This window comes from Pimephales promelas, chromosome 5, assembly GCF_988280905.1.
Source record: "Pimephales promelas chromosome 5, fPimPro1.hap1.1, whole genome shotgun sequence".
In the NCBI taxonomy this organism is placed as follows: Eukaryota; Metazoa; Chordata; class Actinopteri; order Cypriniformes; family Leuciscidae; genus Pimephales; species Pimephales promelas.
The window spans coordinates 7,596,443-7,657,773 of NC_142773.1; the positions used below are offsets into that span (position 1 = coordinate 7,596,443).

The window sequence follows — 61,331 nt, forward strand, 5'->3', positions numbered from 1 at the left end:
AGTTAACAATTCACAACGTCTGACTCAAAATGAGCTGAGAATGGGAGATCATTGGAGCTTGAGTGTGCGAACCGGACGGCACAAAAACAAAGTTACTAATTCTTACTTTTAGGCCTGATTATTGTAAATAAAAATTAAGTCACGTCACTCAGTTGTTCGTGAACTAAATCTGCTGTAAATAGGCGAGCTGTAATTGGCGTATCATAAATTTTGCACAGTTATTTACGGGTTAATGCAAGGCTCATATTCGCCTTGAAAAATACTAATCATTAACATAAACATATTAATAATAATATCATAAAATAATATTTATTTCTATAACGTTGTTATTTTTCCGATATCTTTTGAGTTTAATAGGAATTATGGAACAGTTGTCATCGTTTGTAACCCATTTTTTTATACAATAAATTATGAAAAGTTTCAACAAGTTGCATTTGGACGGGTGCATTTATAATCTCCACGGACTGTTATCCGAAAAACAATGTCTAAAGAAGTAGGAATGAAAGTTTAGCTCAACTCACCAGAACTAAGCAATGTTGGGGCCTGTTGAGATGGGCTTGTTTTCTCTTTGGTTTTCTCTTCTTTTGTCAGCTCTGTGAGAAGTCACCAATTGTCACCATTGTCACCAATGTTCTGCACACACCCATGGCTTGGGCAGTGCAGTCCTTTTCTGTCTTCATTGCTTTTGGTGACTGTGAAATGCAGATTAAGGCCAAAGCAATTTAGCCATGTCCAGCCAAGTTTTCGCACCACAATATTTGCCCCATTGTCTGTGGTAATACAGACCAGTTTTCTTACTCTTCCAAGTACTCTTGAAAGGAGGACCTGAGGGCTTCTGCCAGGTTGTCTGTCGTGTGGCTTTCTGGCATGAACAAGGTCTCCATATCGATTTTAGTTCCCAGTTTGCACTGAGATCGTGTATGGTCAGGCTCATGTATGGCATCATGTTTATGCTTGACCACATATCACAAGTCCCATATTATGCCATCCTTCACTGACAGATACTTTTCAGGGATCGCTGTTTGAGAAAAGTACTTTCAGTTTGTGAAGTATGTATTGTTTATCAAAAACCAGTAGCATGGCTTTGAACGGTGGCTTCTCAATGGTATGGAATGGCACCGTTTCTTCAACCAAAAAGCTCGCCACGGATTGCTGTCACTTTGGTACTTCGCTCCTCTCACAAAGGCCTCAGAAAATTCCAATTGTTGCTGCTGGCCTGAGGTCGTAGGCTTAATGTTACCTAAGGTAGGTGTGCTGCTCCCAAGTCCGGCAAACGCCACAGGATGGTTGATTCTCAGATGTGATCTTAAATTAGTGGTATTTCCTCGCGAGACTAATACTTTTCTGCTACAAATACGGCATATCGCCCAAATTCATCGGCTGCCCCTTGCTTTCTGTCTCAAAGCCAAATGTGCCCAAATAGGTGACATAATATTTGGCTTGGGGTCTAGATTTGTGGCCATTTTTTTAATAATGTCATCCAGCTAGCGCTGTCAACTTATAGCCTAGCTATACCACATAAGAGAAGCATTGTCATAAGCACTTGCAATTCAAATCTGACTCCAACCATTATGCTTTTGTCTTTTATGCTGTTACATAGCAGCAAAGGAGGAGGAGGCAGGATCCAAAAGCAAGCATAATTAAATAAACAAACAGGTTATCCACAGAAACTCAGGACAGGAACACAGAGACAGCTACAGGCAACATAACAACAACACGAACTCACCCCAACTGGACTAAAACACAGGGCTTAAATACAAATGTACAGATAAGTGAAATAAGACAACAGCTGGGGCAACTCCAAAACAGGTGGAATAGACGCTTTCATCAGACGCGTTGCCATGGTGATGAGCTGGCCCAAAGTTAACTTCCGTTCTGTTCGTTTATTAGTGTTTACTAGATAATATGGCATTCACTACAAATGCAGTGAAAGTTGAGCATGAGCAGGTTGTTGAGCTGTGGGGTGCAACCTGACCTAGTAGGGAGCAAACGCAATTTTTAAAAAACAAAAATGTCAAGGTTTCCTATGAGGGAGACGGTGGTATTAAAATAGCCTATGTTTATCTGAGTGATAACCGGTACAGTGTTTCCCATACATTTATTAGTGGCAGCCCACCACATTATCAGCGCTGACCGCCACATATTGATTTCCGTGTTTTTAACAATTTAAGATGGGAAAAGTTGTAATTGACTGCAGTAGCGTGCAGCGCATATTCGCACGCTCTCTCTCTCTCTCTCTCTCGCAAACACATTGACAGCGGACCAGTCTGTGTATTGAATGGTTAGTATCGTAAACAGCGCTGCACAGATCCATCCAACATGTGGTCAATGTGGAGACCCACCTTAAAAAAGGTTAGCAAGCATGTAAGAAGCATAGCTCTATGTTATTATCCTTATCAAACCCCGCCGTCGCGCTCGCCAGTTTTTTTAACACTGCGGTAAATCAGACACGTCGGTAGAAAAACATCTTGTCTCCAATTTTTGTTCAACGGGTCTGGTAGTGTCACATTTCAGTTTGGCCAGGTAACATTTATTTTCTTTGACTGGCAAGAAATACCAGTTACTAGGTTATTTACTTGTTATGGATTGTCTCCGCAAGTCTGCCGGAAGTTAAGTTTGGGCCAGATTAATGCACATGCGCAGTACCGTTTGTTTATGTTGTCACTGCTGAAAGCGTCTATAGACCATTTCACAAGATGTAAACAACACTGGTCCAGAAGCACTTCCTGTTTCAGTTTTTTAACACTACATAAAAGCTGGGATAAGATACAACCAACAGAACATTTAAAACTGAATCAAAAAGTTAAACAAACATCTTTAAGATGTTTTCTTTACATGTGAAATAAAGAAAACAGTTACAAACTGAAACAGGAAGTGTTTCTGGACCAGTGTTGTTTACAGCTTGTGAAATGGTCTATACATGAACACAAACGAGGAGTGGGAAAACTGGGAACAGCACTGAACCAAATACCCAATAACGGAGGAACACACAACAGACCAGAACAAGACACAAACCCCACACCCATTACCGCTTCCGGCACTCCCCGTTGGCCCATTTTGAACAAAGTATTCCTTGTAACGTTTACAAGGGAATACAAAGATGGCGGGAATTGCAATCCCAGGTGCTTGCACGGTGCATGCTACTGACACGAGCACACCTCTCTCACCCGATGTCATCACACCCACTTGCTTGACTCTGCGACGTGCAACAACACAGTCTGGTGACTGGACTGTTGTTACACCAGTTTTGTCTACCCTCCAATATGTCACTCCCATCAAAGTTGTATCTCTTATAGCTCGTTTCCACTGAGCTGTACGGTACGGTACAGTTCGGTTTCCACTGTCAAAAGTTGTGAATGGTACAAAAAAGCTGAACCGTACCGAACCAGTTTTTGGGTACCCTTTCGTTGGGGTACCTAGCTCAGTGGTACGGTACTAAAAGGTGGAGCTAGACTCACTGCAGAACGGTGATTGTTTATAAGAGAATCGTCACTTGCACGTGCTACAAGGGGAATGTCGAACGCAAGAAGTGCCATTTTTAAAACACTGTTGCAAAGTAATGTTGCCGCACAACTTAACATTACCGTGGTCAACCCAGGAGGTGCAGACCTTCTTGGGTATCATCGGTGAAGAAAGGGTGCAAAGCAGGCCCGGATTACCCAATGGGCATTATGGGCACAGGGCCAGGGGCCCATGCACACTTGGGGCCCAAGCGAGGGGAAGAGTTTTTTTTTTTTTTACATTTTCGATAACTGAGCGTGTATTTGCACTACGTGCATGTCTTTTGAGAAAAAAGACACTCCCCATTAAATAGCTTCTGTGGCGTACGATGTTAGATGTAAGGTTCATGAATTTAGCTTTTGACGCGTGCAACCCGAGTTTGAATCCACCCTTTGCCGAACTCGCTCTTCTTTTCCCAACACATGCAGGCACTGGTAACGTAAAAGCGTGCTTTTGAGCAACAATGGCAACAAAACTAGCACAATAGTAGAATATTCAATGTTATGAAAACAGTAGGTCAAAATACTCTAATGCATTCTATAATTTCCTGTCTTATTCTGCCTACTGGCATATCAAAATTAATACAAACCTTAACATAAAGAGACGGACAGTGTTAATAACAGACAGTAAAAATCATACTAATAATACTATGTACAAAAAAATCTGATGAGCCCAGAGTAACACGTAAAGCATTGCTGAATACACTCAAATGAGATCAGAAAAAACATCAATAAATGCCTCTTTGTTGGATGTGCAAATTATGATCACTAATACAAAGTAAACCATTTTATTCACAAAAATGTCTCTATTTGTACAAATTCCTGCACATTCGTTGAATTCTGAATTTCTCGCACACATACGTTGAAAGCAATTTGTTTGTGGATTGTATCCTAGAAGAAGAACATCTGCAACACTTATCAAGTTAATGGTTAATTGTGCGTTCATCTATTAATCATTATGATACTAAAATCATAATAAAGTACACTACAAAAAATCATGTCCATCGAGTCCAGAAAATCATGAACGTAACGCATTTAATTTCACGTTAAGTATTTTCCTCTCTTATAAAAAATATAAGAACTCTAAATGTGTCTTTATGCATATAACTAGAATGTCACCTTATGTTGAAATAACGAGATATAATGTCGAAATAACGTCGAAATAACGACTTATTATTATATTGAAATAGCGTAATATTATTTTGAAAACATGAGTATATTTTATTTCTATTTTTTTCACCTGGAACAACCCACGGCCCGCCCCTGCGCAGTCTTCAAATAATCCCACGCTTAATCGAGCAGACTGATTCAGAGGAAAAATGAGTAAGAAAAGCGGTTGTACTAAACGCAAACGAAAAAGAAAAAAAGAGGAAAGGGAGGCGTCTTTATTAAGACAGGTTCCATCCATCAAAACTTTCTTTAAAAGTAGCCAGGACCAGGAGGAAAATCAGGGTGAAGAATGTGTGGTAGATGAGCAAGCTAACCAGGTACCCGAGGATGCCAGTGTTGGCAGCGCAGCACAATCTGCTAGCTGTACCGGTAGTGGCAGCAGAGAGCAGTGGTTTAATCAGGTGTCTGATCTGGCGTTGTAGGGGGCAATTGACGAGGATGCTCATACTGTTCTTATCGATCGTGGACCTGCTGCCTTTCATAATAGTTGCCTTTTTTCTACCAAGAAAAATCAATTTGTTAGTGTTTTTTCTGACTGTAAACACCCCGAACGTGTGCGTGACCATGAGAAAAGCACAGAGCATTGTAATTGCATGTTAGCATTGCTTCGGCGCTCATCTGTCACTGGGAGCGGGACTGTGAACGCTAAACTAGTGCAGCAGCTAGAAGAAGCGGTATTGGCGGGAGGTGCTAAAGCGGGTTGTGGCTGTCATAAAGTTTTTAAGTGAAAGAGGACTGCCTTTCCGTGGTGATGATGAAATACTTGGCTTACCACATAATGGCAACTATCCTGGCATTCTGGAAGTCATCTATCAGTTTGATCCTTTCCTCGCTGAGCACATTGATAAGTATGGACAGAGGGGTAGGGGCAGCATATCCTTTCTTTCACCCACTATAGGCCTATGTGAGGACTTGATTCAGCAAATGGGCGACAAAGTAAAAGCTATCATAGCTGCAGAGATACAGCAGGCAAACTATTTTTCTATAATAGCGGACTCTACTCCTGACCTGTCACATACCGACCAGCTGACATTCATTTTTAGATTTGTGAGTAAAGAGGGGAAAATAATTGAACGATTTGTTGGCTTTGTACCAATTGAGAGTCACACAGGGGAGAATCTGGCTGACACTGTAATGGCTGTGCTTGAAAATTTAAGCTTAGAAATTGCAAACTGCAGAGGCCAGGTGTATGACAATGCAAGCAATATGTCAGGGCGTTATAACGGGCTGCAGGCTCACTTGAAGAAAATAAATCCATTAATCCATTACATACCCTGCGTAGCACATTCTCTCAATTTGGTGGGTGTCAATAGTATTGAAGGCAGCTATCGAGATGCAAGTTAGTTCTTCAGCCTCATGCAGTCCCTATATGCATTTTGTGCGGGTTCCACTCGTAGATGGAACAGATTCTTCAATAATGCAGACATCAAGGTAGATACGACGTTGAAATCGCTGTCATCAACATATTGGAGTTGCCGTGCAGATGCATCTAAAGCCCTTTGTGGGAATTATGCACAAATCAGGGGCTCGTTCTTCATACGTCGCTAACTCGCTTAGCTGGATTTGATTGTTGGCGATTTGGCATGATCTTGGATCGTTTGGTTCTTCGAAGCTCATCCTGGACTTGCAGTCATAGCAACAGGTGCGCTAGCTTGAGCATGCTCACGAGCAGGCTTATTTCATGTAAACAGGATTGGATTGCGGCTTTATAAGCGGAGGTGATATGGGAAGTCTGACGTAGCCATGTCTTGACCATTTTTACGACAGCAACCTGTTGCGGAAGGTGCGAGGATAATTCGCAGAGCTTTTCGAATTAATCGCGTATTGCAGGATAGATAGGATCCTTTAGCGCAGCGCGACAGTGTAATTTTTGAGAGATATCGTGAGGGTGTTATTTACATCATTAATTTTCTGGAACCACACATTAAATGTTTAACACGGAGGAGTCGGGCTTTGACAACTGCACACAGACTGTGTGCATTGCCCTGAGATTCTTTGCGAGTGGCACGTTCCTTTAGACTATTGGAGATGTGGAGAACTTAGTGAAAAGTCCTGTCTGTCGTGCCATTCGCAAAGTTTACTTGGCACTCAAGCAGTTTTTAGGAGTTTTTGTGGTATTTCCAAGCCACTTAGTTGTAAAGCAGAATTTTATTTGCTATTGAAGGTATTTATAATTGTTAATGACATGCAATCATGACCATGCCAAAAAGTTTGACTAATAGTATGTGTCCTTCAGGCTTCCCTAACGTGATTGGTGCCATAGACTGCACACATGTCCCCATCAAGGCCCCACCATGGCCCAATGAAGGGGATTTTGTGAACCGAAAGGGGGTTCACAGTGTAAATGTGCAGGTAAGTAACAATTGCAATTTATAATATTCCAGATTAGTAATATTTTACTTAAAAAAAGGAATGTAATCAAAAAGTATGCAGTTGACTGACTAAAATCTCTTAGATGGTGTGTGACGCTATGGTCCATATAACAAATGTGGAAGTAAAATGGCCAGGATCAGTGCATGACTCAAGAATTTTCAGAGAGTCACATTTATACACATTATTTGAACGTGGTAAGGGAACTTATAAATGTCAAGCTCACAGTATTACACACACTTATGCTGGGCCTAACAAAACTGTATTTTTCCATTATACAGGGGATTTTGACGGGATCCTGCTTGGTGACCGGGGCTATGCCTGCAGGCAATACTTCATGACGCCATTCCCTGACCCAAACCCAAGACCCACAAACCCGTTACAATGCAGCTCTAGCCGGGACAATGGCACGCATTCAAATGACCTTTGGGCAACTAAAGGAAAGATTTCAGTGTCTGAAGGGTCTGAGGGTTGCACCTGGCCTGCTGTGACATAATTGTTGCATGTGCCATATTGCATAACATTGCCACTATCAGAAAGGAGAGGACCCCTGTGGTGGAGGTGCAGCCTGATGATGAACTCCAGCCAGTGCACTTGGACCAACCTAGTGGCAGAGCTGCACGGGACAGAATTGTGGAACACCACTTTTGAATGTGTAATAAAAGACAAGACAAAAATGTTTAGTTCCTGGAGTTTTATTTAAACAATTCTTTATAAAGAAAAGCCAGCAAGTCATCTTGCCTGCAATAAGAGATAGTTATGTAAAGTCAGCAATATTACTATGCGTCAAATGGTGTATTAGCACTTACTCTGAAGGTCCAACGCATTCTCATCCTTTAACGTCATATAGAGCGCTATATGACAAAACGGCGCTATACTACGCTAAAGGCACCCGTTATCGTTAATATAACACGTGCTGTGAGGGCTAAGTTTAGGTGTGGGGTAGGGTGTACGTGTCATATTCACGCTAAAGGATTTATAACGTCTTGGGTTCGCGTGTTATATTAACAATAACGGGTGCCATGTGCGTAGTATAGCGCCGTTTTGTCATATAGCGCTCTATATGACGTTAAAGGATGAGAACGGGCTGGAAGGTCCTTTTGAAGCAACTCTATCTCTAGTGCAATTTTTCTCTTTTTCAAGTTGTCAAGTTCAAATTCTCCTCTTACTTTGTTTTTTCAGGTCAAAATACTCAATTTTTTGTTGAAGATGCCATTTATATAGGGAACGGATGTCACCCTGTGTCATTTTGTGAAAGAAAAAGGGTCAAAACATGCCTCATGCAACAAAAGTAAAAGTACAACACTGTCCACCTCTGTATCAGTTCTTTGTGCAGACTCTTCTGTAGGCCTTTCTCTAGGTGTGGACTCCTGCAACTCATATTGCACACAAAAAGAATAGGTACACAAGTATATACAAATTAGTGTAAAGTTATTTATGCACTTACAGGTTCTTCCTCCAAAGGACAGTCATCTGAGAGGGTTTCTTCACTGTCCTGTGCAATGGAAATAAATGGGTATTACAAAGTGTTGCACTTTCTTCCCTTAATGCAAGTTAGAAAAAGTACACAACTTACTGCATGCTTCAGCCACCACTTGCTTGGGAACAGATAAAAGTGTTGGTGTAAAATGTAAAACTGCACAAAAGAGGGGAACAAAAAAAAAAGTCATTACAATTAACTACGCTGTAAAAAATATAATGTGATCAATAACTCATGGCAATATATTTTATATTAACTAAAAGTTTAGAAGTTTTCACTTTCACAAACGGTTGAAATAACTGTACAAGCCATTTGGATTATACTTTATTTAATGCAGCAACATATAATTTTACAGTGTACTGTTACGAACCCCGCTTTTAAAGTGCTCGTTAGGAGAGGGTGTCAGTAACATAAAGACAAGGAATGCAAAATGTATCAGTTTAACAATTTATTAGTAGCAGTGTCAGACGGCAACAAATAGTGATTGACAGATATTAACAACCATAGACCCACAAAACATTCAGACAAACGGGATTAAAGCAGTTTAGCAGCAGCAGGTGGAAACATCATGACGCGCATAGGGCTCTCTCACTCGTCCACTCCTGCCCTTCTACTGCAGTGCACGCCAAACTCTTGACAGAGCTGAAACAGTGATCATTACGATCGCGCCGCTATAGGAACGGGACACCAGTGATCAGCCTTCGCTCCCTCCTAACTGTGACCTCCTGTTACTGGTGCGTGACACACGTGTGACTCTCGTGCGTGCTTCCCGTGCGTCCGCTCTCTCATTATATCCCCAGCCCAGAATATCACTAACAGGCTGCAGGTGTGCAGAGCAGAGGCGAAGCCTAATCAAAGAGAAGAGAATCAAATCAGCCATAGCAGAATATATACATTAACAAAAGGCTCAGGCCGTAACAGTACTAAGAGAATTGAAAGCTCATTTAGCCTACCAGTAATAAAGGTGTAGCTACTACTGGTCCCTGGTCTGAGGAAGAGCTGCCGCCAGGGATGCCCTCCACAATGGGTCGGTTTTCATTTAACCCAAAGGCCAGCTCCTCTGCTGGGGTATATTGTGGTGGTGCAGGACCACCACCTGGTTTTTTTTTTCCAGCCTTTTTCTTGATGGCTGTTATAAACAGACAAACACATTATTTAACAGTGGCTTTTAAAGAGAGGGAAAAAAGTGGCTTTTTAAAATAAAGACAGTATAAGAATTAAAGGCTACCATTTTGTAGAATATTCTTGTACTTCACTTTTACTTGTCCCCATGTCCTAGTGGGTTCCGCGGAGGCTCTGATATAAAAGAACAAAGTAAATATGAAATTATTAAAATGCAAAAATACATACTGTAGAAAGTGATAGAAACATCTACCATGGACAGCACTTACGCATTTATTTGTTTGCTACTTTTTGCCAGCTCTCTCTCCTGGCTTTTGCAGACTTCGAGGTGTTCCCTGTCGTTTTAATTAAAGATTCAAATTCGGCATAACCTTCCATTAAAAGCTCTTGTTCTCCTTGAGAGAAAAACTGGGCGCGTTCTTTGGCCAAGCTGAACAGCCAATAGCAGCGTTGCTGATCACTGTTTCTACTATCAATACATGTCCCCTTTTAAACCAACGCGAGAACGCGCAATTATCTCAGATAACTCAATCCAGCGATACTAATCATAAAAAACAGGTGTGTTCGAAGAACCCAATTAGCCGTATCATGATTGGCATGATGATATCATCTTAGATGTCTCATTTGATCGCGGATGTTTTAAGCAACGTACGAAGAACGAGCCCAAGGTCTATACTTCAGAGCATATCTTCAGATACGGGAGAAAACCATGACACACACAATGAGGCAGCAGCACTGGGCTCAAAATTGGGCACTCTTGAAATGTCATTTATGGCACAGTTTTGGCACAGTGTTATTAAGCAGATTCAAAGTGACAAGTGAGGCATTACAAAAGACCGACATGGATCTGATGACTGTAATTCATCTGTTCAAGTCTTTGAGATCTTGGGTTGAATCACTACAAGACCAATTTGACCATTTTGAGAGATCTGCGAAGAACGTTCCCAGTGTGTGCCAGTCATATAAAGATGAACTGCAGAGGGTCAAAAAGCAGAAAGCGTTTTCAAATGAATGAACAGAGCATCAAGTAACTCTGAAAGGCCGGGAGCGATACCAGGTAGAAACATTCAATGCCACTATTGACAAGCTTTGTCAGCTGTTTAGACCATAGAGTGGATGCATCCTGGTACATTTATGACATCTTTGGGATTCTACTGAACGTGGAATCAGAGGATTTTCCCACTGTTCGTAAACGGGCGGATGCATTATCCGCTTCATATCCTTCTGATTTAGATCAGAACCTTGCAGATGAAATTATCCAGTTCAGATACTTTATTGAGAGTGAGCAGGATAAGTCTCCTCAAAAGCTGTTGCAGTTGCTCTGGAAACATGGTCTGCAATCAACTTTCCCCAACGTGTTTGTAGCCCTACATATTTTTTTGACACTGCCGGTTACAAATTCTGAAGGAGAAATCTCTTTTTCAAAAATGGCAAGAATAAAAAATGAACTTAGAACAACACAAAAACACAAAAGCACCTCAGTGCACTGTCACTGATGGCCATTGAATCTCAGCTGGTCATGGACTTGGATTTTGATGACATTGCAACTGAGTTTGCTAACAGGTAAGCCAGGAAGAAGTATTTTTAAGGGAAGCCTTAAAGCCTTTTTAAGGAGAGGAGGAAAGGATGAGGCAGACAAAGAGCCCTCAGGAGGAGAAAGACAGACAGACAGAATCTGAGGAGAGGAGGAGGTGTGTGTGTGTGTGTGTGTGTGTGTGGTAATGTGAGTATATTTGTGAGAGAGAACAAGTTAAATGAAATATAGTATAATAAAAAAAAAAAAAAATCCAAGCTGCTTTATTTTACATTTAGGGCATTTGGCAGATGCCTTTATTCAAAGTGACTTACATGCAGTACATTTGTCAATATTTGGACAGGTCATACATCAGCAATTGTAATTTTTAAGCAACCAATATTTTACCAGAACACTTATAGCATCTTGTAATGTGTCTACTTTCATTTCACTATCATTCAGTCATCAAACAAAGTGCCATTAGGGGCCATGAATAATAAAGTGCTAAATACATAAGTGCAGAATTTTTTAGTATAAAGAAGAGCGAGTATAAACAAGAGTAAAAAAGTTAAGATGACCTATACTGTTTGCATCCTTTTCATTTCAAGAAGAGGAGATTGGGAGAGAGACAAAGAGTGGCTGCCCCTGGAGAGCTGAAGAGTATAGAGGACAGAAGAGGAAGAGAGAGAGACAGACAGACAGTAAGGACACATTAATGGGTGTGTGTACATGTTTTTTGTGTTAATTATGGAAGAATTCGATTCATATAACTGGATTGGCAAAGGTGAGACACCATGTACTTGAAAATGCCAGTCACTCGCTAGAGGTGTTACTAAAAATAGTATCTAAAAATTCAAAAGCTTGATTGTGCAGGGCCCTACAAGACACATCAGAGCAGTGCTGAATTAAAAGCAAGAAACTGCGGAGTGACTACCGTAAGGTGAAAGACCACAACAGCCGGAGTGGTGTTAACAGAAAAATTAGAAGTGGTTAGATATGATGGACGCAATCTACAGACACAGACCGGCGAGTTTGGGAGCGGCCAACGCGTTGCTGGAGTCGATGATGGAGCCTGCCGGTAAGGTTCTTCTTGTGAAAAAGTACACAACGATAGTGGGAAAGCTAACCTGCAATGCACAACTTTTGAGCAAACTTGTTTGTTTGTCAGTCAGCCAGTGTGGTATCAACAAATAATTTGCAAGCTAGCAAAACGCTAGTTTATTAGCCAGTGGTGAACTGAGTAACTCACATACGTGTCCAGAAAACGTTTATTTGCACAGATACCCTAATCATATATAACTATTTAACCACTATTTACTATTGTACTAAAGATATTCAACTAAATAGTCAAGTCACCTTTATTTATATAGCGCTTTTTACAGTACAGATTGTATCAAAGCAGCTTCACAGTGATAACATGAAAATAATACAACACAGATCAATTATATAGATAAAATAGATATCAAAGATAGATGGGTCTAATGATAGAGCTTAGGTAAGAAAACTATGAAATATCAGAGTGAGATGTGAAAAAATGCCCACATTCAATGGGCTTAAAGTTTAAAATTATCATACTTTTTACCCTGCAACATTGCTGTACTTTTTAAGCCTTAAACAGTACAGCAATGTCCTGGGGTAAAAAGTACAATGGAATGTAGTGCTGTGAAAGTTACTCTGATAAAATTATAGATACTTGAAAAACTACTTATGTACATTGACGAAGTAAAAATGCTTTGTTACTGTCTACTGCTGTAAATTGACTTCCCACTCAGTCCTACTACATTGTATGTTCTGTGTTTATCTCAAACCGTATTGTTGCAGTTTGTGTAATTAGCGTGACTTGTGTAACTTTTCAGTAAAGGATCCTAGCTGTCAGGAGGAAATAGAGGGACTTGACTAGATGTCCACTCTTAAAAGCTCAAGTTCGCCTGCCAGGACATCAACACCGACACCACCACCACCACCACCAGAATCTGCTTCATGAACTTCGAGTGAACCTCGGCATATAACCATCGGTAAGACATGAACACCAAAGTGAAAACCAGTATTATACAGATCATATACAGTATAATCTGGACATTGTATTGTAGTATTGTTGATGTGATATTGGTTGGCTCAATTTACAAGGATAAAAATGCCTCGCTAAAGAACCAACATTCCTGTCTTTTTTGGGTTCCAGGCAAGAGGAAAAGGGGGCAACAGGATGTTGTTGCGACCCTGGTTGAGATGCAAGCAGCTGATGAGACAGCAGGAGTGGCTGGAGAGGATGGAGGACCGTCGTGACTGGTGCTTTGAAATGATGCTGGAGGACGCCCGCGAGGCAAGGCGGCTTGAGGCTGAAATAACTCGGCAACACATGGAGCAGTCAGCAAGCTTCCATCAGGCCTTCCTCGGCACACTCAGTCAGCTGGTGCAGGCGTTGAGTAGTCGCCGCGACCCTGTGCCATGATCCAGCCACTAGTGCTTTTCACACAGCACTACACTCGTTTACTTTTTTACTTTTTTGCTATTTAACTTCTATTATTGATGCACAGTACATTGTACTGAAGCATTTGTTTGATTTTTCAAATTAAAGTACTTTTTGTTTTGGGGGTCTTTCAGGAGCAGGGTTGAGAAAACACTGCTATAAATTGATTTAATTTTATAGCCTGGGAAAACCCAGACAACTTCCGGCAAATTTAGATTTGCACTGAAAGTTGGTCTGGCTAAGAGCTCATTCAAGGCCATTTCCAATCCACCGAAATCGCGGCACCAATCAGAAACGTTGGGGCGGGCTTAGGTTTTGTTTACTGTGTGTGATAATGGGAGTCACATAGTTGTCTTGCTGTTAATTTTAAATAAACGTAGAGCAAGTAGCTAAAGATTGTCTGCTCGTTTATTCAAACAGACGAACGTCGCTCTGCATACCCCAGATAGCAAACTGACATTGAATCAACGTGGAAATATGACATCGAAACAACGTTGATCTGACATTGTTTTGCTCATCGAATTAACGTTGAACCAACGTCAGATGCGTCATTCTTTCAAAACTAACGGAAAATCAACTTGAAATCAACGCGTTGTTTCAACGTTATGAAAGCAAACCAATTTTCGATTTCATTTAGCTTTGAAGAATGCCGCGTCTGACGTTGGTTCAACGTTAATTCGATGAGCAAATCAACGTTGTTTCAATGTCACGAGAGACGTCGTTTCCACGTTGATTCAATGTCAGTTTGCTGTCTGGGACGTCATCTCATTCAGCACTCTGATTGGTTTTAGGTCTATCCAATTGCGCCTTTGAGGCATTTGAGCTACGTCCGTTGGTGACGCCCCTCTGGAAATGATTTGTCTATAAAGCTTTGCCAGACCATAACTCAGTTACAAACTGAGATGGTCTGGTTTTAACCAGGCTAGTAATTTTATTAATGTTCCTGTAATCTGGTGTCACTGTCAACGAGACCTTTTGTTAATGATAATGGTGAAGTGGAAGATTATGCTTGCCTTAAATACAAAATAGCTGGTAATGAGTTACTTTAAAATAGCTAATCTTCAATTATTTCACTCTGTACTCGTATGATTTTAAAATTAACCTATACATACAAAATATGAATTAATTCTTCTACATGGGTATTGCAGAGTAATAATTCCTCTCTTTTACAAAATATGAAGAGGCAGGGTAAATGTAAAATCGATTTATTTGTATCTATAAAATCAATCAAAACATGTAAACAAAACAACCTAGACAACATGACATCATGACTTTTGTGTAAACATACACGCCACTCTCAAGTCAAGTGGCGTGTTATCTACAGTATACGCATTATTAGCTATCTGCGTGCATGCATGAATGTCTACGCCGTTAATTGTCCGAGTGATTCTGCGTGTATGTACACGCCGTTAAATGTCCAAGCGAAACGAAGCAAAATGTAGATCTAGATCTGCGGAGGGATATTTTTTTTTCTTAGGATGGTAGGGGAAGACTCATAAATGGAATTAACCCCAGTGACGGGTAGGTTTAGGGACGGGGTTGGGGTAGGTCATATATTTATATATACAGTAGGGGTTGAACCCACTAGTCGATTAGTCGACCTTAATGCAATGCTTTACGCTTGACGTCGACTAGTCGCGATCAATCAATCGATCAAACCACTTCATGAGGAGGTTTGGGCCGCTTTACAGACAAAACTGGACACGTGTAAATGCATCTGGTTGTTGAAACCGCATTTGTAAATTGGATTTCTCCCAAAAATGCTGAAAAAACATGTGAGAGTGTGTTAGCCTATGACAAAGCTATAACACGCACCGCAGCTTTTATAGTCTATTCATAAAGCCAACGTGCAAACTATCGTAAATCAAAGTAAATGTAAGTCACAGACGCTTAACACACAATCATCTTCGTTAAAAATAAAGAAACAAAATGATCTTACCAGTGCTGTCTCTCTTATTGCTGTCTTTGATTTTGAAATTAGCTGATGATTAATAAAATGCAGCTCATTACTGTTGCTTTCGGTGATGTGAACTCTGTTAAATCTGCATATAGCGCGTTGTTTGAAGATCGGATTTATATCCGTTGTGTGGAAACATATTTATGTGACCAGGTGCAAATGGAATCTTTTGATAAATCAGATCAGTAAAAACGCATGAAGTCTCCAGGTGTAAACAGTCCCATTATGAGCTGTCAGCATCTGTATAATTTTCTGTTAATTAATTGCAAATTGTGGCATGTTGAAAATCAGTCGCATCTCTTGTGTTTTTATGAATGACGTGAGTGACTAGTTGACGTCGACTTGACTTTGATGTCATAACAGTCGACTTCAAAAAATCTGATGTCGTTCAACCCCTAATATACAGTAATAATGTAAAGTCAATGGCGTTCATAAACACGGTCAAAAGCGATTATGCGTGTTGCAACATGACATCATGACTTTTGCGTAAACATACATGCCACTTTCGAGTCAAGAGGCGTGTTATCTCTACACATTTTGTGCTATCCGCGTGTATCCGCGTGTATGCGTGTATGTCTACGCCATTAACGTTCGCGTCATTCCGCGTGTCTGTACACGCCGTCAAATGTCCAGTCATAAATGCCATTAACCCCAGTGATGGTTACGTTTAGGGATGGGGTTGAGGTAAGTCATATCTTTTTTTTCCTAGGATGGTAAGGGAACAGTCATAAATGCCATTAACCCCAGTGACGGTTAGGTTTAGGGACGGGGTTGAGGTAAGTCATATATTTATATAACATTAAAGGTGCAATGTGTAAAAAAGATGAGTATCTATTAACAGAAATGCAATATGACATCCATAACTATGTTTTCAGTGGTGTATAAAGAACTTACTTAATTAACCGTAATGTTTTTATTACCTTAGAATGAGACATTAATAGCTCCATAACCGAGGGAATCCCCTTCTATGAAGGTCGCCATGTTGTGACGTCATATTCCTACCGTAGCCGAACGCGAACAAACAGCGCATCAGAACGCGTTTCATCACAACCTTGAAAGAGAAGCAGCAGAAAGCTGGAAGCTAGCCTAACACTCCGTGAGTAGTGACTTTTCCCTTGTGAGTGGTGTAAAATATGTAGTTGGGATTGTTTCATGTAACTTAGTTCTCCCTCGCTGTGTTATGGGTTTGTTATGTTGGGGATAGATGTGCTGTTACGTTCGTGAGACAGCTGATGATTAGTATTTATGTCATTGACCGTAAAACAGTACGTTACAGGAATCACTAAGCCGTCGATAGAGACTTTTAGATCACTAAAGTCGATCACGAAGAGTTTTAAAAATCAGAGAAAAAAGCCTATTGTGTGTAGTAAATAGTATCTATGGGATGCGGAGATGACATGATTGTAACAGCGCGCGCACTTCCGACCTTTGGACTCATGCGATGCGGACGCGTCCCAGCTCAGCCACAGTAACAGCTCATATTAGCCAGCTAAACTATTACTACCCTGTTAGAAAAAATATATAGCTGCTCCCTCGCTGTATTATGGGTTTGCTACAGTATGTGTGGAGAAATGTGCTGCTGGTTACGTTTGTGAGACAATCAGCTGATTACTATTATTATATTAAATTATATATTAAAACCCTTGATCCTCACCTGACTATGGCTTTGTAAACAGTATTCATGATGTGGTTTATAATGGACTGTGGTACAGAAACAGTGACAATGTTACACACTCTTGGCTTACTCTGGCTATTCTCTGCTGTCTCAGCCGACGAGATGTTTGTCCCGTTTTAGCAACCGTAGCTTCTTCGAAAGGGAGGGGTGAGCAGTGGGCTCAGCCCTTAGTGCAAACCTGGTGCAAACTCTCAACCGAACCACTAGATGTCGCTAAAAATCACACATTGCTCCTTTAAGTCAACGGCATTCATAAACACACTGAAAAGCGATTATGCGTCTTGATAGCATGCCAAAAATGGAAATACGAATTGCCGTGTCATACACACGCGACTTCATGAGATCAGTCTGCGTGTTGATAGCACGCCAAAATACGAATTGGTGCGTCATACACACACCATTTCATGAGATCAGTCTGACCTAGCATTTACACAGGTGCACCTTTGATAACTGTACAACAGATTTAACTGTTCAAAAACCAATTCAGACCCTCACATATATCCCTGCCCTCCTTCTCTACACCCTGTGCCAGTGGCACCACAGGCTCTGCAGCAATAGCTGTATCCCATTCGAGCTGGTAATCCTCTCCATATCTTTCACAAAGATTTTGCAGAGCACAAGTCAACACCACGGATTTTACCAGTTCAATGTCGCTGTCATTCTTTAGCACCGCCACCTCCCTTTAAATCTCCCAAAAGCATTTTCTACCACCACCCGAGCCCTGCACACTGTCTTGTTGTAGGTCAGTTGTTCTGCTGTCAGCCGGCTATTGTCAGGGAATGGTTTTAAGAGCCAATTCTGCAAAGGATAGGTAGAGTCTCCTAGCACATAATAGTCAGAATTCACCCCACTGATGTTCCTGGTGCAAGCTGGGTAAAGGCTTCCACGTACTCCCACAATGTGGACGGTCTCAGAACCCGAGCATCATACAAACTTCCAGCCATTCCTGCATAAACATTCCAAAATAGTCATTTTCCGTCAACTACTGGAATGATGGAATGCCAGCCTTTTCTGTTGAAGTAATCACAGTGGTAGTCCTTTGGGGCTATTATGGCTATGTGTGACCCATCAATGGCACCCACACACGGCGGAAGCCCAAATCGGTTCTCAAAGTAGGCTGCCATCTCTTTAGGCTTCTGCCGGTCAGGAAAACAAATCTGTTCTGGAACTAACAATGTGCAAGTGGCCATGCAGAACTCCTGGACGCACCAACACACTGTTGTTTTGCTGACTCCAAAAAGATGGTGAATACTTCTGTAGTCGCTGTTGGTTGCCAGCTTTCACAGTGCCAGCTACTCTTTTCTTAAGGGGAACACACTCTGAAGTTCGTGTCCTGCTTATCCATAGCTGGATACACCATGGCACAAAGGGACAGAAATGTTTCTTCAGACATCCTGAAGTTGTGCACCCACTCTGTGTGTGTGAATCCTGGAACGATCACATCCCACCAGTCATTTGAGCGGCTGAAAGTCCAAATGGTTGGTCTGCAGCGCCGATTTTGCACCAATTTTGATTATCTAGAAAAACACAAAGCAAATACAATGTAGCAGTGAGGGTGGATGTGTTCAGGTTAAGAGGTTAATTATTAGTGCAACTATCATAGGGCAGATGAAACAATACATAAAGTACTTGCATTTATTTGCATAAAGTAAAATGCATTTATTTAGGGGTTGAGCAGAACGGCTGCACAGTTTGACAAGTTTTTGCCCAGCACTTTCGAATGCGTCTCCGTCCCCAGCACATTTCAAACCAAACTGACGCCCGTGGGAGTTTAAACGAGTTTCCAGCATGTTGAGTGATGCTTTTTCCAGTGAGCTGAAAGTCTCAGTCTGGTCGTGTACCATGAGTGCTCGCTTTGTTGGAGCACGCGCAAGAGCACAAGCCCTCTTGTAACAATTGACCCTTCGCTAAGCCCCGCCCTCCCTAGTTACTGTTGCTACGCCTGTCAAGCTTTCGCGGCTGGCCCATCTATTATAGTGTGGATGCACCCGGTATCAGACATTTCAATGAGATAATTAGTAATTTTCGGCGAATAAGTGAAATATCTGAGAGAGCAAGACAAAAGGGACTACAGTATGCATTCGAGGGATATATTCACGACATATGCAACCGATTAGAGAATAATTTCTTAAAAATTGAAGTTAAAGCCTAACGTTATAGTCCCAGCGCAAGCAGCAGCGCCTCATACGCTGACCGTTCAAATGGGAAACACAAATTGAGGAACAGCTATGTTCATACACTGCAGGGTATGTGAAAATAATCTTAATAATTATAAATCAAACAGCTTATCAATAAATCTTGTGGAATAACACTAATACCGGGAGAGCCGCGATCGGATTGGGTTAAGTTACTTAGTAAGGGGTAACGTTAGTAGGACGTCGATTAACAAAATGCTGAAATATATTTTAAAGTATGTCAGTGAGCCTTTGTCTTGTCTCTTTAATCGTCTTATTTTACGTTATCATTATGACCAAAGAACCGTCGATATTTCCAAGCAATAGGTGTTTTTGTTAAGCATGTCGACATTTTTAGTTGTGAATGGGTCTTGCACATAGATGCTAGATCACGCCAATCATTTCTCCCCTTGGCTTTTAGATTTTCTGGAAGGAAAACAATTCATCTCCCCCGTCCAAACTTTTAGTATACCGGTATCAGATTTGCGCAATCCATACGCACAATGCTTCAGCATGTTTCCCTCGTTCGAAAGCTTGCCAGACCCCCCGCGCATAGTTACGGTTGCTAAGACATGATTGGCCAGTGGCGGTTTTCGGGCGTGGCTTAGCGAAGGGTCAATTGGTTACAATCTGAAACATCACCAATAGAACCCGCTAATACATACAGCATCTTTAATTTGAAACCTTTTTGCTCTATTTTCAAATTCCGTGTTTAAATTTGTCTTTGTGTCAATGTGAAAGGATGTGATGTTTTCTTGTACCAATAGTACGGTAACGATATCATCATTGTCTCATAATTATTCATGAGACTGCACGTCCTTATCCTATGAGAAGACGCCTTGCTTAATTATTCATGACAGCACACGTTGATTTCCTTTGAGCTTCAACAGTGAGATGATGGCATACAGTAAGTGAGAGATGCATTAATGGAACAAAAACTAGTGTGTTTTTTTTATATATGGACCAAAAAAAAAAAAAAACACTGACACAACACATCCTTTTATTTTCAAGTGCACAAGCATCACATTTCTTGCTACAGCATATCAGGTGGTGGGGTGTGGTCCACTCGTTCTGACAGCATACGCAGCAGGAGATACTGACATTTAACTATCAAAACTACTGTGAATACATTGGCATGCCCTTACGTTTAATTAAGATTAGCTCTGATAGTCTCCAGGGAGCCTGGGAAAAATGTCAACACCCAATTGCCTCTGGAGGGGGTCTCAGCAGCTGGCAGAAGGCCTACAATTATGAAGTTATTTTTGGTGCAAATCAACTGAACGCCTGTGAAACTGAAGTTTGTAGATGTAGAGAATAGCCATACATGTGTATCAGTAAATTTGAAGTCACTAGGGGTGTCACGATTCTCCAAATCCTTGATTCGATTACATTTTTGATTCTAAGGTCACGGTTTGATTCGATTCCCGATTGTTATCAATCGGCCAATCAGGATGCTCTCTGTCTTACATGCGCTTCATGAGGCACACACGCAAGGTCTGTCGCTCTCTCTCTCTCTCTGCCGTGCGCGCAGTACGGTTTGGACCACAGTTTTTTCTGCACGGCATGTACACTCGCTCTTGCTCGCTCACTCTAGATTTGCTAATTTGCGTGCATCAGGGTATTGGATCAAAATCCCGCCAAATGTATTGCGGCCATGGATCAAAAAATAATAAATCAAATAAGCGTGATTCAAAAATGTAAAAAAAATTGCACAAACTGAAGAAAATAATGCAAAATTATCAGAAAAGCAAAGAACGTGGTCACGGATCAAAATATAATAAGCGTGTATCAAAAAATAACAAGCATGAATAAAAGCTTTAAACACATTAAATAATATTTTGCATGAAACTTAAATTTATGTTCATGTTTTCGCTCTTCTTTCCGTGTTCTGTGCTTGCTCTTCCAAATGTTGCAAGTTCGAGTTTCATGTAAATTAGGACGCCTGAAGCGTCACCATTGGTCCACTAGCTCCTCCTTTAGCCAATTAATCGAACAGGGGAGTTGACCTCACTCCAATGCGACTCACGCTAAAGAAAGTGGAAAGCGCCACTGACTTTAGACTAGTTTTTTAGGCGTTATATGGCATGTTGGCCTTTGTTTGTTGTTGCTAGTATACGTTGCAAATAGAGGGAGGCAAAATTGTTTTTCGCCTACAGCGGCAGAAGTGCATGCGCCGGTCCTAGCTGTAAACACTTGATGATGCAAGTGAAATACCGGAGTGAACATGGCTGTAAATGACTTTTCCTTCAGGTTGAAAAACCCCGGAATGTTCTCCATAACAGAGCGAATTGCATCCCGTGTCTTGTTTCCCATTTCTGCGGTCGTTTCGGTTTTCGATTTCTCTAACCTTCAATGTAAAACTTGGCGCTTAGCGCCTATGTCATGGCTCTCAGCCCGCCCTCTGTTCGTTGATTGGCCGGCTGTTTTCAGACCGGTGGAAAACTGAAAGATAGGCTGCTATCTCAGACGGACTACAGGAGCGAAAATAAATTAGAGGAAGTAGGAAGTCTGAAGTAGTCAGGCTATTGCATCTCAGGCTTAGCTCAACAAGTTGCAGAACAAACTCAAACATGTCCTGTGACATTCGAAAGTGCTGCCATCACTGATCTTCGTTAAAGTTTTCAAGGACATTAGACCAAAAGACAGCTCCTTGAGGTCTTTGTACCATCCACAATCTTTACTTTCTTTATTATTATTTAGGATAGCCCCTTGAGATGTACCAACTCATTTTCAAAGGATTAATAAAGTATTTCTTATCTTATCTCCTAAATTTCCTGGAAGTCTTTAGTCAAGGATTTATGGCTTTTACACAAAACTCTGACCCACAATCAGAATGTAACTAGAGAAATCGAGAGTCATCAGACAAGGCAATATTTGGCCAATCTTTTATTGACCAATTTTGCTGAGCCTATGCAAATTTTAACCTCTGTGTCCTTTTTTAAGCTTGCAGGAGTGACATCTAGTACGATCTACTTGAAGTGGCCGATCTTCTTCAATGTAGATGTGTTGCCTGACGAAAATGTATTTATTCAACGTTGTCTACATTATTGCATCTGCAGCATTATGAACTTTTGTAAAGATATGTTAGCATTTAACCTTTAAATGCATCATTACATTCAAATTGCAAACACATTGCCGCATGAAAGACCCACGACTGGCAGGTGAACGTGCAACAACATTTCTCTCTGAAACGGTAGGGAATTAAATTATATTGAATGGAGGATTTTAACTGTGATGAGATGATTGACAGGGCAGTTTACTGTGATAGGACGCACGTGACAGGGCTGTCCGTTAAAGATGACGTGATAGTATGTCCCAAAGCTTGCCTACTCTTTTACTACACACTCAAAAGTATGTACGTTTTCTTCACAAAAAGAGTACCTACTTTTAGGGCGTAGCATATAGGCGAATTGGGACGCAGCTTATGTTTTTGATGTCATTAGACACGCACCTGTTGCCATTTTCTGGTGTGTTTTCAATTTCTGAGTTTTCATAGCAGTACTGTAAAGTCTATTATATAACATCCAGAAACACTCCACCTAACCTAAGAGAAAAAAAACCTTTCTTTCTTTCTTTCTTTCTTTCACCACATTTACAAACACATTGTATTATTGTAATATGGTTTATAACAGACTACCATATATTCAAGATATAAACACTGTTCAACAACCAGAGATAAGACACCCATCTAAAGACACCCAGTAATTATGCCTGTAGTATTATGTAGGAAAAATAAACCCACCTCTGGAGGTTTGTCTCCTCTTCTTAACCATGATTTTTAATTGCTGGATCTGCAAGAAAATGACAGTGGGATTGGATGAGACCAATAGGACGGAATGCACTATTCTACCTACTGTTTACTTGTTTGATAATACTTAAAAAATGTTGTGGCAGAAGAATTGGACCAACATCCAGTATTGTTGGTTGGCTCCAGGAAAAGGCACAGTAATTGATGTCTGCTCAAAACAACAATTCGTACCACTGGACATGAGGACTCCTCTCCTCTGTCAAACACATCAGCCTCTCCAGTTTTTTGGGTGGCTTTGAACAGTTTTTTAATTGCTGGATCTATGAGTAAGCATGACAATATGATATTTAGACATGCACCAATTACTCAACTTTTGACTGAATCAGTCATTTTTTCATGTGATTTGCATTGACCAATTGTGTTTGCTGTAAAGTAGTTCAAAACAATGACAATTGGCCACATTTGGTATAGGCAGGTCAAACTCTGGGATTGATCAATCCCAGGAGGGAAATTAAATGCAGGTGTGACTGTCTATGTGTCTGGCACTGGCAACTTGAGCTAACTGGATTTTAAATTTCTGCGACACAAGGAAAATGGGTTTATAGTGTAAGGGGTATGCAGTCAAAGACCCAGAACCAGATATGAAGAATGAAGACCTTGAGTCAGAAGTATAATATATTAAAAAAAAGTTTTACTGAAGATAGTTTGCAGTTTCATCAGCAGAAGTCATCTTCAAGACAGGAGTTCGTAGGCCGCCCCGCTTACAGCTACAAAGATCACAGCAGTTACACCATTTCCACATTGGGACACCATTTTTGTCTTTTTGTTGTTTTTCCAGACTGCGGCATACATCCCTATGCCGATGCTTTCGAGGCGTGGAAATTGGGACAATCAAAACAAAAAAAGGTGTGTATGAAAGAAAGGTTGCAAGACTTCTTTGCCTGGCCTCACGTTAATGTAACTTCATTTAACTTACCCCTGACATTTAAATGTTATTATAATCCATATAGGGAGTGGATTACGTCTATGTTTTTTGGAAGTCCTGTGAGGGATGGTGAGTCTATTCAACACAGTCTCATGAAGGTGCGTATCTATACCACGAGTGTCATTTCTCGTGGCATTTATACGCCAAAAGTGTTTTTTTCGTGTATATGGTACGCACTAAAAAACCCTGGGTTAGGTTTAGGGGGAGGGGGGGTGGGGAGTTCGTGTGTATTATACGCAAAAAAGTGCGTATCATATGTACGCGAAAATCGCGTAAACTGTTTTTGGCGTATAAATGCCACGAGAAATGACATTCGTGCCATAGACACGAACTTTCATGAGATCGGGCACGTCTATTTATTCCAGTGTAGTTTACAGTTTAGTTGTGAGTCCAGTTCAATAGCCTGTTTTAGTCAAACTATTGTTAAAAGTGTAATTGCTTATTTGTGTCAGATTCATAAGATTAAGCAATGTAATTGTATTTTTTCTTCTTCCAGTGGAGAGACCTGGAGGCCCTCCTGGGAGCCTACTAAAAACATAGAATATTGCACTTAGTTCAACGCACACACGAACACATGCACACTGTTAAAGTTTTCTATAAAAGTTGTGATAGTTTTCTAAAAAGTTCTGTTAAAGTTTTTTTTTATTAAAGTTCTGTAGTTTTTTTAATTAAAGTTCTGTTTAAGTTTTTTTTTTAATTAAAGTTAGTTTTTGTAAATAAGTACAATTTTTGAAAGACGTGAATATATTAATCTCCTTCCTTGCCATTACTTTGACATGACAGTTATGTCAATTGCCCTGCAAACAAAGACATTCCTTGATTCTTTGTTAAATGCATTGCTGTTTTGCAGTGTAGTATGTGTATTGGTACGATCAATCAACCCCAGCTTGAATGGGGACTTAGTTTTAACGCTATCACAGGATTGAATGGCATTGTCAGTAGATACAATGTATACAAAGTCTGTATTAGGAGCAACATACCCACAAGTAGTGCACTGATAGGATAACCTCTATATTTAACTTGCAGCTGCTTTGTTACCAATGTACTCAGAATACCTTAAAGTGACCTTTGCATCCATCTTATGTTATGAATTAATTGAAACTAACGAAATATTGTCTTAACATAAAAATGCATAATGTTAATATTCTTTCATTTCAGACAAAAGTCCTACGTTGGTCTGATGTGTTGTGCTTCTGCCCTAGTTTCTACCTCCACCTTACCGTGCAGTCCTGCTAAATCGTCTTGTCATTAGTCATTGGTAAATACGTCCTGCACTGTATCTGCATCAAGAACCATGTACATGGTTAAACAGTCTGAAAACTGAGTTGTTATTTACCCTCAGAATGTTTTTCTGTAATTTTTGCAACCTTTCTCTGATTTGGTTTCTTGCTACTTTGACTGGACAATTAGGTTGGCATTGGATGCTTTACAGTGAAATGAAGGGTCTATTGATCTCACATAAAACATATGTGTGCGTTAAGCTGTAAAACAGGCAGTTCATTTGTTAATAGACCTCATAGAACAGTACATAGGTTGGCTAAATCTTACATCGATGAATTATCCCCCTGCCCCCAACACACATCTAGATGGATACATTCATGACTGTGGTTGTAGTTTTTTGTTGTATGACTTTTATGTTGGACTGTTTTTGCTGTCCCATTGTAACCCTTCTTATGTTTTAATTTACAGGCTCCTGCGGAGATGTTAAACGATGCAGAGCTGATGAAGGTGATGGGGAGATGTAGAGGAGCAGTGGCAGTGTTGGATCGACGACTCTTCAAGCGTCTAAGAATGACTCTTTAAGAATTATCTTTTATGTATGTTATATGTGTATGAGAAATCTGGTTTCAATAAAAGTTTTATTATCTCACTGTTACATTTCATTGTATCACTTTGGACAAAGTGCGATGTATAACAATTGAGAAAGGTGAAGTAGTTAGTATTAGTACTAGAAGCAGCAGCACTGGAAGTAGTAGTAGTTCTTGTTGCTCATTTTAATTATAGTTTTAAACTTCAACAGAGTATACACCTTCCAGGAAGTTTGTCAATGGAGAGTGGCCAGACTCTTTTTGTAAATGAAATGAAGTATGAGAGTCTGGTGGGACCAGGCTAACCTGTCTTGGCCACTGCCTGGAAATCCTCCTAAGGGTCTGCTCCAAAACCACCTCAGTTCTCTACAGGGACTTATTTGACATTTCTCTAATCTGAGATCTCTGGCTGCTACTGTTTTGTCTAAGGTCAGGGAGAGAGAGTTGTTTGGGGTAGGCTCACATGTATTTTGTGACACACATGGATATCACATGCCAAAATTCATTTAGGCCACACATGCCACCTATATTTAAGTGTGCAAAATGTACACCTTGCTAGTATGTTTATCCAGGGCTGCTTAATTGTTTGCTGTATAGATTATACAATATTTTGGACATTCCTTATCAATAAACTTCAACAGCAGTTGCTGATTTCCCCACTGCATCTCCCACTCCACCAAAGAAAAGCTAAAAGATGGCCTGCAAGGCAGTTGTAGCAAATTTGGCGCCAAAATAGGACGCCATGATGCTAAATATCCAGCATGTTTTTAAGAATTTTGAGAGTAGTCTAAAATTCTATTGAAATTCTGAGCCTGTTGATCGCCAACTAGTAGTGAAATCATCACAGATCCATTGATTTTGTTTGGATTTTTATCATTTTTTCTGTGGAATGAGTATAGTGTTTGGTGAAAAGAATGGCATATTGCCTGTTGTCATAACTTAATGGAATAGTTGATTGCCAATGAAGTAAAGATGAAAATAGTGGAAAAAAAGTGAAAAAACACCTGGTTTTTTTTGCATTAAATTGATGCAAAATCATGTAGAAATGTGTTTTAAGAATTATTTTTTCAGTGTATGTTGTCCGCACATGTGTTCTGTGTATCTGGAATGCATTTATTGAGAACCTACCCAACCCACTAAGGATTTGATGAAAAAAAAAGTTTTTCACATTTTTCTGATAAAAAACAAAGGGTACGTGCGTACACTAAAATGGCCACAATTTTTTTTCGCGATATTTCCGGCAGAGCAGACCCTCCAATTATTTTTTCTTAGGGTCAAAGTTAACAGAAAAAAAACACAAATAAAAAGTATGGCAGACCATGTCAGGTTCAACCCATTTTATAGAGCTTTTGAGACTTTGGCTCCCTGACTAATAAGACAAACAAGAGCTTCATTAAGAGGCGACTGTGAAGCACGTTTTAGAGTAATGAGTTTGGTCGAGTTTGGATCTGCTTTTTCTGTAAGAGCTGTTAACAACTGAAATTTACCAATTAATATTAGACAGTGTCATACTTTTGTGGGGCGATTTTAATGTGATTTGGTTCTTTCTGGCCCAGGGACTGCAGATGAAAATTAGCTTTATAGCTAATTCTTGGACAGTTTCTTAACATTGTCCCTGTTAAAAAATAAAATAAACACTAAGGTCATCTATAATACCTAGAGAGCAATATGTGTTAGCATTCCCATTTATTTCAATGGAAATTGCTCTTCTGGTGCATGCAGCTGTATTTAACTTTATATATAAAGAACAAAAGACAAAGATCCTACAAAGACAGCAAACAAGAGGAGACTTAAATAGGGAACAAATCAAGAGGGAACAGGTGGAAGAACTCAAACACTAATCAGGTAAAAAGGGGGATGTATCAAACAATGACTGGGGCACATGGCCCAACATAACAAAACACCCATGTGCAACACAAGACAGGACAGACACGTGACAAGATCAAAAAGAAATGCCAACGGCCAAACACAATTGCTCCTGCATTGGTTTAAAATGGGTATAGAGAGCAGTAAGAGCCTGATCCATAGATATCCATAATAAAGGCTAGATGTGTTACGGCGGAGTCTCTATCGTCATCACCGGCGGCCACCTTGTCACAGGCAAGCTTTCTGGCGGGCTCTGTGGGTCCTAATGTAAGATGAGCGATCAGCACGAACACAAATACTCTTATCTCGTTGAAATCTTGACGGTTTTAGAAACAGTTTGGTTCTTACAAACGTTATTAACGTGGCTATAATTCTGGATGATTATTTATTGATATACTTATTGTTCATAAGTATGCAGTGTCATAACTACATCTCTGATGTTTTTAACAAACCAAACCATTTGAAAATGAAGAAAGTTATGGTTATTTAAAAAGTACATGCACCAGTAAAACACAATGTTACGAGTGAGCGAGCTGCCTTTGACAAGATGGCCGCCGACCTCGTCGACCTCCATTGGCCAGCAGCGCGGACGAAACATCTACAGTAGCCTTTATTATGGATCTGTGGCCTGATCCACTGTCACAGTAAGTCCATTTTTGGCCAGTCTATGGTTGCACTAGGTCTGGAATATATAATGTTTTTGATTTTCAGAATATTAATGCCTAAATTAATTTATTTACAATTATGTTTTACGTTCTAAGAAACATGGAATACAAAAACACACAAACAAAACAAACCAAAGCTTATCCAATTATAAACTGCCTAAGTAGGTGACAGTGAGTTGATGGACAGAATGGCACAGAATATATTGTGTGTTGTAGAAACTGCCAAACAGATGCCGCAGGCTTCGGATACTCAATGTCTAAAACATAAAATATTTTAAAGCATGTATCCATAGCTTGTAAAAGGCTGTCTTGCTCTAGTGCCGCTCCTCCCACGATGACGAAGGCTTGTGAGCAGTTGAATTTATCCCCAAGCTGCAGGAGATGAGAGAATTGCCTCCGTTGCTCCTCCTCCTCCAAATATTGAATGATGTTTGTTCCAGAATTTTTAAATGGTAAATATGCACATATGGATCCAATATTACCTAAAATGTGTAGTCATAAATGACGTACCTACAGGCTGTAAATCAACAAATCTGGTAAGAGGGCCGAACCATCTTCCAGCCCATTTTGTATGGCAATGGAGGAAGGATAGCTGGCAGGGTTTTTAAGGCAACATCTCCAAGAGTGTCTTTACATAAAACAGAAAGAACAATAGATTGATCTTTAAACAAGTACATTATATTATAGACAAAATGTTAACTTGACATGAAAGTGCAGAGCTGTTGAGCAGCATTTTCTGACCAGAAGAAATGTTTGTCTGAACAGGAAGAAGATCCAAGGCTCTCTTCTCGGTCTTGCAGTATGACAGAATTCGTTGAGATGCATGTCCCCACATTTCAAAAAGTTTATCTTTGGCATGTGGGTACAAAATACCAACGTCCTGAGCAATCTTAAAATTAACAAAGAAAAAACCTTTGGCTACCTACCAAATACATCAATAGTTTGACATAAAATATTGATATAAAAAGGAGTTTATTGATTAAAAAATGATTGTATTGCTTCTGTTAAAGAAAATAGTCTGTTCGGTCTCTACGGTTAGAATCCTGTGTCCATAGCAACACTCTGTTTTTCATGGCAATGGTTTGTTATACAGACCGCAGTCTGCATAAGAATTCAACCAACCCATGTAATAAGGTGCAGAAACAATGAAAGTATGGACATTTGTTTACCTCAATATGAAAAAAAAACAAGCTTAGTGAATCAAATCAAGTGGGATTACTTTTTTAGGACAGGACTCAGTGATGTTCATGCTATGTCCAAGTAAACAAATGAATTGTCTAGGTTATAATTAATTGTTTATTAAAATTAATGCAAACCTCAGTGGTGGATAGGCTTCAGCTGGGTCTTGAAGCCAAGCGCGTCGGTTAATATCTGGAAATATGAATAACTTTCCCAAAAAGTTTTGGAAAGAACATAGAAAGTTAAAAAGAGTATCACAACCGAGTATTAAGAATTTGGATGGCTATATTGCTGTCGTTAGTCACAGATAGCGGACAAAAAAAAAAAAACATTCAACAGGGGAGATATAAACATGGAAATAATTGGTTTAACATTTAGAAAAAAGCGTAAATAATACTTTGTAAGAGCTTAAAGTCACGTACAACGTGTAATATTAACAATAGACAGTAAAAGAAAGATATTAACTCACCGTGTACGTTATCTTCTGTCAGCTGCGGCGGTCAACCGTTGAAATTTGAACTTTAACCCAACGGGCTGCATTGTTATAGAAACAACCCAATAAATGTTCCGAATAACCCAACAGAACGACCCAATATTTTTTTTACCCAGCTATTGGGTACAGAAAACAACCCAACGTTTTTTAGAGTGTATCATTTAGTTGTGCCTGCAAATATCGTGCAAAGCCGTTGCACAATACCATTTAATTTTTAACCATTTAACTGCTTTTTAACAAAATGTTATCATATCTCCCAGTGTTAAATTCAGGTTATGACAAGCACATGGGCATGAGGGATTGAGAAAAAGATTGGCTTGGACTTCCAGATTTTGTCCTTTCATGTTTCATGCCCCATTATCGTATATTTGGCCCTGACAGTCATTTATGTTTAGTCCAAGGGCCTCTAGTTCGGCCAGGAGTGCATTTGATCCTTTTTTTCTAGTTTGGTCATTTATGAAATTGAAAATCAGTAAAGTGTTCTTCTACATTTATTCTAATGATGTTATATTAACAAACTTGTGAAATGATCATGAGATGTTTTGTGTTGTTTAAGCACAGCTGCCAAATGTCTCCAATCATTATTGCCCTCATTAGCAAGTTTGATCCAAGGTTGTTCACAAATTTCTTATAAAGAAGTAATCAAAAAATGTTCTTGATTTGAGCAGAAAATAAAGCTGCAAATGACGACAGGACCTTTTCCCACGAGTAAATCCACTGTCTTGGCATCTAGATGCACAGGGCAATTACTAGGGTCGTTAAGGTCTAAAAGCCTTGCTGACACTGGTCTCGCGCTGTCGGTGGCGGAGCAATGCTCTTCATCAGTAGATGTTTACAGGACCTCGTTTTCCAGCTCTGTCCCTAATAAGCTGTAGTACAAAAAGAAGTAAATTGATTGCATGGTTCAATTTAACTAAAATGTCACACACCCGATTATAAATGTCTGTAGCGCGACCAAAAGCTACATTCTGTTTTTGCGTTTTGATGAGCCTGCAATGCATTGAAGCAGCATCTTCTTATTAGACACGAATGGTGTTTCACTAAACAAAGTTCTAATTAACTTGTCATCACCAATCATCATGACTATCCCATCAGCATGAGAGGAAGCATATATAGGCACTCAGTCGACTTACCTACATTCCTTGACAGTTTTTCAGCATCCCTCCACCACCCCGACAACTCACTCTCGGTTTGTTCCTTCCACAGCGGGAATACCAGGAATAAGGGGTGAGTACTCTGCGTTCGGGCCAAATACCGGGCCCGGAGCCCTCTCCTCGGACAGCACGCCAAATATGCATACTGTTTATTCAATCAGACTTATTTGTAAGGGTGAACGTGAGACTAAAATTGAGCATTACCACTATCTATTGTTATGTCACGCATCTTGCGGCTTCCTAGTTCACTGAGAAGAGATCATCTGATGATTGTTTAGGGATAGTTCACCCAAAAATTAAAATTCTGTCAGTATTTACTCACACTCATGTTTTTCCAAACCTCTATGTGTTTATTTGTTTTGCTGAACACAAAGGAAGATATTTGGAAGAATTTTTTAATCAAACAGATCTCATTGCCCATTGACTACCATAGTATGTATTTTTTCCTACTATGTAAAGACGCAAATCTTTATGAGAGATGTCTTTACGGAGCTCAGGGACAACATGTGCTGTTCGCGGTTGTATGTATAACCGGACTAAACTAATTCAGTGGCTTTAACATAATTGTTTTTAACATAAGCTGAAAACGAAATCAGAGTGATCCCGCAAGAGCCCGTCTCTGATCCTGCCAACGACTGTAGTTTCCATCATCACCTCCCAAAAGACGACGAATCTTCCTGTGTACATTTGTTTAAATTCTTAATATTCTATAAACTATCAGCATGTGATTGGCTGTTCGCTACTGATGTTACAGCTAAACTCAGGATCAAAGCCTGTGTTGACAGAATACCAAATGTGCCAGTTAATGTATTCAAGCAGCACATTCATTTATAATTTTGAATAAACTCCAAAGCACAATGACTAAGTGTGTATTTTTTATTTTAATTGTTTGTCAGCTCGCACAACTGTCTTTCACCATGCCTTGATGAGTATTGATTATTAATAATGTTATTATAATACTCCCAATCAACTACTGCGGAGGGTAAAGGTACTGTTATTTTACCCTTTTTAATTTCGTTGAGGTTTTGTTCCCACATCGTTAGCTATTTTGGATCGCTATAACTTGAATGACTGTCAACTGTTGAATGAACGAGTGTCAATCATGTGAAGTCGCGCTTTGTTTACTTCCAACCGGAAGACGCGCCCACTTTTGACGCAAGGCCTCATGGGGCGTAGGAAACTTGTGGAGACAGGTGATTATTAATAGCTTTTTTAAACTGATTAATTTTCATGCTTTATTGCATTCTATAATTAATGATTTAATTGCAATGATAACCCGCTATAGTTTAATCTGTCCAGCTAAAGTTTTGTACAGGGTTCTCACGCTTCTCTAAACTACTTGAATTTCAGACACATGGATTCAAGGCCTGGAAAGTACTTGAAAACAAATATAGGTCATTGAAAGTGCTTGAATTAAATGTGAAATGATTGGGGGATGGGGTAGCGAAGAAAAAAAATTAACGTGTGAGCTGATGCACAGCCCTGCATGAACCTATGACGCAGAGCTAATTATAACAGGCCCAATGGCAGGGAAGTGCAAATTTAGGGTGCTTTCACACTGGCAGTTTAATGATAAATGGACTGTATTTATATAGCACTTTCACAGACCCAATGGCCACCAAAGCACTTTACATTTTGCCTCACATTCACTCACTCATTCATACGCCGATGGCGGTGTCAACTATGCAGGTCGCCATCCAGCTCGTCGGGAGCAGCTGGGGTTAGGTGTCTCACACACACACACACACACACAGCTGGGGTTAGGTGTCTTGCTCATGGAGCAAGGTGGAACCGGGTGGAACCGGGGATTGAACCACCAACCTTCTGGTTTGTAGACAACTTACATAAACCACTGTGCCCTTTGCCGCCCCACGGTTTAGTTCTTGTAGAGGATACATAATTGAAAATGTGGCAGTTGGCAAAGAACTTATTATGTCTGTAACATGTGCAAGACAGAGATACACAAGCAAACAATCAAAAGAAAACCTTCAAAAGCAAAGAAAAAAAGGCTGGAGAGTGACATGCAGACTCTTGTTAAATCAGCTGACAAATATACACTCACTGAAAAATCCAGTCGGCCACTTGCCAGATGGCGAGACAAGCTGAATGAAGAACAACGGCAAGCTCTGTTTAATATTTTTCATACATTGACTAGCAGGGACAGACCAATGAGCTCAGATGAACACGAACACCAGTGTTGTAGTACTCGAGACTCTGACTCGTCTCGGACTCGGTCTCGAGACCATATTTTAATGGTCTTGGTCTTGTCATGGACTCGTGTCCATTTGGACTCGGAATTGACTCGTACTCGAACATTTTTTTTTTAGGACTCGGAATTATTCCCGAGTCCACTCGAGTTCAATTCAAAATATTTTTCATGATTATTAATGTATGTTAATAAAATATTTCTTTAAATTGATTGACACGCCCAGTGATTGGTGATTTTCTAGTGCGCAACTGCGCATGACAAATTGTAATAAAATTACTTTTAACACCACCTACTATGTGGCCTTTTTACCCTAAACTGATCATATTTTTAAACTCTAAGTAAATTCAGTAAAAAAAAAAAAAAAAAGGATTTCTCTAAGTAAATAAAAGTAAATTAGGTAATCAACCCTCACTGGTCTCGGTCTCGACTCGGACTCGACTCTCTATGGACTCGGTCTTGACTCGGACTCGACTCTCTCTGGTCTCGGTGTCGACTCGGACTCGAGTGAGGTGGTCTCGACTACAACACTGACGAACACACACACACAAACACTGTCCTCTGGTTTTGACGTGCTCTCTGCTCGCGCGCTGAATCTGATTATAACAGGACTGAAGCGAACACGAAATTCTGCAGCCTACATTAATCACAAATTTTTAGGCAGAAGTTTAGGGGGGCTGAAGCCGTATGAAAGTTCTTCCACAAAACGATGTTGTTACGAATCCTCACATTTTCTAGTGGGTATACCTGCGTATCACGTAGACTACACCACTGCATGTGATCCTTTCTTAGTATTTGATCCTTCAACATGGGCTTCAGGAAATGCAAGACCTTCATAGTTTTGGGAACACAACAGTTGGCGGCATTCTCAAGAAATATGAGGCTACCTTGGAACTTGACAAAGACACCATTGTGACAGAATGGATGCGCTTAAAGCAGGCAGGAAAGGCCCGGGAGCCTATTCTGTGAATGACTTGCTCCAAATAGTAAATACAAGTAACCTAGATGCTTACTCCAACATCAACAAGGTGGTTAGGCTGTATCTTATACTGCTTTTAGCAGTGCAGCTTGGGAGAGGGGATTCTCACATCTCAACACAATAACCAAGTACAGATCTCGTCTGTCACATGCTCGTCTCTAAGCCCTGATGCACATTCAGCTGTAAAAGCAGGGAAGTCACTAAGAAAACACCACCGGAACAATCAACACTCTATTCATCTTCACATTCTTCCGATTTCTCAGGGGGTTAGGTGCGCAGAGACAAGGGCGCGATCGAACAGTGGAGACATAAAAACATCCGTCATTTTGTTCATACAGGACAACATTCAGTCTGCAAAGTGTTTACTTATATTTGTGTAGGCCTATACTCACATTAAAGCACAGTTTTAAAAGCAAAACATATGTATCCAACCCCTGTTTGAAACAGTCTGTGTTGTAACGTCTGCCCAGATGAAGAATAGGAAAGACAGTGCAAACGAACTGGTAGTTCCACGAGTCCTTTTATAGTTTTTTTTTCTTTCAGTTAAGCACACATACATGTCGAAAGAGCGGATGTTAACAGGTTGAAGAAATCACCCTGTAAAACGCTACAAATCAAAGTGGAAGTAAACGCATTATAATAAAACAACAGCCGCCATAGATTGGTCATCTTCCTCTTCTCACTCTCACTGAGCGTGCGCGCTCACATAACAACATCACGCATGCAATAACGAACGCCATAGAAGAAGTCATCTTAAAGGCATATCAACATTTCATGAACACTACTGGCCATTACAGAGTTCCATCTTTTGGACATTCATCATATCGCATTGGTTGTCCTCAAAACAGAGCACTAATCTGTTTATTTTTTAAGTGTTTGTAGTATTATTTTATATGGAATTATTTATAATTCTGATAAGAATACAGTTAGGGTTAATTAAAATATATTGATCTGAAATATAGCAAATTAACTTTAAATTCATTCAGGTAAAATTACTACACATATCTCAAAATCTTTTTTTTAATCTTTTTATTAGTTTAATTAATGAACTAATTATATGAAACTATTATCAGTGCACTATAAAATGGCTTCTATATTTCTGTTTTGCTTTTCACTCCATTGTACTCCACAGGCGAGCACACATATACGCGCCTAATGTGCATCATTAGATCCTGTTAAATGTATATTTTTTTGTGGATAGTCGCAATAAAAACAAAGTGTTGTGCTTTTTGTCAAATAAAGAAAAATAAACGATGCACGTTTTTGCCTTCTCTCTGTCAGTGAAGTTCATTCTGAAGCACGTCCGAAAATGAACTGTAACTAAGTAAATACTTGTCACACAGGGACAAAAGATTTTTCGTTTTGAAGCTGAAATTCTATTCTTTTATATTGAAGTAATTTATATGAAAAGAGATGTCAGTCTTTTTCCTTTCACCTAGTGTATGATGTGTTAATGTGACCCCGCCCACTGAGAGCGCGCGCTATTCAAACACAAATGTTGAGGCAAGCCACGAAAACGCCCACGTCCGCTGGATAAAACATCCAGTTTGATAAGAATCTTGTACTTTACCTCGACTTGCTGCGCTGAAAGGAATAATACTATCGTAATAATCTTGGAAAAGTTACCTAAGAAGTGCAGGTAGTTTCATTTCGAGGAGCACGGATTCACCTGATGAAGTTATTTATTCTTAAGTGCTTTGTTCTAATCACATTATTGAATAGTGTCTGTAAACTGCGCAACTGATTCTGTGTGCACGTGATCTTCACGTGGTGTGTGAGCCACTGTCTGTGTGTGTGTACATTTGTAATGCAGCAGCAGTTTAAAACAACAATTAACTTACCTGTACAATAAGCTGTGTAAAACGTGCATTCACCAGATCAATTTTATAATCAAACATATGTAGCACTCTCTGAGTATCCATTTATTTGTCATTTTGTCCAGTGTAAACGTGGGATTCTCAGTGGGTGTTTCACTGAGTGGGGAGAACCGTTTGAAGTTGTAATCGGAACGGAAGAGCTGAGTTTTTTTCCCACGACTATATAGCATCTCATGGTCACCCAGTTGCCCTGCTGCACGGGCTCTACAGCCGGAACCGAACAATGTACAGAGATCACTAAGCTAGTCACATCCAAAGAAGTATCTAAAGCCCTCCCAGACAGCAAACTGACATTGAATCAACGTGAAAACAACGTCTCTCATGACATTGAAACAACGTTGATTTGCTCATCGAATTAACGTTGAACCAACGTCAAACGCGGCATTCTTCAAAGCTAAATGAAATCGAAAATTGGTTTGCTTTCATAACGTTGAAACAACGCGTTGATTTCAAGTTGATTTTCCATTAGTTTTGAAAGAATGACGCATCTGACGTTGGTTCAACGTTAATTCGATGAGCAAAACAATGTCAGATCAACGTTGTTTCGATGTCATATTTCCACGTTGATTCAATGTCAGTTTGCTATCTGGGCTTGCATTCTTACTATCCTCGATTAAAGTTTGGATGCATGTCTCTAGTTCCGAAATCGTACCAGATAGCACAAGGGTATTTGATGTCCTATTTACATCTGAAAGACGTATTTTAAAGAGTGTTTGCTCATCTGCAAGACGTTTCCTGCAGATGTCAAATAGACGTTTAGAAGATGTCTCTAAGATGTAATGATTTAGAATGCATGTTAAACTGACATCTTATAAACGTCTATTTGACATCTGATAGCCTGACTGTCTCCCTGCATTTATTACATGTAAAGCCCTCAGTGCTAACAGAAAAGTCTATCTGTACATGTGACACGAAGTGAAAGTGAGATTGATCCGACTCACCACTATTTTCACTATTTCAACTTTCATGTTATCACTGTGAAGCTGCTTTGATACAATCTGTATTGTGAAAGCGCTATATAAATAAATGTGACTATTGTTTGATGGACTTAAAAGGCGCGAGTGCGCGAGAGAATAAAGACGGGAAGCACGGATGGCAGGTTTACAGTGTTGATAGCACGTTGTGCTAGCGATATAGTGATAATCTGGTTCTTCTTTAAAATGACACCAAACTTAAGTCTATGCTTCAAATATTTATGACTATTTTTTGACAGACATTTTTGTCCTTAAAGTCAAAGTTAAAGTCAATCATTTTTTTTTATTATTATTAAAATTAAGGGTTAATGAGACTATAGGTGTGAATATGCCTTTGTCTAGCAGTCTAAATACAGCAATAAAGTGTAATACTCAACCCTTTCATGAATGTGAAAGGGTCTAATGACTTGCACTAATACAATATTAAGAATTCAAATGTGGCTTTTGGACAGTTGTTTCTCAGCTGGGTCTCCGCTCTGTCTTTCTTGATATCCTTTACTGGGCCATTTATCAAAACCTGCTTTTGAAATTACTGCAGTTTCAGTCAAGAAATCTAGCTTCAGACACATTTGTTGAAAATATGAATTGATTTCATGATCGACTTTTGAATAATATGTTTTTCAAGCTTAAATTATTGATGTTCTGTACATTTTCTGTGATTTCCTAAACGGGATAACTTGATTTACGTGACACTTTAACAGTTTTATTATTATTATTATTATTATTATTATTTATTTTTTTGCGGAATATGTCAGTAGCCTATATCAGAACACCGAATAGTAAATCGCCCTTGACGCGCGCCGTGGGAACGGGCAAGGGGCGTCAACTGCGCGCACACGAGACTCCATCCTTACTAGACCAATTCATCCTTCATGAGACACATGAAAAAGACAAGCTCGAACTGTAGACCGTGAAGCTCTCGATGGGTAACCATCACGGCGACCCCAACATGACCCGTGAACACACGGTCAGTAACTGGACCGCCGTGAGGAGGGACTCGGGGTTCGCGGGTCCGGTGCTCGCGCTGCTCACGGTCATGATGGTCATATTGATTACTGTGATTGTGTGTGGCAACGCACTGGTCATCATCGCCTTCAAGATGGACAAGAGTTTGCGCAAACAGAGCAATTATTTCCTACTGAACCTGGCAATCTCAGACTTCCTCGTTGGTAAGTAAAGTTCAGAGAAGTTTCATGGTCAGTGATTTTTAGTCTGAATCAGAAATGTGGTTCGTCTAGGGGGAATGCTACAATTGAAAAATGTGAAAAACTGAGCTATTAGAGAATAAAATTAAATTGAATAACAATCATTACTATTTTAGTAATTATCTAAATATTTGAATAAACTATCTAGCCTCTAATTTCAGCTTTTTTGCTGCATGTAGGCTATTATTTTTTTTATAACAACATATATTTAATAATGTGTACTTGTATTCCTCCACAATTCTTAAACAATAGCCTAGTCTTAAAGAAAAGGAAAAAGAAAACTCGATTTATAATACAGTTCTGCTGTAAACACTGAATTTAAGTAAGATGTTGCCCTTTTTCTTCACATAATTGGACGTTTACTGTATTTGTTTGGGCAAAGAAAGAAACTATTACATGGCTTCCGATTATTTTTTATGTCAATTATTATGTCCGAATATTTCCTTGTCAAACCATGGTGTTAAAAAAATAATGGTCTAAACTCACTAATCATGTGTCAACCGATGTCTGTTCTAGTGATGACAAAAAAAATATTTTTGATGATTACTTTGCTAAAAAAAAAAAAAAATCAAACAACTGTTGAGGAAAGCAAATGGTGAAGTTAAAAAGTATTTAAATGAAATCACTTTAAGGCAAATCAGTCTTATGTTTATGACAGTCTCTATACAAAGGATTGCTTGTAATCTTGTATTACTTCAATTCTGAGGCTTTTCATCTTTATTGTCTTGCCTGTGATTTGACTGGTTACGCTCTAATTTCTCATTTGAAACCTTGAATAATTGAATGTGATTGAATATGCACCTTAAATGGGACCTTTTCTTATTGTACTGAAGGAACTTAATTTATATTGCTAGAGTATAATACATCTCCACATACAAATTAAGTAATTGTTCTCTGCATGCTGGTGACTAATTGCTTCGCATTTATTTTTGATGCAGAATAACATTTACCCTTTTCTTATTCATAAGTGATTCACATTACATTAATACGTGCAGTTAATATGAATAAGTATGAATGGATATTGTTTACTAATCTACTTTTTTAATTTAGCATTTGTGTGTTTGTTTTTCAAGACACACAATCTCAAAAAATAATTTTATTTGTATTAAGAGATTTGCACAAGAGTTAACTAAACTGTGCAAACATTAAACTATGTCTTGCTTTGGTCTACACTGGAAGTGTTGTATTAACTAAATATACCCAAAATCTAAACGTAATCTAACAAAACATTTACGAAGCTAACTAAAACAACTAAAACTAAACTGAAATCTATAGGAAATTTGAAAATGATATAAAAATTATTTAAAAATGCAAAAAGCAAAACAACCTCATTTTGGTCACATGGATTCCTGCGTTGACACACAGAAAGCTGCTTGCTTTGAAAGAAACTTCTGTGTGAACTGTGCTTCTTGCATCACTACACTACTGACAATGGACCCTCATAATTTTGTTAATGTGACCTCATCTTTACTCTTGAAACTGTAATGACTGTATACCCTTTTCACCCTTTACAACAAGGTTAACAGCATCAAAACTGAATGGACAAAATGTTGCAACACCTCAAATCCTTCAGCTTTATTTGAAGAATGACTATAATTGTGGCTTCTGATTGGTGTTTCCTACAGGTGCCTTCTGCATACCCGTGTATATCCCCTACATCTTGACGGGGAAATGGATGCTGGGTAAAGGACTTTGCAAGCTGTGGCTTGTCGTAGACTACCTTCTCTGCACTGCCTCGGTCTTCAACATCGTTCTTATCAGCTATGACCGTTATCTCTCCGTTACAAAAGCGGTGAGGCCTAATTTTATTCACAGAATTAATTTTATGAACATGAAGTGAATGAAATATATCATATTGTGCATTGAGTTATAGCAACGTGTATCCATTGTGACTCAGTATTCTTAGCTCATGGCAACCGGCAGAATAACCAACAGCAACAAGCTCTATTCACAAAACTCATTCATTTAGAAACGCATGCACAGTCACAGTGACTTATTTGCTTTGTTCACTAGTCTGGCTTACATGAAAGCCGAACTTGGGTGCAGACTATTATGGAGTATCACATAAAACTGAATAAAATTATGATACCCATGCTTCTGAAGCTACATTCAATACTGATGTATTGAGGGGATTGATTCTGTAGCTAGGGCTGTCGACATTAACGTATGCGATTAATTTGAAGTACTTAAATAATTTAACCCAAATGAATTACCGAATCACGTAAAATTGCGTCATTAGCATATTTTCCCCATCTCGCTAAAGGAAATAACATCTGGAATGCCGTCAATGTCAAAGTCGTCACCGATCAACTTTAACCTCCGCAAGTCACAATATTTGACTGGCTACTTCCAAACATAAATGTAAAAACAAAACAAAGTAAAAACAAGTTATGTAATCGTTATCTTGGAAATGATGTCAAATAACGTGACATCTACAGTTATTTACTGTAGATTTCACAGTAACATTACTGTACAAGATTTTTACAGTAATATTGTAAAGTTTACAGTAAGACCTTAAAAATCACAGTAGTCCTAGCATTACAGTTGAAATCACAGTAGTCAAAGCATTACTGTAAAAATATCACAATTTAGTCACTATAGTACTGTTAATAGTAAAGTAAACTACTGTAATTTTTAAAGTAAACTATTTAGTGTATACATAAAATACTGTAAATGGAAGTATAGTACCCTTACTGTAAAACGTATTCACAGTAACTTACTGGCTAATTGTTGCCAGTAAGTTACAGTAAATTTTACGGTAAATTTAAGTTTATGTAATAATTTCTAAACTCGCTGTTTTCAAAGTAATATTATGTTATTTACATGCTATATAATCTTTTCAATAATTGACACAAAAACACAATATGCTCTCGATGTGTCATGGCGACATCATGTGGTCAACATGTGACCGTGACATCTAATTGTCACTGAGGTCTGAAGTGGGACATTTATTTTGGGATATTCCCCACGTCCAAACTCATATGAAACGCAGCATTCGTCGGGAGTCACACTGAGCATCTACAATGCCGCAAGCACCTGTAACCCATGTAAATAAATTTATAATTTATAAATTTCTGTTTATACTTCTGCGGCCAATTTATACTTCTGCGTAGGATGCACGCAGTAGGTACGCGTAGCATACGCAGAGACGCGTCCCATACCGCGTACCCTTTGCCGTAGCCTGACACGCACCTCCTCAAAAATGTAACTACACGTCGCGACGACGCGGACCGCAAGATCGATGATTGCTCGGCTTGGTAGCATCGCATTTCCTCCTACACATTTTCGCACGTACCTTCTCACGCATTTCCACACGTACCATCTTCTCCGACGTCTTCTCTCATTTCTGCCTTTCAGTTTTAGTAATTTCACTAAAATTAACTGTTTTTCCACCTCAATAAGCTCCAACTCCAACATGATCCGCTCTCTTTCCGGCTTGTAGTAACCTAGCCGCAACTCGAGGAATCTAAACAGTGAAACATTAAAACCCTCCGCCGCCAACTAGCGTTTCGGAGCAGTACTGCAAAGCAACCAAGACCTGAACGCAGAAGTATAAATGCTCACAAAGGCGTCAGCTAAGTGCGTAGCCTACTCCGTACACTACGGCGTACCCTCGACGCAGAAGTATAAATTGGCCTTAACCGTTCAAGCCGATTTCGCTTCTTTATTTGCCAGAAACCGCTAATCTCTGGGAAAATGTTCTTTCCAATGATCCAGTAAGCGAATTCATTCAAGCAGTCCAAAAAAGCACCAATGTAAGGAAAACAAGGCTTATTACATCAGAGTTTGCAGAGATAATAGACTCACGTTGCATTTTCAGTGAATTTTTCATGCCAGTGTGTGTTTCGCTTCAAAACACGAGCTCTGTCATATTCTGTAATTGTTTATGAAGAGCAGGATCCCTTACGCGTAAAATAGGCCTATATGAATTGAATGGAACGGCAAAATAACCCTCTGCTGTATGGCCAGATGATACGCAAACTATGTTTCTACGCTGGATAACTCAATCCAGCTTCTTGCTAGAAAAGTTTTGATGGATGAGGATTGCAATCAAGGTATAGACAATTGCAGTGACTTAGGAGTCGTACAGTAAGCATGTGTGAGTCCATTGTATTGATGCACAAACAAACCGTGAATATGCTCTCTATGCACTGATCGAACATTGTATTTACTGTATGTACAGACACATTTCACTACATTCAGGTTGTTTCCGCACATATTCAGAATAATATTTTGATTTGTCATGTGTATGTTGCTGTTTTTTATAATTCTGAATGGATCTGTGTACTGTAGTGGGTATATGCAGTCAAGTAAGGTGGTTGGTTTAGGTTTTTTTTTGACTGGTCTAAAATGTAAACAAGCTCTTTGCTGTTGCACTAAACTATACGAAATAAGACGTTTTTTTCTGTAATGTTTTTCTTTCCAGTAAATGAGTGTGTTTCCTTGTATCACTTGCTTATTTTACGTCCTTTCGGAGTCTCCAGGTGTCCTTTTTTGGAAAGACATAAAAGTAATTGCACATATTTCAGCATGTTAAAGAGCAATTCAGATGCAACCCTGTTCTATTGACACTCTTGTGGTAATTTGATCCTTTGTTTGAAGAATTGCACTGTCACTATGGCAGCAGTGCATCTGTCCTACTCCATCCACCTTTCTAAATGGTAATGCAAGTCTGTTAGTTGATTTTTGTGAGGATGCTTCCCTTCAAATCAGTGTCACTCAGTCCAGTCTCCGCGGTAATGCTGGGATAAGTCTCATGATAGGAATGGGTGGCAGGACAATGGAGTCCCACTGGCAGCACATAAGTCAAAGCTGATGCTGATTTTGCCTCATCATAAATGCCATTAATCCACTGCTAAATCCCACGTGTCCTGCATATTAGCATTTGTGTAGTACTTCTGTTCTGTGTTGGGGTTGGCAAAGCTCTTTTCTTTGGTTTATGTTACACTACAGAACATATTTGGTGATGTAAACAAAGGATTGAGGTGTACTGTAGTAAAGTACAATATGAAGTATGAACTAGCAAACATACATTCCCTTAAAAACATTTTGCATTGTTATCTGCTTTATTGTTATCTTATATATATTGGAAGTGTCCATACTACATGTATTTATCAAACACCCTGACAACACCGATCGGTCAACACAACAGTAAGGAATTCCTAAGAATTACAAGGAATAGTCTTGTGATAGTGAACTCTAAACCAACATGGCGCCTTCCGTGGTAGATGTGTTTGTTTGCTCCAATCTTTTACGCCCTGGTTTTTTATGCCTCTTGTTTTTTTTTTGTGCAGAAATGTTATGCACTATAATGATTCTGCACATATAGGTTTTATACCTTTGAACCTGTACTGCTTTGTTCGCATCGGACCCAACGCAATTCCAGAGAAGGTGTTCTCAGCTCAGGTGAGGATGCCGACCTGTTGGAGATCCCTGCGAAGGCAGAGACTAACCCTAACCCTAACCTGATCCCTAACCCCACCCCTAATCCTACCCATCTCCACCCCCTGATCCCTAATCCCACCCCTAATTCTACCCATCTCCGCCCCCTGATCACTAACCCCACCCCTAATCCTACCCATCTCTGCCCCCTGATCTATAACCCCACCCCTAATCCTACCCATCTTTGCCCCCTGATCCCTAACCCCACCCCTAATCCTAGATCTGGTTCCAACTCCGCCCCCTGGATCTTGTGTACTGCAATGAGATGCTACTGAGCCAGGCAAGAGAGGAATCTGCCGAGCAGTTACAAACGCGCAGTAAGACCAAAAGGGGAGGTGTGTGTGTGTTAACTACACATGGTTTGGAGTACAGGTTGTACAGGTGTTTTTAAGTACTGTTCACCAGATGTTGAGATGCTGCTACAGAAATGCCGTCCCTATTATCTACCATGGGAATTTAGTGCTGTGTTTTTGGCGGCTATTTACATTCCCCTGCATGCCAACTCATCAAACTCATGACGCCATCAACGCTAGAAACGGCTCACGCCATTGCTGCTTTTGTTTATTGCGGGCGACTTCGCCTTCGACCTCGCGGATCGCCCAAGTATTTTCAGCATGTACACATTCCCCACAAGATCAGAATATGCTGGATCATGTTTACAATAAAATCCGAAGTGCACACAAAGCCGCCCCCACCCTCATTTTGGACTTTCTGATAATAATTGTTTGTTCTTATACCCAGCCTACAGACAAAGACTTAGAAAATCCAGCTTGTAATGTTGTTTATATGTCTATTTGGTGTTTTTAATACGCTTTATGACAAACCGTGATCAACTTCATAACTCGACACCATTGCTGAGTATTTTCTCCTTAAAACTGCAGTGAACCAAAGACAGTCTCAAAAACACGGTTATAAATCACTGGTGTTTCTGATGTCACACACAACCTTGTAACCAATCAGATCAACGTGTGATCGTAAACGAGTGGATCTCTGAGTGAGTGAGTGGAGGCGGGGCTCATTTGCATATTCATAGAACCGCGTATACTAAATGAGGCAAGGGTATAGTTAAATTCAAGCTATTTTACGGCAAGAAGAATTTATTTAAAAATATGTCATTTTGGTGATTATATTTGGTGAATACAATTATTGACTTTAAGTAAACAAACCCAACTGATAAACAAGTTAAAGTCTGGTCTCCAGAAACGGAGTGCATAATGCAAGACTGTTTGTCTCAGATAGACTGGGAGGTGTTTAAATCTGCAGCGACAGTGGACGAGTCTTCCATCAATATATAAGTGTATGCTGAATATGTTACTGGGTACATAAACACTGGTGTCGACAACATTGTGCCCACCATACATATCAGGAGGTTTCCAAACCAGAAGCCTTGGATGAACAGTCATGTGCGCAACAGGAGTACATTGCAGCAAAAGTACAAACTAAGGAGGACCATCATGGATGCTAAAAGGCACTATAGAGAGAAAATTGAGAGCTTTTACTTTACTGCTGATGCTAGATGGATGTGGCAAGTCCTGCAACACATCACAGACTATAAGAGCACTTCAGATGTACTGTAAGTAGCTCCATTGTCACCCTGCCTGAACAGCTAAACCAATTTTATGCCCACTTTAGGGCCATTCGCACAACCCCCTTTAACTGTCTCACTAGCTGAAGTACACAAAGCCTTAAGGAGAATTAATCCTCGTAAGGCCGCAGGCCCAGATAACACCCCTGGACGGGACCTTAAGCCCGGAACACACTAAGCCGACGGTCGGCCGTCTGGCAGATTTTGTGTGTCGCCCAACTAAGTTTCCTCGGTGTGTTCCGCACGGTTCTGTGCCGTTGGCTGAAAATAGTCCTCGTCGGCTTTGTTTCGCGCGATTCGACATGTTGAATCGGCGGCGGGCCATTGGGGAAAGAGAGAACTCTGATTGGCTGTTCAGCTTAGTGAAAGAGTCGCAAAACACAAACGCAAAACAGCAAGCAAATAGGTCAAAACGTTAAAGATAGAAGGCTGTTCTTATGTTACGTCATCTTACCTGAGTGTTCCTTGGCGAATATTTCAATATTAACATGAGTGGAGTGGAATAAAGAAAGTGTTCAGCAGGATTGATATTCAAAAAGGTAACTTAAGCACGCGCTGCTTTGTTTACGTTATGTGTATCTGCAGCCGGCAGCGTCGGTTTTCCTTTTTGAATGACGAATATAGGCTAATATCTGCAGAAATAGACAGTTGGCTCATTAAACGCAGGTGCAGAACGCACTCTATAGCTGACAGTGTCCTTAGTTCTCTCGGTGTGTTCAAGTGCAGCTTTTTACCTCGATGAGAGGGGACAAGAGGCGACAACACAGTTGGCTTTCATCAGCACTAGTTGGCATCGGCTTGGTGTGTTCCGGGCTTTAGGGGATGTCATTGAAATACTACGCACATGGCACACTTTAGCATCAATATAACACACACTGTTATGGGTACTGTAGGTTTAGGTCTGGGGTTGGGTCTACGTCTCATATTGACGCTAAAGAATGCCAGTCACCTATATGACGCCACGTGTTCTGCGTGTTATATTGACGCTAAAGGGTCCCATGTGCGTAGTATTTCGACGAAATGTCATATGGCGTCACCTATATGACGCCAAAGGATGAGAACGGGCTTGAATAGCTTGTTCTTGAACCCTGATTTAATGCTAGGGAGTTTGCAAGCTCACTGGATGACAGATTACATTACACATTACCGCTCATCTCACTCCATGCACATCACCGGCTGACTGATTGAGTGATTGACAATGAGTGATTCAATCCAGTCTTTTAGAATGTCTTTAAAATGTTTAAGCTTAAAGGGTAACTAAACCCCTGGTCAGAGCTTGACTCCACCCACTGGCAATATCTAAAAATGCTGAAAAATTGGGCTGACCCCAGCTATCCTGGTTGTTTTCAATGCTCACAATTCCAATTCCTGACTCCCTGCAGTGGTTTTGACGACACAAGATGGTTTTTATACTGCCAAGGGCTTAGCTCGCGTGGTGAGCTGAAACCTGCGTATGTCACGAAGTGCGGAACATCCAATAGGAAAATTCAACTGCAGTAGCCACCGTTCAACCTGAAGAGGGCAGCACTAAGACGTTTTTACACCATATATTGTAGACATAAAACACTTTATAAACAAATGTCAAAAAAGTTACTCGAATCAATGACTGGTATTAATAAAGATCCATTCTTACAGATCATTAACTAAAAAAAGTTGGTTTAGTGTTTAGTTACTCTTTAAAGTTCATAATCTTTAACTGTTATTTTTATATCTTAGTATGTGTTCTGAAGATGAATGTATGTTTCATCAGTACATTAGATGAAGTGGGGCTGTAATATTTAGGCAGCCAAAGACAGTTAAAGCGAGGATCTAATTCCAGCTTCCAGGGTGCGTTCATGAAAGATAATTCAAGAAAAGTCATACAGACCTATATCCACAACAGCTGTGTATACACACCAAGAAAATAACCGACACCTAACCGAGGAAACTGTAAAGTGTAAATACACAGGGATAACGATAAACCAAACTAGACACGTGACAAACTTAATCAGTAACTATTGAAGCAAATGAGTATGTATTTGTAAACCTAGATAACAAAGAAAACTAACTAAACACAGGAAATTAGACCACTGATTATCAGCATAAAAATCAAACCTTCGGCAATCTTATATTGGTTTGATCAATGTTTGTTTACCTATCAGCAACTCTGGAAAGTTCTACCCATTACCTGCTTAAAGTCAATGTGAAATGCTGTTCACAGCACACTTTGCTTCCATATTCTAATATATTTGAGAGAATAAAATAGGATATTCAATGAGAAAACTGCAGACTTGATCTCACTCACTGGGAATTTATTGGATTGTGTAAAGTGGTCTCTTTGTGATAGGTGGTTGAAAATAAGAGGTCTTGGTCAGCCAAAAAGAAAAGCAATTTCAGATGTGAAAGAAGTACAATCCAATGAAATATTACCTATACTTTTTCTTTGGGATTGCATGAAATTAGGACAGAAAAAACAATAGGTTTGATATTTTATTGAGTGCTCAAGTTCTCCATCATGCTTGACAGCAAGCCAAATATGTTTACCTTCATCTAAATACGCTTTATCTCGCTAAACGACTTGCCAGACCATGTTTCTAAATATATGACCCACTTTTGTCAGACATTGATGCTGAACGTCTGATAGTTTGATATTAGGCAGCAACAGGTGTGAACCTGGTTGACTAGGATTGTATTGTTATTTAGGCATTGTTGAGTGCAGATGTGCATAAACTTCTTTTACTGTAGATAATAATAATCTGTCTAACTAAAGAAACATCCTGGGATGGCCTGGGAACACCAATATACTGTATAAAGCAGTGAATAATGTGGAATATTTACTTCAAAGGTTCCTCTGATGTTTGGTTAGACTCGGGTCAGAAAGCGTCCTTGAAAAAGTCTTGTTTTGTTTCGCCACACAAGCTCTTAACATCAGAGCAATGATACGAACATAAATCACAAAATGTAACGTGTGCCTTTAATCTGCAAGACAGCCATGTTTGATCTCACAGACTGCGCTTCAGCTTCAATCAAAGCCAGTGAAGAAAGATTCTTCTATCGGCTCTATGACGGTGCACAGATACTTTGATATTGTCAGCAAAAGAAAGTGTTTGTGTTTTTTTTTTTTTTCACATTTGGTTTCTGTGTGGTGATCCTGGTTCAACTTGAACTGTTTATTTGGTGAAAGGGTTGGCCGCTGCTGCAGCTCTCAAACGCCATGTGTTCACTTACATACAAATATGGTGTGCTAAAAATAATGTGGAGCACTGGAGTCTGTGTTGAGATATTTAAAGGTGCCCTATACTGTGAAATTGAATTTATGTTGGCATAGTTAAATAACAAGAGTTCAGTACATGGACATGACATACAGTGAGTCTCAAACATCATTGTTTTCTCCTTCTTACTTGAATCTCGTTTTTGAAAAACACCCATGAAAAACAGGCGAATCTCCACATAATACCGACTCTGACGTAAAAGTCGGGATCATTAATATGTATGACTCCAAACATTTGCATATGCCAGCCCATTTTCAGTGACAGACGAGACGGAGCTGCGCAGTCGAAGCATGGCAGTTGATCAGTGATCGGATGTACACATGAACACAAAAGTATATTTTAGTTCCTTCGTCCGAGCCTCTGAAGAAACAATGGATTAATTTTATTTTCTCTGGAAATTTTCAAACATTTAACCGACGACTGTTTCCTCAACTTGCCAAGAGCTGGCCTCGGATCGAGCTGATGTGTTGTTGTTCAAGTTTAGACAGGTAATCTTTCACTTTAAAATCGTATCAGTAAGTCAGGCCAGTGATTAAAAATCAACTTCACGTCGTTTCTTTTAGTAGGATGAAAAAAAGTTTATCTGGACACTTGCCAAACTCGTTATGAATTCAATGACGCACGTTACACTGCACAACGAAACTAACGTTAACTGTATTTGTAACTATAACTGTAGGGCAACCCAAAAAATTATTTAAAAAACCATTATAGGGCACCTTTAAGTGTTAAAGTCCATTTGGAAAGCCTTGTTCTTCACAAGCACCCATCCATAGTCAATGAAGTACATTTTGTCAGGTTTAGCATTCAGGCGAATGATGATGTCATCTGCATTGAAGAACTTTTTGTCCAACTTCATCAAGATGGCTTCGGTGAATTCTTCGTTCAACAGGTTGGAGCATATTTCTGCCATAATATCCCTTGAAACAAAACATAGCACTATTAAAAATGATTTCTATAAAAAATATTGTTTGAGCCAAATGATTGTTTGAACTAAAAACTTCTGAAGTGACTCATATATTTATGAATCAATTAGAAACCTTTCTGAGCTGTTTTGGCATGATATCAAGGATGTTCTCCTTACGCAACTGCCACTCGTACCGGGCAGTGACACGTTGGCGCAACTCTCTAGGCAGCGAACATTGAACATTGTGGAGGATTGTAGCTGGTTTAGCTGAAATATTTATACATCATGGCATAATATCATCAGAGCCGCCTTGTATTTATCAGTCCCTCCAGGATTTCACGATTTTTTTTTGTGATTTTTGCGATCAAAATGACTGATTTTGTGGTGGTAATTTCCAAAAATTTGTGAAAAAATTTGCGATTTATATATAACATTTACCATAATAGTATTCAGTCCTTCCAGAAAAACGCGGAGTTTTTTTGTGATTGTTGCGGGCAAAAATTGATTGATTACGCGGTAAACTACTGGCAGCTGTGGTTACCAGCATCATACCGTAAATTTATGCAATTTTATGCGATGAAATTGCAGGAATTTGCAAAAATTGCGGTTTGATGAAAAGGAGAAAAAAAGTGATTCCCCCAACATCCTGTTCTCACTAGGCTAATGTAAGAGTCATTTCTTATTACTTCCTTTGATAAGCAAGCATACTACATCATAGAAAGTGCTGGGAATATTTAATTTCTCATCTTGTTTTATTTCACACTGTAACGAGTGTAAATAAGGTGTGGCCCCTTTAAGAGCTGCGCGCTCCCTGTTGAACTCTCTGCAGTGTTATATGTGCGCCTCGAACACCCCATGTGTGCGGGTAATTTCTGTTTGATGCTACTTCTTTTATCTTATGATGTTTATTAAGTAACGATGTGACGGTAGAACGTGTGACAGAGAGTTATACGAGTTCGATTTGTGAGATGTCAATCGCCTCCGTGAGTCTGTCTGGCGTCGCGTAATTGCGTCACTTCATAACGTTCCCATGGAAACGGGGAAAGGGCTGCTCTTGTGTGAAGCAAACGCAACATTTTTCAACTTTCTGCTAAGATACATGTGACTTTTTTTGCAACGAAAATGCGAGGATTATGAAATTATGCAAACCCCGCATATTTTGCACGGAAATCGGCAATTTATACGGCGAAAGTGCGGCGTATTTGAAAAAATACGGCCCCCGCATAAATATGCGGACTTTAGCTGATTATGCATTGAATTCAGCGATCGCATAATCTCGTTTTTCTGGAGGGACTGATTAATTTGTTGCATTAACAAACTTAAATACAAACAATGAACACACAGTTTTAATTTTTTTAACTCTTGAAATTCACCTTCATGCCATTCAAGAGAAAGCTCTCTTGAGTATTTTTCGAGGCATTCTGCAAAATTTTACAAAAAAAAGGAAGAAATATTAAACATCATGTCAAACAAATGCCTGCACAAGCAATAAAAAAATGACAATGTCAGCTGGAAACTCTTCCATTAGAGAAATGAAGTAGTGAACACAAAATGTTCCAGTGACAAATCAGGATCATCATCATGAACACGAAGACAACCCTGAAAAATGTTTTGGCTTTCTCAAACTCGACTGACACCTAAAATGATAGATAATAAAGCATTAAGTTTCCATAGAACAGTAAGGGTATACAAAATACAACCAAAAATGTCCTGGTACTTGCTGGTTTGCTTGTAAGTTAGCTAAACTGAAGGGTTCTACGAGCTGAGTGGACTATACAAATCTACAGTATTTTGTAGAATGTTGGCAACCATACAGTTGACAGTTTAGATGTCCATAATAAAGGCTAAATGTCTTTATCGTCTTTATGAGTCTCTATCGTCATCACCGGCGGCCATCTTGTCACAGGCAAGCTTTCTGGCGGCTCTGTGGTTCCTGATTTAAGATGAGTGATCAGTACAAACACAAATACTCTTATCTCAGCCCGTTCTCACCCCAAGGTATCATATACTGATGCTTTTGACATTTCATCTAAACCTTCTTATCATCCTGTTGGACACATATTACAAGCTCAAAATGATTATTCTCACATTGTTTTAGAGCAGGGATCTCCAACACGTCGCTCGCGAGCTACCAGTACCTTGTGGCCTGATTGGTGGTAGCTCACCTTGGGCCTGTTCTGGCCTGTTCACATATCACGCTCACATATTGAAAAAAAAATGGAGAACTTCTATTTTTGTGATATCAACTTCAAATTTGGAACACAACTTGGTTAGATATATGGCTTTGATTTTATTGTAAGGTAAAATATATATTTTATATAAAAGTAAAAATATTTAGTACACTATATTTTATTTAATGAAAATTCCATAACTTTTTCATACTTTTTGAATAAGGGTCAAAATGAACGAATCTTTTCTCGAGTCAATTCGTTCATTTTGTTCGTTAAATGAACCAAATGACAGGAGAGTCACGAATGTGCATCACAGAACAGAGCAAGGCGACCATTTGAGCTTATAAAACTTAAACTTTGTTATTTATTTATTAAATGAGCGATCATTTCACTTGATAAGACCCTTATTCATCATCTGAAATCGTTTAAAGCCCTTTCAACAGTTTGCACTGAAAGTGTCTTTTGGACCTTAAACCGTTAACCTGTAAAGTCCATTATATGGAGAAAAATCCTGGAATGTTTTCATCAAAAACATAAATTTCTTTTCGACTGAAGGAAGAATGACATGGATATCTTGGATGTCATGGGGGCTGAGTTTTTTTAAAAGTTTTTTTAAAAGTGAACTACTCCTTTAAGGAACAAACACGATTAATCAGGAAACGCCATAGGCTGCTGAATTTCACGGCGCTTCATGAGAGTTTTTAAGAGTTTTTCTTTTGCTTGAAGAAGCTGTTCACCGGAGATGTGTTAAAAGATTGGAGTGCGTTCATGATTATTAGGCTACTGGTATAATAATCCTTCTGGCTCCAGGTCTGAGTGAGTCATTTAATCTCTTACCCTTGTTCTTTGATTAACATTAATGACACTTTAAGACCAGCCGCTGCTGACAGAGATGCGATCTGACACGTGACCCATTTTCTCACAAATCTCCATGTTAATTTAAGACTTTATTTAAATCATTTAAGACTGCTCTTATGAGGACACACGACAAAACGGACATTTTGGCATAATTTCTGTGCGTTTTATCGTTTGTTCAAGAGAACTCGATACTGATGCACGTCTTTTCCCCCACACAGCTGTAAGTTTAAGTTTCTGGCGCTCATGCTACAGTACGTTCACGGCTGTCACGTGCACATAGTGAATCCACCACATATAGGCAAGGCTCGTCGGCAGAAATATTAATATCGGCCGATACCAATGATCATTTTAAGCTTTTATCGGCTGATACCAATGTTGTACCGATATCATTGTGCATCGCTTTATATGAGATATCTCGGCTCGATTTTCTCACAAATGCAGTTGAGCAACTTCCTCTTGTAAAACAGTAGACGGCACTAAACTTGGTGATTTATTTAGCGCTAGTCTCCCAGGAGAAGCCCACTTGCCTTTGCATACAGCTGTGGACAATGACCGGTGAACATGACAACATCTTACTGTATCTATAATTGACGTTTTTGAGGTTTTCTTTTGCAAAATGTTATTACATATCTAGACTTATCCATATTAGATATCATCTAATTGAATTACATCCTATTTGTGTTAATTTATGGTTTATCGTTTAGCATTAGTAATGAGTTTGAACACTCCAGATAAAAAGTTGAATTACTAACCCTCATGTCATTCCAACCCCAGACACGGGGAGCACAATTGAAGATATTTTTGATGAAATCTTAGAGCTTTCTGTCACTCCATTGACACCCTGGTGAAAAATAAATATGTTAAGTACATTAAATCTTTGCATACTTAAAGCCAGACTAATCATCATCATATTTCAAGTTTGTTAATGATTATTTAACTCGAAGCATGCTATTTTGGAACAACTAATTTTGTACTTAATATATTTTAGTTGTAATTTAATTTTAGAAAAGCACAATTTGAAGTGTACTTAGTGTACTTTTACGTGCTAAAGTGGAACCACTTCAAGTATGCTTTTTTTTTAATTTTTTTTTTACATTCTATCCCTTTTTAAAGTGCATCACAGAACTGCAGTTTTTGTATCGACAGTATATGCTACTTCATTATACTGCAAATCTACAGGGTTACTGCAGTTTTACTTCACTATTCTGAAGTTGTGCTTCAATGTACTGCTGTCACATTGTATCTATACTTTGTTATACTGCAGTTATATTGTATATATACTTTGTTAATACTGCAAATCTACTGTTGTACTTCATTGTACTGCAGATATTTTTTGAAAGGGCAGCCCTGCTAGTAGTTTACTAGCGAGTTTAATCTCTGCGTGTCTTCTTGTTTACAGTGTTGTCGTTCAAGAGGATTCACAAATCGACCAATGAGCAAACACTAGACTATGTGCAGGTAGTACTCATGAGGATTGTAGTGTCGTTGTGATAAATTGCAATTCGTTTGTTTTGACAAGACTACAATTTTTCAACACACCAAAGTGGCTAGTAGGAGTGACTCTGTCTTTTGGGTGAAATCATGTGAAATCAATTTTCCAAAAGCATCATAAGTATAAGTAGATCAAAAGAAACCATTGACACCATACCCTTTTTCGATCCACCAGTTGTCCAAACCGCTTGTCCTTTGAAGGGTCGTTGGGATCATTGAATCAGCATCATTCACCCCCATAAAATCCATAAATTTGCATAATTGCATAAAAATGTATTTCTCAAATATTTTTTGAACTGTACATATAATAGGAGTAGGTCTGTAGTTATTCAAATCATCTGGTATTCCACCTTTGAAAACAGGCAATACCCTAGCCAGCTTCCAAATAGGTGGAAGTGAGTTTACATTTATAGATAAATTATATAATTGTGCCAGGGGGAACATAAAGATATGTGATGCAAATTTTATAAATTTGGATTCCATTCCACCAGTACTCAACTTCAGTTTTCCTATAGATTTATAAACATCTGAGATTACTTTAAAAGAAAAAAAAAAAGTATTTGTTTAGTAATTGTAGTAACACCATGGTTATTTTTAATTAAAGGTGTACTTGTATTTTATAATACGAACATGCACATGTTACAAGGTTATTGCCCCTGCATGTGAGAAGCCAAAGCCAGGCTCAGACTACAGGAGTTTCAGGTCAATTTATGCCCGATTTGACATTCAGAGAAAAAAAAACTGTGTCCGGAGCATCGATTGATTCTGATGTTCAGACCAGATCATTGAAAAGCATCCATCCCTCAAGGGTGTCTGCAGTGCACACTAGACGTCACTTCAGTTTGAAATCAAGAGGGACTGGATTTGGAAAAGGTCAGTGGGTGCGTGTGGACCCCCACCACTGCACACTTTGTGTGTCTCCCTCATGTAACACATCTGATTCAGCTCATCAGCTCATTAGTAGAGATTACAAGACTTAAATTGGGTGTCTGATGAAGCAGAGATCCAAAATGTGCAGTGGTGTGGGGCTCTAGGACAGGTTTAAGAAACACCGTGGATGAAAACATTTCCGCCTTTTGTTATAAAATATTTCTATTTCAATCCAATGCATGAAGTTTCAAATAGTTTCCACAATCACATATTAAGCTGCACAACTTTTTCAACATTGATGCATATTGTTGATGCATAAAACACTTTCAGAAACATTAAAAAACCCTACCAACCCCAAACTTTTGATCTTGACTGACTATTTGTGCAATATGTTTGCCTGGATATAAGCCAACAAAGAGTGGCGTGTCAGGAATGGATTGAAGTGCATAATAATCAAACCCCCTACCATGTTTCTGCAGCCTTTGAGTATTGCCAATAGCCGCCTACATCTTTCTGTTTTTATTGCATTTCTTGAATACATGTTTTAATTACAGTTGTCCTGTAGATAATTATGATATTTGTGGCTTTAAACCAATAGGCTTGTAAAGAGTGTTATAAATAAATGTGACGTGACTCATCCATATCGATATGTTCAGATCAGACGCTTTCTTACTGTTTCTCACCGCTGTCATATTTGTTGTGTGTTTTTGTTACTGAGAGAAAAGCTTGCAGCACATTGATATATTCAACTAAACGGCGCTCTCAGCAGTGTGGATGGCGTTGGGATGTTCATTAACAGTATAACGCTGTGAAGGTCTTTCAAAGATATTTGGTTTACTCCAAACTGAAATATGAACAAGAACTAAGGAGTGTGTGTGTTGGACGGAGAAAACTGTTCAAATGAATATAAGAAACTGATTAGATTCAGATTTTAGTTGGTTTAGGCACACAAATTCGCTTATATAGGGTTCCCTTCCAGACACAAGCGCAGTGTGTGTGTTTGTGTGTGCTTCATAACTGTGCATCCCAGGGGGCCCGTCATTACTAAGTTACCCACTGATCTGGGCACGGCATCTCATCACATTGGCACCCCTGCAGTGCACTAACCTGTCTTGTTAAGGAACATTTTTATTGGCACACATTTTCAGTCAGTCTCGCTTGCACTGTAGCTTTTCTTCTAACTTAACGTCAACTGTTCTCGGTGCAGCCTCAACTGTGTGGAAGATTTTTAGTAATCAAATGATGAATGATTTAAAGGAGTAGTTCACTTTTGAAAAAACTTTTGCTGATAATTTACTCACCCCCATGTCATCCAAGATGTCCATGTCTTTCTTTCCTCAGTCGAAAAGAAATTAAGGTTTTTGATGAAAACATTCCAGGATTTTCTCCATATAATGGACTTCATTAGGAACCAAACGGATCAAGGTCCAAAAGACACTTTGATACTAAATTGCATGTTTTTTGTGGTTTTCATTAAACTCTCAGGCATACAAGCTAACGCTGATATATAAACTAATGATTCATATAAGATTAGGCACACTACTCTTATGTATGTATATGTAGCAATATGTAGCACACTACTGGATTTAGTGGACCCCTGGGCTGTGGGTCACCAACTTTGACCCCACTAGTGATGGCTGAAGCTCAATGAGGTTTTTGGTGTTCTCCTCTGACCAACGATCGAACAGTGTGTGATTATGATTCAAGCAGCATTACAGGTCAGAAGTCAGATTAGATCAGAAAATTCAGAATATTTATCCAGTTCCATCTGGTTGAAGATCAGAGTCACGCCGGTATGGAGACGGGTTTGTTGAGGATCAGTGCCCAGATCCGGCTGACTACAGTAAATCTCGGAATAAACAGAAAGCCTAACATTAGCTTAGATGTCATCCTGGTTTTGAGAAAAATTGCCCTCGAAACGGGCCGGCGATCAATGAAGCAAGCAATGTCATTGACTTTCTCTGAGGAGTAACGGTGTTGCAGAACATCCATCATTACCTTTTTCATTTGTTTTGTAAGGGCATCATCGTCCTCCTTTTCATTCAGTATGGCATTGTGGTCTGTGTTTTAGAAACCAGTAGATCTGTGAAGTCATTTACAGGCCCCAGAAGTTCACAGACCGTCTCCAAAATGTGCACATCACTGTCTTTCGTCATTATATGCCATGAGCTTCGGTCTGCTGCGAGCTCTGCACTGCTGCTCCAGAAATATCTCAATCATTTTGAAAGTGGACCCCCATCTCGTCACTACATGATGAACCAGTGATTTTTCGGGAATGTTCAGGATTGCTTGATTTTTCTTAAATTCTCTCTTTCTTTTCCAGCTGTGAGAGATTCCCTGTATATCATACTATTACAGCTGAGTCAACGCTTTGAATTTTGAGCACTTTGGCTATAGATAGATTTAAGATATTTTTAAGATTTAAAGGGATGCTCCACCCAAAAATGAAAATTCTGTCTTCATTTACTCACCCTCAAGTTGTTGCAAACCTGTATGAGTTTCTTTCTTCTACTGAACACAAAGGAAGATATTTTGAAGAACGATTGTAACTTTGGCACCATTGACTTTCATAGTATTTTTTTTTCTACTATGGAAGTCAATGGTGCCAAAGTTACAATCGTTCTTCAAAATATCTTCCTTTGTGTTCAGTAGAAGAAAGAAACTCATACAGATTTGCAACAACTTTAGGGTGAATAAATGATGATTTTGTTTGGTGGAGTATCCCTTTAAGCCAAAACAGCCAAGCCAAACACACAGTAAAGCCTAGTTCACACTACATGATTTTAAAATGTCGGGCTGAACTGTGCAGTTCACACTAAATGACTTGCTCTCAGTGAAATCATGAGTGTTCAAGTTGTTTAGCTGTTCACACAACACAACACAGCGTGATTGATCCACAACAGGAGGTAACTCACTACACGAGTTGACAACGCACTACATAGAGATACAACCACGATCGGATGATAAGAGCATATCATTTGTGACTCAATGAGAGCTGTTTCAGTACTATAGTACGGTCTAAATCCTGAAAATAATCAAACAAATAACGAGTTGACAACAACACGATTCTATCTGGTCTAGAAACCATGTTTTGTCACGAAAAACCACGCAATAAAACGAACCAGAAATGACGCGAAACTGCAGAGAAGAACACAACACGCGAATATGGACGTCAGACAGAAACTAGTGCTGCACACTGTTTGCTCGACGATCTGCTCTGAGAAAAAAAAATGCAAAAAAGAAAAGAAAAAGTAAGATTTACCTGGTGTCCTCAACCCATGCGTTGCTATGATTGGCTGTACTCATGACATCACTGAGATTGAGTCGCGCGACTGCTCGAGATATCTAGCATGCTAGATATTTTTCTGAGCTCGGTGACCTGTCTGCGAGGTGTCTGCGAGCTGTCTTTGGTGCGTTGTTGGCTCTTTCACACTAACGGATTGGCGAGCGTTAATCGTCCGCTAATCGCCCGCGATTTGCACGCGATAACACCCTGACTTGTCGGCGACTCAACGATTTGCAAATCGGGCTTAAATCGGGCTTAAAATCACGTAGTGTGAACTAGGCTTAACATGGTTGGTCACTTGCATGGTCTGTTGTGATGCTAAACAAACACTTTTTCATGATTCTTCAGTCCTGCAGCATGTTTACAGATAAATCTAAGATGTTGTCAGCTGTGTGTCCTCTGGGTGAAAACAGCTCGGTAGAAAGCCAATAGCATTTATTGTACCAGTGCTAATCATGCTATCTCTCTTATATGGTTGCAAATGTTCATTTCAAAACAGTGTTACCATTAACACATTGCCTCCTCTATTAGCCACTCTTCTTCAAGTTGGATGTCCTTCCTCCTCCAAGCGGGCCAACTCGAGCTGTAGGAGCGATTAAACAGAAGATGGATGCACGTTTTCTCAGTCCTGTTAGCAAAACATGTTTAAAAGCACTTTGTTTTCCCCCCACAAGAAAGTGTTTATTTTAAAGAAATGGCTGGTTATGTGTTCCAATAATTAATATTTGTGACTAAAAAATAACTATATATTTAGGCAAGGTGAATTTTAATTAAAAAAAAAAGTAACAAAATTTGCACGGTTTTGCGTGATATGATAACGTATAAGCAATTGTTAGATTTAATCAGCACGATTTACTGCAATGTCAGAACCAGAACAAAAGTGGATGTTTCTTACTTAGTGCAAATTATACTTCCAAAAAGAATAATCTGTGATTCTGAATGCCAGTATCCACACCGGCACTGTGATTGACAGCCTCACATTCTCCTCAAACATTGTGTTCATCCTGCTGTGCCATGCCGTGGCACAACTCACGTAAAGTTGATAATTCAGCGAATTACTGCAATTGCAGATTTTGAACAGAGATGGCGACAGAAAGGAAAAACGCCAGACTGCAGCTTTAATTAATAAAAAACACAAAGCTTTTTTATTTTATTTTAAAAGAAGACCGAAGCCTTAAGTTTTGCATTAAATAATTGTATAAATGATGGACAAAAAAAACACGATGAAAACAGTGGTTTGACCTTATTCAATATTATTTCCCTGATTTCAGGTGTCTTATCGTGCCAAGCAAGGAATGACCCACTTCGCTGTGGTGAAGATAGCAGCGGTTTGGATTCTGGCCTTCCTCCTGTACGGACCGGCCATCTTATTCTGGGAGCCGCTGACCGGCAGGAGTCGCGTGCCAGAAAACGAGTGCTTCGCCGAGTTCTACTACACCTGGTACTTTCTGCTTTCGGCTTCCGTGGTGGAGTTCTTCTCGCCTTTCTTGTCCGTGGCGTTCTTCAACATCAGCATCTACCTCAACATCCGTCGGAGGAGACTCGGCAGTAAAAGAGAATCCGGTTCTCCAAAGCGCCAGGACGCCTCGGCTCTGTACGGGAAGAGGACAGGCGTGAGCGTGCGGATCTACTGGAACTCACTGACACCCAAAAAGGCCGAAGACAGCGAGAAGAAGCGCTCAGAGAGCGACGGTCTGTCCATGCGGTGCGTTCAGCGCTCGCGTCTGAGGCAGGACAAGAAGATCGCCAAATCCTTGGCGATAATCGTGTGTGTTTTCGCAGTGTGCTGGGCGCCGTACACTCTGCTGATGATCGTGCGGGCGGCATGCAGAGGAGATTGTGTGTCGCACCACTGGTACGAGGTAACGTTCTGGCTGCTGTGGCTAAACTCGGCGATCAACCCGTTCCTTTACCCGCTGTGCCACAGCAGCTTCCGTAGGGCCTTCGTCAAGATCCTGTGCCCTCGGCAGAGGACCACCATACCCCTGACAGACCGTTCCTCCAGCACACACAGATAGTGTCAGCGCACATGTACTGGAAACACTGTTTAAAAAAGAGGATTGAAGTGCCTATGCATTTAAAGGAATGTTCCTGGTTCAAAACAAGTCTGTGCAGCATTTGTGAAACATTAAAATAATAATTTTTTTCTTGCCAATTGCAAGTTTACATCTCGAAGTTCTGACTTTTTTCTCATAATTGTGTGTGTACATCATGCAATTCAGACTTTATAACTCGGAATTTATGACTAAATCATGCAATTATGAGGAAAAAAGTCAGAATTGTGAGATTAGAAGTCTATGTGATGATCCCTTTAAATAAATGAAAAATAAAAATGATTTCCCCGCCCAAAAAAACAAATAAATCCATGCCGTGACCCCTTTAAATAAATGAATATATATATACAGTATATATATATATATATATTTTTTTTTTAACTTTTCGAATACTCTTTTGAAGGGCAACTACTTTTCTAGGTGTATGAACTTCTAGGTCAAAATTGTGAGATATAAAGTCGCAATTATCTTTTAAATAGTTTTATTATGAACAAACGCAACCTACCTGGAATATAAATTTATAGTACATAACCAGAAGTTCATACACCTAGAAAAGTAGTTGCACTTCAAAAAAGTATTCGAAAAGTTAAAAAAAAATATATATATATATATATATATATATACTGTATTCATTTATTTAAAGGGGTCACGGCATGGATTTATTTGTTTTTTTGGGCAGGGAAATAAAAAAACATTTTTATTTTTCATTTATTTAAAGGGATCATCACATAGACTTCTAATCTCACAATTCTGACTTTTTTCCTCATAATTGCATATAAATAAATATATATATATATTTATTTATTTATTTAAAGGGGTCACAGCATAAATTTATTTTAATATGTTCGTTGA

General features: G+C 39.4%; 1 protein-coding gene and 1 pseudogene across 1 annotated transcript; one reads left to right on the top strand and one right to left on the bottom strand.

The window, feature by feature from the left end:
* Nucleotides 1-7,772: 7,772 nt before the first annotated feature.
* LOC148981347 (uncharacterized) lies at nucleotides 7,773-13,179 on the bottom strand (annotated as a pseudogene).
* Nucleotides 13,180-38,189: 25,010 nt separating this feature from the next.
* LOC120461557 (histamine H3 receptor) lies at nucleotides 38,190-60,726 on the top strand. Its single transcript, XM_039649791.2, has 3 exons — nucleotides 38,190-38,531; nucleotides 40,193-40,359; nucleotides 59,697-60,726. Exons 1-3 carry the CDS (start codon nucleotides 38,285-38,287, stop codon nucleotides 60,441-60,443), a joined length of 1,161 nt encoding a protein of 386 aa, XP_039505725.1. The 5' UTR covers nucleotides 38,190-38,284; the 3' UTR covers nucleotides 60,444-60,726.
* Nucleotides 60,727-61,331: the final 605 nt, after the last annotated feature.

Coding starts and splice junctions, on each gene's coding strand:
- LOC120461557 (XM_039649791.2), top strand. CDS start 38,285: ATGGGTAACCATCACGGCGACCCCAACATGACCCGTGAACACACGGTC. Junction 38,532..40,192: donor AATCTCAGACTTCCTCGTTG/GTAAGTAAAGTT, acceptor TGTTTCCTACAG/GTGCCTTCTGCATACCCGTG. Junction 40,360..59,696: donor ATCTCTCCGTTACAAAAGCG/GTGAGGCCTAAT, acceptor CCCTGATTTCAG/GTGTCTTATCGTGCCAAGCA.